The sequence below is a fragment of the Tachyglossus aculeatus genome, chromosome 22, assembly GCF_015852505.1.
Source record: "Tachyglossus aculeatus isolate mTacAcu1 chromosome 22, mTacAcu1.pri, whole genome shotgun sequence".
Classification (NCBI taxonomy): domain Eukaryota; kingdom Metazoa; phylum Chordata; class Mammalia; order Monotremata; family Tachyglossidae; genus Tachyglossus; species Tachyglossus aculeatus.
The window spans coordinates 29,780,703-29,852,364 of NC_052087.1; the positions used below are offsets into that span (position 1 = coordinate 29,780,703).

At 51.4% G+C, this 71,662-nt stretch overlaps 1 protein-coding gene across 1 annotated transcript; it reads right to left on the reverse strand.

The window, feature by feature from the left end:
- Positions 1–262: 262 nt before the first annotated feature.
- On the reverse strand, positions 263–29,353 carry SPI1 (Spi-1 proto-oncogene). Its single transcript, XM_038764792.1, has 5 exons — positions 29,158–29,353; positions 21,766–21,856; positions 6,956–7,143; positions 4,255–4,411; positions 263–845 (listed from the first exon to the last, which is right to left on the reverse strand). The coding sequence occupies exons 1-5, from the start codon at positions 29,266–29,268 to the stop codon at positions 526–528; spliced, it is 867 nt and encodes a 288-aa protein (XP_038620720.1). The 5' UTR covers positions 29,269–29,353; the 3' UTR covers positions 263–525.
- Positions 29,354–71,662: the final 42,309 nt, after the last annotated feature.

Genomic DNA, 71,662 nt, shown 5'->3' on the forward strand with positions numbered 1-71,662 from the left:
ACGGAGCCCCGCTCTTAGTGTTTCCTGAGACCCAATTCAAGGCTATGTACCGCGTGGCATCGATTGAATTCGGTACTTGTTGATGGTGATGATGATTATGATGATGATGAAGGAGACTTCCTATGCCTCCCCCCCGCCAAACACACACTTGAGAGCCGGAGGAGGGGCAAGAGGAGGAACCAGAGGGAAGATGGGGCCCTTCCTCCTCCTCTTCCTCCATCCCTCAGGCCCCCGCACAGACACCAACACACCCCTTCCAGTTCATTCTAACTTTATTCCATCTGTACACGGGCCCGGGCGAGGGGTTAATGCTACGGGCAGCAGAGAAGCTAATGCAGCAGGTGGGCACGGGGGCCCAGCCTCCAGTCCTGTCCCTGGCACCGACGCGGGCCGGCTGGTCCCAGGGCAGCCAAGCGACCTGCCCCTTGGGCTGGGTCTCTCGTCAAGAAGACGGATGGGCCGGAGCCCGGGGCCCGGGTGAGGGGGCGGAGGGCGCGGGCGGGCGCGGACCCCCGGCGCGGGCCCTCAGTGCGGATGGTGCCGCCTCTCGGCCGTGTTCCCCCGCCCCAGCACCTCGCCGCTGAACTGGTATGTCAGCTTCTTCTTCACCTTCTTGACTTCGCCCGTCTTGCCGTAGTTGCGCAGGGCCCGGGCCATTTTCTGGTAGGTCATCTTCTTGCGGTTGCCCTTCTGGATGCCCCAGCGGTGGGCCAGGGCCTCCTTGTGCTTGGAGGAGAACTGGAAGGTGCCCTTGTCCTTGTCCACCCACCAGATGCTGTCCTTCATGTCCCCGCTCCGCAGCAGGTCCAGCAGGAATTGGTAAAGACGGATTTTCTTCTTGCTCCCTGGACGGGGTGGAATAATAATTATAATAATTCAAAGCCCCACTAAAATCACATCACATCTGGCCTTCCCAGACTGAGCTCCCTCCTTCCTCTCCCCCTCCTCCCCCTCCCCATCCCCGCCGCCTAACCTCCTTCCACTCCCCACAGCACCTGTATATATGCATATATATATATATATATATATATGTGTGTGTGTGTTTGTACATATTTATTGCTCTATTTTACTTGTACATATTTATTCTATTTATTTTATTTTATTAATATGTTTTGTTTTATTGTCTGTCTCCCCCTTCTAGACTGTGAGCCCGCTGTTGGGTAGGGACCGTCTCTATACGTTGACAACTTGTACCTCCCAAGCGCTTAGTACAGTGCTCTGCACACAGTAAGCGCTCAATAAATACGATTGAATGAATGAATGAATAATAATAATAGTAATAATTGCGGCAGGTGTTCAGCGCTTACTATGTGCCAGGCGCGGTTCTACGTGACTAGGGTTTGGCTGAGGCGGGGAGAGGGGCTTTTTACCGGTGCGGTCCATAGCCCCACAGACCTTACGGTCGGTCTACCCTGTCGGTCTACTCCACTGGCCTGTAAACTTCTTTTTCTTTATGGTATTTGTTACTGGCCTGTAAACTTCTTTTTCTTTATTGTATTTAAGTGTGTCAATCACCCTTCTCAGCGCTGGGTCAGATTCATTCATTCAGTCGTATTTATTGAGTGCTTACCGCATGCAGAGCACCGGACAAAAAGCTCGGGAAGATACAGGTTAATGGGGTAGGACATGGTCCCTGTCCCACACGGGGCTCCCAGTCCAAGTAGGAGAAGAGCAGGTATGTGATCCCCACTTGGCAGTTGAGGAAACTGAGGCACAGAGAAGTTAAGTGGCTTGCCCAAGGTCAAACAGCAAGCTGTTGGCCGGGCCGGGATTAGAACCCAGGTCCTCTGATTCCCAGGCCCGTGGTCTTTTCACGAGGCCCAGCTGCTTCTCACTCAGTCCCACTGCCAGCGTGGCTCAGTGGCAAGAGCCCGGGCTTGAGAGCCAGAGGTCGTGGGTTCTAATCCCACCTCCACCACTTGTCAGCTGTGTGACTTTGGGCAAGTCATTTCACTTCTCTGGGCCTCAGTTACCTCATCTGTAAAATGAGCTTCCCGTGGGACAACCTGATCACCTTGTAACCTCCCCAGCGCTTAGAACAGTGCTTTGCACATAGTAAGCGCTTAATAAATGCCATCATTATTATTATTACTGCCCTTCTTGTGGACAGGGAACATGCCTATCAAATCTTTGTACTGCCCTCTCCCAAGTGCTCACTAATAACAATAATGCCATTTATTAAGCGCTTACTATGTGCCAAGCACTGTTCTAAGCACTGGACTACAGTGCTGTGCACACGGTAAGTGCTCAGTTGGAGCAGCATGGCATAGTGGAGCATGGGGCTGGGAGTCAGAAGGTCATGGGTTCTAATCCTGACTCCACCACTTGTCTGCTGTGTGGCCTTGGGCCAGCTACATTACTTCTCTGGGCCTCAGTTCCCTCACCTGTACAATGGGGATGAAGACTGTGAGCCCCATGTGGGACAGGGACTGGGTCCAACCCGTTTGCTTATATCCATCCCAATGCTTACTGGCACAATGCCTGGCACATAGTAAGCACTTAAATACCATTATTATTATTTAATCGATTGATTGATTGATTGAATAACAGGGACCAGGGATGGCAGGGGGGTCTCCTTGGACGCTTGCCCCTTCTGACCACTGGTTTTAGGGCACTGAATCAACTCTCTCCCCACTATTTATCCTTGGTCCCCGCTTACAACATCCCAGCTCACACTTTTCGCTTCTGTCAAGTCAACCCACTCACTGCGCCTCCCTCTTTTGACCCTCTCTTGCTTCCAACCCCTTTCTCAAATCAATCAATCATATTTACTGAGCTCTTACTGTGTGCAGAGCACTGTACTAAGCGCTTGGGAAGTACAAGTTGGCAACATATAGAGACAGTCCCTAACAGTGCCCACAACTCTCTGCCCATCATCACCTGGCGGCGGGAGGACAGTGTCACTCATCTCCGAGACCCACCTGAAAAGCCCACCTCCTCCAGGAGGTCTTCCCTGATTCATTTCTCACCCCCAGGCCTATTCTCGCCCCCTGCTAACTGCCACTTCTATGTCACTTGAGTGCTTGGGTCATTCATTCAGTCCTATTTATTTATTATTACTCTTATTTGTACATGTTTATTCTATTTATTTTATTTAGTTAATATCTTTTGTTTTGTTGTCTGTCTCCCCCTTCTAGACTGTGAGCCCACTGTTGGGTAGGGACCGTCTCTAGATGTTGCCAACTTGGACTTCCCAAGCGCTTAGTCCAGTGCTCTGCACACAGTAAGCGCTCAATAAATACGATTGAGGGAATGAATGAATGAATGAATTTATTGAGCGCTTACTGTGTGCACAGCACTGGACTAAGCGCTTGGGAAGTCCAAGTCGGCAACATATAGAGACGGTCCCTACCCAACAACGGGTTCACAGTCTAGAAGATCCTCACCTTCCACTTCTATTTGGGACAGGAACTGTAAATACCATTATACTCTATAACTTCCTCTTATCCTTAAATTATTTTAGCGTTCAATCTCCTCAGCTGGCCTGCAACCTCTGAAGGGCCGAGATTGGGTCTACTAACTCTATTGTACCCTCCCAAGCACTTAGTACAGTGACGATGACGATGATGGCATCCGTTAAGCGCTTCCTACGCGCAAAGCGCCGGGGAGGGTAAAAGCTGAGCAGGTTGTCCCACATGGGGCTCACAGTTTTAATCCCCAGATGAGGTGACGGAGGCACAGAGAAGTTAAGTGAGTTGCCCGAAGTCACACGGCTGACAATGGTTTGAACCCGTGACCCCTGACTCCAAAGCCCGGGCTCTTTCCACTGAGTCACGCTGCTTCCGACTTCCTACTGTGTGTTCCAGTCACAATTAGTGCCCAGTAAATCCTACTGATGGAATACCCTTGGCCTCTCTGGAGGCCAGGTGTCCCATACCCACACAATGGGGCACATCCCTCTTTCCCTGGGGGTGCTGCCTTGCCCCCCCCAACAAAAGGCCGGTGGTTCAGGGGGCAGAGTGGTATCAATGATGACTTGTGCAGCCCACCACCTCATCCCCGGCCTGCCTAGGCCTTCGCACGGTTCGGTTGTAGACCGGTCTGATCTTGGGGGTGGCTTGGGTACGGCCACTGGACAACGGAGAATTGGGAACGGGATGATCCTTCCGGCCCCCTGGGCACCCTGCCCTTGGAAATGCCACCCCGGGGCAGGGACTTTCCGGCATTTCGGTCTTAGGGCTGGGGCTTGGAGAGGGAAGACTGCCGGGAAGGCGCGGGGGGCCGCGGAGGGGCCGGTGAAGTCCGGACGCTGACCTGGCTCTCCATGCAGGAGTCCCGGGACGGGCTCCAGGCCGTCGGCCTCCCCGTCAGACACTTCCAAAGGGGGACTCTGCCGCTCCCCTTCCTCGTCGTCTGAGCTGGGCTGGGCGGGGGACGAGTACTGCAGGCACATGCGAGGCAGGTAGGGGACCTGGATGGGGGAAGACGGGCCCAGGTGAGGGGAAGAGGGGGAGAGAGAAAGAGAGAGAGATTAGGGGAGAACGACTCGGAAGTGCCCCAGCCTCGTTTCCCGACCACCATTGGCCACAGGCGAGTAGGGATGGTCCGGCCTACTTCACCCAGAGGACTCGGGGGTCGGGGGAGAAGGGAACCACTGTGGGTTAAGAGGGAGTTGGTGAGAGATCGATAAAGGGGGACGGCGTGGAGTAGCCAGGACGTTGGTCATCGAGGGGGCGGTAGTAGTAGTAGTAGTAGTAGTAGTAAGTAGTAGGGGGGTAAGTAGTAAGTAGCCTCCCTTCCTCTCCCCCTCGTCCCCCTCTCCATCCCCCCCCATCTTACCTCCTTCCCTTCCCCACAGCACCTGTATATATGTATATATGTTTGTACAGATTTATTACTCTATTTATTTATTTATTTTACTTGTACATATCTATTCTATTTATTTCATTTTGTTTGGTTTTGTTCTCTATCTCCCCCTTTTAGACTGTGAGCCCACTGTTGGGTAGGGACTGTCCCTATATGTCACCCATTTGTACTTCCCAAGCGCTTAGTCTGGTGCTCCGCACACAGTAAGCGCTCAATAAATACGATCGATGATGACGATGATGATGATGAGAGGGTCGGGAGGAAGTTAGGGGGTCTGCGGGTGCAGGCTGGAAATGGATGGAGTGACGGGTCGCCGAAAGGTTGCCGAGGGGTCAGTGCAGGCGGGGGTGGCAGTGAGGGGTCAGCGAGGGGGTCGAAGGGGGTGGCGGTTGAAGCGCTGGCCGTTGGGGCTGAGCAGCAGGAAGCTTCACATTGGGTAAGAGCTGGTGTCAGTTTCCTGTGAAACTCCAACCAGCTTCACCACAGCCCCCTGGCTCCGTGCTCCCCCCCAAACCAGGGAGGCCAGGTGGCCGCCCCCGGGACACAGGGATCTGGGAGGATGGGCCAGGAGGAAGACCAGGGTCCTATTTTGTTAGTATGTTTGGTTTTGTTCTCTGTCTCCCCCTTTTAGACTGTGAGCCCAATGTTGGGTAGGGACTGTCTCTAGATGTTGCCAATTTGTACTTCCCAAGCGCTTAGGACAGTGCTCTGCACATCGTAAGCGCTCAATAAATACGATTGATGATGATGATGATGACCAGGCAGGGAGCCAAGCAGAGGCAGTCCCGGAGGACCGGGCAGAAGGAAACCTGCGGGATCAGACAGGAGGCCGGGCGGAGGCAGGCCCGGGGGACCAGGCCGGGGGCCAGGCAGAAGGAGGCCTGGGGGGGACGAGGCAGGGGGGCAGGAGGAGGCATTCTCGGAGGTCCAGCTGGGGGAAGAAGACGTTCTGGGGGACGAGGCAGGTGGCCCGGCACAGGCCGTCCCGGAGGACCAGGTGGGGAACCATGATAATAATAATAATTATTATTATAATATACAATATATATAATATCATAATATATTATATAATATAATAATTGTTATTGTTATTAACGAGGCAGGTGGCCAGGCGCAGGCCGTCCCGGAGGACCAGGCGGGGAACCATAATAATAATAATTATTATTATTATTATATACAATATATATAATATTATAATATATTATATAATATAATAATTGTTATTATTATTATGGTATTTGTTAAGCACTTACTATGTGCCAAGCACTTTTCTAAGCGCTGGGAGCGATACAAGGTGATCAGGTTGTCCCACATGGGGCTCACAGATTTAATCCCCGTCTTCCAGATGAGGTAACTGAGGCCCAGAGAAGTGTGAGCCCGCTGTTGGGTAGGGACCGTCCCTATATGTTGCCAACTTGGACTTCCCAAGCGCTTCGTACGGTGCTCTGCACACAGTAAGCGCTCAATAAGTACGATGGATTGATTGATTGACGTGACTTGCCCAAAGTCACACAGCTGCTAAGTGGCAGAGCCGGGATTAGAGAAGCAGCGTGGCTCGGTGGAAAGAGCCCGGGCTTTGGAGTCAGAGGTTCTGGGTTCAAATCCCGGCTCCGCCAACTGTCAGCTGTGTGACTTTGGGCAAGTCATTTAACTTCTCTGGGCCCCAGTTACCTCATCTGGAAAATGGGGATTAAAAAAAAAACAACCGTGAGCCCCCCGTGGGACAACCTGATCACCTTGTAACCTCCCCAGCGGTTAGAACAGTGCTTTGCACATAGTAAGTGCTTAACAAATACTATTATTATTATTATTATTATTATTATTATTATTATTAGGACCCATGACCTCTGATTCCCAAGCCCAACCATATGGAGGACCGGGCAGAAGGCATCCTGGGGTGGCGGGCAAAGGGCGAGGAGGAGGTAATATCGGGGGGACTGGGCGGAAAGCAGTTCAGAGGGGTGGAGGGAGGGACTGTCCCTCTATGTTGCCAACTTGTACTTCCCAAGCGCTCAGTACAGTGCTCTGCACACAGTAAGCGCTCAATAAATACGATTGATGACCACGTTGGACGGGGGGCAGGTGGAGGCGGTCCTAGAGGGCCAGGCGGGAGGCCAGGCAGGAGGGAGGGCGGGCGGGCGGGCGGTACCTGGTGGTTGAGGCCGCTGTGTGGGGGTGGCATGGCGGCGTCCAGCACGTGCATCTGCTCCAGCTCCATGTGGCGGTACAGCTGCTGCAGCTGGGGCGGCTGCACGCTCTGAAGCTCCGTGAAGTGATTCTCCCCGAAGCCCTCGAACTCGCTGTGCCCGGGGTGCGGGTGGAAATCCCAGTAGTTGTCTGTGCGGAGGCAGGGGAATGGCGCTCAGGGGAGTGGCGGGGGGCCATTCGGGGCCCAGTCTAGGGGGGAGCGCGGCCACCCAACCTTGGGTGGGAGAGGGCAAAGGGCGGCAGACGGCCATCGTGGGATGGGAAAGGGCAGGAGTCGCCCGACCTCAGAAGGCCGGGTTGGAATTGGGAGGGAACTTGGCTCACCTCTCGTCCCTCCGCACCACCTTCTGCTAACCACTCTGCCCCGGGCTCCTCCGCCTTCACCCAGATGAAGTTCACAGACACATCCCTCCCCACACACACCACTACAAACACACAAACATACGCTCAATCAATCAATCGTATTTATTGAGCGCTTACTGTGTGCGGGGCACTGGACTAAGCGCTTGGGAATCAATCAATCAATCGTATTTATTGAGCGCTTACTGTGTGCGGGGCACTGGACTAAGCCCTTGGGAACCAATCCATCAATCAATCGTATTTATTGAGCGCTTACTGTGTGCAGAGCACTGGACTAAGCGCTTGGGAATCAATCAATCAATCGTATTTATTGAGCGCTTACTGTGTGCAGAGCACTGGACTAAGCGCTTGGGAATCAATCAATCAATCAATCGCATTTATTGAGCGCTTACTGTGTGTAGAGCACTGGACTAAGTGCTTGGGAAGTACAAGCTGGCAACATAGACAGTCCCTACCCAACAGTGGGCTCACAGTCTAGAAGGGGGAGATAGAGAACAAAACCAAACCTACTAACAAAATAAAATAAATAGAATAGATAGGTACAAGTAAAATGAATAAATAGAGTAATAAATATGTACAAACATATATACATATATACAGGTGCTGTGGGGACACGCCCCACTCTCCAACAAACATACATAGGGGAGCAAACATACATACACCCAAATATATTCCTTCCTCCTTCCTCTCCCCCTCTCCATTCCCCCAATCTTACCTCCTTCCCTTCCCCACAGCACCTGTATATATGTATATATGTTTGTACATATTTATTACTCTATTTATTTATTTTACTTGTACATATCTATTCTATTTATTTTATTTTGTTAGTAGGTTTGGTTTTGTTCTCTGTCTCCCCCTTTTAGACTGTGAGCCCACTGTTGGGTAGGGACTGTCTCTATATGTTGCCAATTTGTACTTCCCAAGTGCTTAGTACAGTGCTCTGCACATAGTAAGCGCTCAATAAATACAATTGATGATGATGATGATGATATATTTAGGTGCACATATATACACACACACACCCCACTCCAACACAAACACACACATGAGCGTGGCTCGGTGGAAAGAGCCCGGGCTTGGGAGTCAGAGGTCATGGGTTCTAATCCCGGCTCCGCCACATGTCTGCTGTGTGACCTTGGACAAGCCACTTCACTTCTCTGAGCCTCAGTTCCCTCATCTGTAAAATGGGGATGAAGACTGTGAGCCCCACGTGGGACAAACTGATCACCTTGTATCCCCCCCAGTGCTTAGAACAGTGCTTTGCACACAGTAAGCACTTAACAAATGCCATCATTATCAGCGCTTAGAACAGTGCTTTGCACATAGTAAGCGCTTAATAAACGCCATTATTACTATTATATGAGGGCCTGCTCATGGGTGCCCACTCAGAAGCAGCGTGGCTTAGTGGAAAGAACACGGTCTTGGGAGTCCGAGGTCATGAGTTCTAATCCCAGCTCTACCACTTGTCAGCTGCGTGACTTTGGGTATGTCACTTAACTTCACTGTGCCTCAGTTACCTCATCTGTAAAATGGGGATTAAGGCTGTGAGCCCCACTTGGGACAACCTGATGACCTTGTATCTACCCCAGTGCTTAGAACAGTGCTTGGCACATAGTTAAGCACTTAACATATACCATCATTATCTCTCACTACCCCCACACAAATACATGCACATGCACACAAACCACTTCCCACCAACACACACAATTGACACATACACCCAAACGTGCACACAAACCACCGCCACACAACCACCCCACCCCAACCATAAACACCCCCCCACTGCCACACAAACATACACACGCATCATCACCCTACACACAAACACACAGGCACATACACCACCACTCCATAAACATGCACACACACACACAGAGAAACGCACCATTCCACAGAAATACACATGTGTGCAGACATCCCTACCCACACAAACATACTACACACACACTCAAAAAATTACAGACATGGTCCCAAACCCCCACACCTTCGGGGTTGCCAAACACCCTGCGAATACAGGTTTGCTCCTTGCATCATTGCCTTGACCAGAGTAGGTTTGTATCAGTGAGCTCTTGGGAGGAATTGGGCCTGCATATTTTCATTTTTTTACGAATGAATTATTCCCATTTTAGAAGTAGGTTTCTGAAATTACTGAACTCCCAGATTTTCAATGGGCGCCCACGGTCTGCCTTTGAGGGACTATCCTCCACTGTGCCATCTCTCCCAGAGATGGACGCTGACAAACAAGGTCACATTCAAGTCACATCCAGTCACATGCGCCCACACGCATGCTCACACTCACTCGGTTCCACACACACGCTCCCACATTCCTTAGAAGTAGCAAGGCCTAGTGAAAAGAGAACAGGCCTCAGGGTCAGAGGACCCGGATTCTAATCCCAGCTTTCCGCTGTGTGACCTTGGACAAGTCACTTAAATTCTTTGGGCCCCCGTTCCCTCATCGGCACAATGGGATTCAACATCTGTCTCTATATGTTGCCAACTTGTACTTCCCAAGCGCTTAGTACAGTGCTCTGCACACGGTAAGCGCTCAATAAATACGAATGATGATGATGATGATGATCTGTCTCCCTCCTACTTAGACTGTGGGCCTCAGGTGGGACCTGATTTTCTTGTAAAAATAATCATCGTCAATCGTATTTATTGAGCGCTTACTGTATGCGGAGCACTGTACTAAGCGCTTGGGAAGTACAAGTTGGCAACATATAGAGACAGTCCCTACCCAATAGTGGGCTCACAGTCTAAAAGACTGTGATAATAATAATGATGGCATTTATTAAGCGCTTTACAGCACACAAAGCACTGTTCTAAGCGCTGGGGAGGTTACAAGGTGATCAGGTTGTCCCACGGGGGGCTCACAGTCTTCATCCCCATTTTCCAGAGGAGGCAACTGAGGCCCAGAGAAATTAAGTGACTTGCCCAAAGTCACACAGCTGACAAGTGGCGGAGCCGGGACTTGAACCCATGACCTCTGACTCCAAAGCCCAGGTTCTTTCCACTGAGCCACACTGCTTCTCTGCTTCTCAAAGCACATAGTAAGTGCTTAATAAATGCCATCATTATTATTATTATTGTACCTATCCCAGTTCTTAGTACAGTGGTTGGTGCATAGTAAATGCTTAACAACTACCAAAATTATTAATGTTATCATTATTATCAATGAATAATAATTTTTTTATTATTATTTTCCTGTACCCACAGTCGTTGTGGGCAGGGAATGTGTCTGTTTACTGCTATAGTCTACTCTTCCAAGCGCTTTGTACAGTGCTGTGCACAGTGCTCAATAAATATGATTGAATGATTGAATGACCCCCAACCTAATTACAAAGACCACACCCACCCACATATACAACCCCCCCGCACACACTCGGCTACTTTCAGCCCGTCAGAGGTCACGGGTTCAAATCCCGGCTCCGCCGCTTGGCAGCTGTGTGACTTTGGGCAAGTCACTTCACTTCTCTGGGCCTCATCTGGAAAATGGGGATGAAGACCGTGAGCCTCATGTGGGCTTGGGAGTCAGAGGTCATGGGTTCGAATTCCGCCTCTGCCTCCTGTCAGCTGTGTGACTTTCGGCAAGTCACTTCACTTCTCTGAGCCTCAGTTCCCTCATCTGTAGAGTGGGGATTGAGACTGTGAGCCCCCCGTGGGACAACCTGATTACCTTGTGTCTACCCCAGCGCTTAGAACAGGGTAGGGACCGTCTCTATATGTTGCCAACTTGTACTTCCCAAGCGCTTACTGCAGTGCTCTGCATACAGTAAGTGCTCAATAAATACGATTGAATGAATGAATGCTGGGCACATAGTAAGCACTTAATAAATGCCATTTATCATTATAATCTATTACATTATAATCTATTATCTATTACATATCTATTCTATTTATTTTATTTTGTTAGTATGTTTGGTTTTGTTCTCTGTCTCCTCCTTCTAGATTGTGAGCCCGCTGTTAGGTAGGGACTGTGTCTATATGTTGCCAACTTGTACTTCCCAAGCGCTTAGTACAGTGCTCTGCACACAGTAAGCACTCAATAAATACGATTGAATGAATGAATGACAATCTGTACTAAGTGCCTAATCACGTTGGACCCAACCCACGTCCCCCATGGGGCTCACCGCCGTAACCTCTATTTTACAGGTGAGGGAAGCCCAGAGAAGCTGGAGCCCAGACTTTGAGCCCCCCGTGGGACAACCTGATCGCCTTGTAACCTCCCCAGCGCTTAGAATAGGGCTTTGCACGTAGTAAGCACTTAATAAATGCCATTATTATCATTATTATTCGGATAGAGGTACCCTCCCATCTCTGTATGCACACACATACACACAGACACACACATATAGACACCACATACACACAGACACACACATACAGACACACACATGAGCCTCCCTCAGTCAGATTCACACCCACCTCAGGACATCCTCCAGCAGCCACCCCCTGCCTTTGGTCCTTAGATCCCCACATGGTCCCGGCCCCATCACACCCATCCAAACCGCAAACGCCCACCACGCTCCCGCCCGGACCCCGGGCTTGGCGTCCCACTCTGATCCTCCCCCTTCCAGAGTCCCCGTCACATGCCGCGCGCCAAGGAAGAAAAGCAAAGACATCAGCAAGTCCAAAATCCCCAAATAGAAACCCCCCTGCGAGAGAAATGTCAGGGTGACCTTCCACTCCGGGCCTGGGACCTCGGGGCTCTGCAGCCTCGACAAACGCTCTCTCTGCGGGGGATAGGGAGGCTGGGAGGGGAGGGCTGGGCCCCAGAAGTTGAGAGGAAAGTGGAAAAGAATGGTCTGGAATTCAGCAGGGAAAATGAAGAGAGAAACACTTCAGAGAGAATGAATCACTTCAATCAATCAATCAATCAATCGTATTTATTGAGCGCTTACTTCCAGCCCAGGTGCACCAGAAGAGTAGTGACTGCCACAGGCTGTCCTACTGGGGTTCCTCTTATAATATACTAATAATGGCATTTGTTAAGCGCTTACTAGGTGCAGAGCACTGTTCTAAGCCCGGGGGGAGATACAAGGTCAGCAGGTTGTCCCACGTGGGGCTCACAGTCTTCATCCCCATTTTACAGATGAGGGAACTGAGGCCCAGAGGGGTTAAGTGACTTGCCCAAAGTCACGCAGCAGACAAGTGGTGGGACCACGGGGTCCCGACACCCCCTTGGCCACCACCCCATGGCATGGCAGCGGTGGATGTGGGAGCCAAGTGGTCTCAGCAGCCGGATAAGGCACCCTTGGGCCCGGGATGGCCCAGAGCCGTCCGACTGCCGGAGAATCGGGCAAACCCTACTGGGGAGAGCCCAGGAGTCAAAAGAACCTGGGTCCTCATCCCAGCTCCGCCACTTGTCTGCTGTGTGACCTTGGTAGAGCCACTTCACTTCTCTGTGCCTCAGTTACCTCATCTGGAAAATGGGGATGAAGACTATGAGCCCCATGGGGAACATGAACTGTGTCCAACCTGATATAGTATGCATCCATCCCTGTGTTTCGTACAGTGCCTGGCACATAATAAGCGCCTAACGAATACCATAAAAACAAGAACTAAAGCCTCGCAGGCTCTGTGGGCATCTAACCACCACCACCCCTTGAGTTACTTCCCGGTGCCAACGCAGGGCCTTGTCCTGTGGATCTTCTAGACTGTGAGCCCACTGTTGGGTAGGGACCGTCTCTATATGTTGCCAACTTGTACTTCCCAAGCGCTTAGTACAGTGCTCTGCACACAGTAAGCGCTCAATAAATATGATTGATTGATTGATCTGGCAGTACTGCTCACCCCAAAAGGAGGCAAGGCCCTGGTGAGCGTGGTGCAGTTGGCCCAGGGAGGGGGTGGGTGAGAGGAAGGGAGCCCATCTTTCCTTTGTTGTCCCAGGCTTGTCCTGAACCGATATTCTCTGAAGGCAAAGCCCTGAAAACAGAATGAGGGGCCCATGGGGATCGTACCAGTGTTGGTTTCCTCAGCCTCCTCTTTGGGAAGAGGGTGATAATAATCGTTGTGGCATTTGTTAAGCGCTTACTATGTGCCAAGCACTGGGGAAGATACAAGATAGGTTAGACACCAACCCTGTCCCACAGAATGTTCACAGTCTAAGGGGGAAGGAGACCAAGTATTGAATCCCCATTTTACAGATGAGGAAATTGAGAGCAAGAGGAGTTAAGTGACTTATCCAAGGTCACACAGGAGGTAAATGGCAGAGCTGGGATTAGAACTCAGGGTTTTTTTTAACTTTCAAGCCCGCACTTTTTCTACTAGGACACACTTTCTCTCAGGGTGAAGGGCTGGGGCTCTGCGCTGAAGGGAATAAGGCAGGAAGGGGAGGGGGAAGAGGGAGAGAGACAAGGAGAAGGGATGGAGAGAGGGAGAGGGAGGGAGAGAGGGAGAGAGAGAGGGAAGAGAAGGAGAGAGGAAGGGAGAGGAAGGAGGGCAAGAGGGAGGGAGAGAGGAAGAGAGAGAAGGAGAAAGGAAGGGAGAGAGGAAGGGAGAGAATGAGAGAGGAAGGGAGAGGGAGGAGGGAGAGAGGGAGGGAGAGGAAAGAGGGAGAGAGGGAGGGGAGAGGGAGAGAGGAAGAGAGGGAAGGGAGGGAAGAAGAGAAGAAGGGAGGAGAGGGAAGGAGAGAGGGAGGGAAAGGAAGGAGAGAGGAAGGGGGAGAAAGGGGGGAGAGAGGGAGGGAGAAGAAGGAGGGAGAGAGAAAGAGAGGGAAGGGAGGGAGGAGGAGAGGAAGGGAGAGAGGAAGAGAGGGAAGGGAGGGAAGGAAGGAAAGGAGAGAGGAAGGGAGAGGAAGGAGGGAGAGAGGAAGGGAGAGAAGGAGAGAGGAAGGGAGGGGGAAGGGAGAGAGGGAGGGAGAGAGAGAAGAAGAAAGGGAAGGGAGGGAAGAAGAGAGGAAGGGAGGAGAGGGAGGGAGAGAGGGAGGGAAAGGAAGGAGAGAGGAAGGGGGAGAAAGGAGGGAGAGAGGGAGGGAGAAGAAGGAGGGAGAGAGGAAGAGAGGGAAGGGAGGGAGGAAGAGAGGAAGGGAGAAAGGAAGGGAGGGAAGAAGAGAGGGAAGGGGGAAGAAGAAAGGAAGGGAGGAGAGGGAGGAAGAGAGAAGGAGGGAGCAGGGGGAGGAAGGGAAGGGGAAGGGAGGGAGGGAGAGATGTCCGTATTCACTTTTGGGCCTGCCAGCTGCACTGAGAGCTTCTGGCAAACAGGCGCTGGTGCTGACAGTGATGAGGCTGAGCTACCATCAGCAGTTTCTGGAGCACAGACCTCTCTCACTCTCCCTTCCCCGTCGGCTCCCACCCGCCTCCTCCAACAGTGAAAGTCAGCTGAAGATGCGAGCTCCCTTGAGACAGCTTGGGAAAACACAGCATCGGAACACTGGGCACTGGGAAAGGGTCAGGAAATTTTATTTCATTTTGCAGATGAGGAAACTGAGGTCCAGAGTGGTTAGTGACTTGACTAAAATCACATTCATTTTTCTGGTGGGCAAGCTAGGCTGGGTCCATTAGAAGTGAGAAGCAGCCACGGTCTAGTGGCTAGATGGAGCACTGGTCTGAGAGTAAGAAGGTCATGGGTTCTAATCCCGCCTCCGCCACTTGTCTGCTGTGTGACCTTGAGCAGGTCACTTCACTTCTCTGTGCCTCAGTTACCTCATCTGGAATATGAGGATCGCGACTGTGAGCCCCACGTGGGACAGGGACTGTGTCTAATGTGATTAACTCGTACCTTCCCTAGTGCTTAGTACAGCGCCCGACACATAGTAAGTGCTTAGCAAAACCATAAAGAAAACTAAAACTTGAAAGACTCTAATGTGAGAGATGCAGTAACAAAACAGGTTTGCAGGACACCTGTTTTGACACTGATGATGTGAAGCTTGCAGTCCTTGGCACATAGTAAGTGCCTGTATATATGTATATATGTTTGTACATATTTATTACTCTATTTATTTATTTATTTATTTTACTTGTACATATCTGTTCTATTTATTTTATTTTGTTAGTATCTTTGGTTTTGTTCTCTGTCTCCCCCTTTTAGACTGTGAGCCCACTGTTGGGTAGGGACTGTCTCTATGTACTTGTACTTGTACTTCCCAAGCACTTAGTACAGTGCTCTGCACACAGTAAGCGCTCAATAAATACGATTGATTGATTGACTAATTGATTGGGGAAAGCCAAGCCTCAGGATGCGGCTGGGGCTGGAATTAAGGTCCTGGAAGAAGCAGGGCTCTGGGACCAGAAATCTCTAAGGCCCTTAAAGAAATCCAACTTTTCACCTGAATCGAGGAATGCTCCTCTGGACGGGGTGTTTCTCCCAGAGGAGCAGCAGCCACAACAGCAATATCATGTCTGTTATACTATTATATTATACTCTCCCAAGTGCTTAGTACAGTGTTCTGCACACAGTAAGCACTCAGTAAATACGATTGACTGTGCCCGAACAGGGCAGGAAGAGAAGTAGTGAAGCAGTGTGGTTCAGTGGAAAGAGTACTGTTCTAAGGAATCAGAGGTCATGGGTTCGAATCCTGGCTCTGCCGTTTATCAGCTATGTGACTTTGGGCAAGTCACACAGAGAGAAGCAGCGTGGCTCAGTGGAAAGAACACGGGCTTTGGAGTCAGACGTCATGGGTTCAAATCCCGGCTCTGCCACTTGCCAGCTGTGTGACTTTGGGCAAGTCACTTCACTTCTCTGTGCCTCAGTTCCCTCATCTGTAATATGGGGATTAAGATTATGAGCCCCACGTGGGACAACCTGATCACTTTGTAACCCCCCAGCGCTTAGAACAGTGCTTTGCACATAGTAAGCGCTTAACAAATACCATTATTATTAAGTCACTTCAGCGCTTAGAACAGTGCTTTGCACATAGTAAGAGCTTAATAAATGTCATTATTATTATTATTATTATTATTAACTTCTCTGGGCCTCAGTTACCGCATCTGTAAAATGGGGATTAAGAGTGTGAGCCCTCCGTGGGACAACCTGATCACCTTGTAATAATAATAATGGCATTTATTAAGCGCTTACTATGTGCAAAGCACTGTTCTAAGCGCTGAGGGGTTACAAGGTGACCAGGTTGTCTCACAGTCTCCATCCCCATTTTCCAGATGAGGTAACTGAGGCCCAGAGAAGTGAAGTGACTTGCCCGAAGTCACCCAGCTGACAATCGGCAGAGGCGGGATTCGAACCCATGACCTCTGACTCTTTAGAACAGTGCTTTGCACATAGTAAGCGCTTAATAAATGCCATAAAAAAGTAAGAAATAGAGGCAGAGGGGACGCCTGGGGGAAAGGGCTGCTCAGAGGGGCACTTCCCTACATAAACACCAGGGGGCGCCAACACCTCTGGCCTTCAGGTGGACAGGACGAAAATTCATTCATTCAATCGTATTTATTGAGCGCTTACTGTGTGCAGAGCACTGTACTAAGCGCTTGGGAAGTCCAAGTTGGCAACATATAGAGACGGTCCCTACCCAACAGTGGGCTCGCAGTCTAGAAGGGGGAGACACAATCTAGAAGGGGGAGACAAAAAATCAGTCCGGGAAATGGCCTTTCTTTCATTTAATCGTATTTATTGAGCGCTTATTGTGTGCAGAGCACTGTAGTAAGCGCTTGATTCACTGAGGGCCTCCTCTGGCCTCCTCCCCCCCCACCGGGCAAATCCCTCGTCCCCCTCTCCATCCCCCCCATCTTACCGCCTTCCCTTCCCCACAGCACCTGTATATATGTATATATGTTTGTACATATTTATTACTCTATTTATTTATTTATTTTACTTGTACCTATCTATTCTATTTATTTTATTTTGTTAGTATGTTTGATTTTGTTCTCTGTCTCCCCCTTTTTGACTGTGAGCCCAATGTTGGGTAGGGACTGTCTCTATATGTTCCCAAGCGCTTCGTACAGTGCTCTGCACACATCATCAATATCAATCGTATTTACTGAGCGCTTACTGTGTGCAGAGCACTGTACTAAGCGCTTGGGAAGTACAAATTGGCAACAACACAGTAAGCGCTCAATAAATACGATCGATTGATTGATTGATTGATTGGGCAGGAACAGATTTTTGTTCTGGGCCCGGCTTAGGGATGCAGTTCCATTCCTAGGAAGGCCTAGGAGCCGCTCAGGAACGTGGTCCTCATTCACGGTTACCCAAAGTCCAACAGGAGGTGGGGATGTCAGTGAGGGGCAGCCCGGGACCCTACTCCAAGATGGCCCTAGTGGGAATCGGGTCTCCACGGCGGATCCTAAAAGGCATCCGAGCACTAGATTGGCCTCAGAACTGCCCTGGGTCTGCAGGCGAGAGCTGACCCCACACCCTCTGACCGGACCTCAGAGATTGGGCGGGGATGAGGTGCGGGCTCACTGGTCATTCAACACTCTGCTTTCGTTTCCCACTTCCCTTTAGCCCAGCTCTCCTGCAGTGGGCTGAGAGAGGCTGGCGGGAGGCCCTGAGGGACCGCTGTTCAAACTACGCTCTTGCGGTCCCCCAGAGCCGCTCGTCGGGCCCCGCAGCTGAGGCCGTCATAATATAATTGGCAAAGTGACATCCAGGTGAAATCCTGTTGATGAGGAGTGGAGGAGAAAGGGCCCAACTCACCTCTGAGTTATTAGTCCTGGTATTATTTCTCACCCCGTGGATTTTTTTTATGGTATTGGTTAAGTACTCACTATGTGCCAGGGACTATACTAAGCACTGGGGTAGATACAGGCTAAGCAGATTGATCCCAAGTGGGGCTCGCTGTCCTATCCCCATTTTACGGACTTTTAGACTGTGAGCCCACTGTTGGGTAGGGACTGTCTCTATGTGATGCCAATTTGTACTTCCCAAGCGCTTAGTACAGTGCTCTGCACATAGTAAGCGCTCAATAAATACGATTGATTGATTGATTGATTTACGGATGAGGGAACAGAGGCGTAGAGAAGTTAAGCGAGTTGTCCAAGGTCCCACAGCAGACAAGGGGCAGAGCCGGAATTACAGGCCCGTGCTCTACTTACTAAGCCACACTGCCTCTCAGCACTCACCCTGGCTTCAGATCAAGAGCAGAGTGGTTCTGGAGTTGGGGAGAGGGACTAGGGGGAAGGTGGGAGGAAAGGATGGGGGATGGAGGAAGGGTTGAAGGGAGATGGGGAGGGAAGGAGGGAGGTCTGTGTTCACCACACTGTGAGCCTTTAGGAAACAGTCGCTGGTGCTCACGGTGATGAGGCTGAGCTACCAACGGCGGTTTCTGGAGCATAGACCTCTCTCCTTTCTCTCTTCCTTCCCCGAAGTTCCCGCCCCAAAAATCAGAAGTCAGCTGAAGAGGTGAGCTCCCTTAAGGCAGCTTGGGAGGGCAGAGCATCAGAACTCTGTGTACTGGACTACTGCTAATAATAATAATAATAATGGCATTTGTTAAGCGCTTACCATGTGCCGAGCACCGTTCTAAGTGCTGGGGTAGATACAAGGTAATCAGGTTGTCCCAGGTGGGGCTTACAGTCTTAATCCCCATTTTACAGATGAGTTAAAGGAGGCACAGAGAAGTTAAGTGGCTTGCCCAAGGTCACAGAGCAGGCAAGTAGCAAAACCGGAATTAGAACCCACATCCTCTGATTCCCAAGCCCGTGCTCTTTCCACTGAGCCATGCTGCTTCTCTGTTATGGCAATACTTTCTTGGATTGAACCTTTTACAACCACTTCCTAGAATCTCCCAGAGGGAGGAAGAAAGGGTCAGGAACTTTTATCCCCATTTTGCAGAAGAGGAAACTGAGATCCAGGACTGGATGGGCACATCAGGAGTCCTGGTGTCTGGCCCCCAGGAAACGAGGCAGGGCGAGGCTCCAGGCCCAGGACGAGGATGATTCCCCTACCCTCACTTCAAAGGGGGTCCCTTCCAGAGTTGCACAGCCGTGACACAGACTGGAGGAACAAACTCCTCCTTAGGTTGGGGGCTCCTATCCTCCCCGCCGAAGGAGAAAGGGCTGGGGATGGCAGAGACAGATCCAGGGAGCCAGTTTCCAGGCTGATTCTGCCCCTGATCAGCTTGAGGGGCAGGATATAGACCCTTCTCAGGATTCAGACTCGGATTTTTCTCAAGTCTCTCCTGGGAGGGGCCTTTCTGTCAGGCAGATCCAGGATTCTCCTCGGGGCCCGCTGGTTGGAAGTGAGCGGGTCTTGACGGAGCCAGGCTGTTTCCATCAGGAAACGGCGGCAGCGGCTTTTCCTGCCGTCTCTCTGGAAGGAGCACCCTTGCGTGTCCCGACGCCTGGTCGGCCAAGAAGGCATTTACCACACTATCTGCATTGGCTGGGTTCGAATCCCCAGCTAGCTCGGGTGAGCAGACTCTGCCTGGCCCTGACGTGCGGCTGGCAGATTTCCCGAAGACGGCTCACACGGCGGCCTCCGTTCCCATCCAGTTGGAAATCCCCCTTCTACGAGGAAAGGGGCTTGTTCCAGTCACCTTGGGGATCAAATGGTTCTCTCCTGCAAAAATATTGTTTGTTGACTGGCTTAGCGGCTCCTTGCTCCCCTTTCCTCGGCCTGCAGTGTCTCCCCCATGCTGAAGCTGGCAAGCCCCGGAGGAAGAGCCCCTAAGAGGTAAAGGAGAGAGCTAGCCCTAGGCCGAGGGGGTCCACGGGCCTGATAAGGGTCTTCTCTGAATCTGCTAACAATCCACAGGCTCCCGGGCATCTAGTGGGCACTCCCTAGGGTCCGCTGATGATGCTGGTGAGGATGATGATATTGTGGTTTTGTTCTCTGTCTCCCCCTTTTAGACTGTGAGCCCACTGTTGGGTAGGGACTGTCTCTACATGTTGCCAATTTGTACTTTCCAAGCGCTTAGTACAGTGCTCTGCACATAGTAAGCGCTCAATAAATACGATTGATGATGATGATGATGATGGGGGGACAGGAGTCTCCACTCCCTTCTTCTGGATGGATGATTTAGTCCAGGTATCCAGGGGTTCCTCGAAGACCTCACACTGCTTTCTTTCTTCGGCTTCCCACCGTTCTCCCCTCCCCGCCCGGCTGGGTAGCGCACCTGAGTTGGATGGGGGAAAGGGGGGCAAGGGAGCAGCGTGGCTAGAACATAGGTCAGAAGGACCTGGGTTCTAATCCCTGCCCTGCCATTTGTCTTCTGTGTGACCTTGAACTTCTCTGTGCCTCGGTTACCTCATCTGAAAAATGAGGAGCAGGACTGTGAGCCCCACGTGGGACATGGACTGTGACAAACCTGATTACTTTGTGTCTACCCCAGCACTTAGAACGGTTGCTGGCACATAGGAAGTGTTTAGAGAAGCAGCATGGCTCAGCGGAAAGAGCCCGGGCTTTGGAGTCAGAGGTCATGGGTTCAAATCCCAGCTCCACCACTTCAAGGCCCTACTGAGAGCTCATCTCCTCCAGGAGGCCTTCCCAGACTGAGCCCCTTCCTTCCTCTCCCCCTTGTCCCCCTCTCCATCCCCCCCAATCTTACCTCCTTCCCTTCCCCACAGCACCTGTATATATGTTTGTACATAGTTATTACTCTATTTATTTATTTATTTTGCTTGTACATATCTATTCTATTTATTTTATTTTGTTAGTACGTTTGGTTTTGTTCTCTGTCTCCCCCTTCTAGACTGTGAGCCCACTGTTGGGTAGGGACCGTCTCTCTATGTTGCCAGCTTGTACTTCCCAAGCGCTTAGTCCAGTGCTCTGCACACAGTAAGCGTTCAATAAATACGATTGATTGATTGATTGATTGTCAGCTGTGTGACTTTGGGCAAGTCACTTCACTTCTCTGCGCCTCGGTTACCTCATCTGTAAAATGGGGATTAAGACCGTGAGCCCCCCCATGGGACAACCTGTTCACCTTGTGATCTCCCCAGCGCTTAGAACAGTGCTTGGTGCATACTAAGTGCTTAATACATGCCATCATCATCATTATTATTATTATTAAGAACAAATTCCATAAAAAGGTGGTTCCCCGATAATTTTGACTGAACCCCAGAGACCCCAGTGCCAGAGTCAGGATGGGTGAGGATGGAAGGTATGGGTTGGGAATGAGGGCTGGCGAAGGGGGGACAGAGGGGAGACAGCAGAGAAGGGTGGAGTGAGGTGGGGGTGATTTCCTGGTTGTTGGAGCTACAAGATATATCCGGGGGGCTCCCTGAAATGGGGGAGCACTGCCTTAAGAAGCTCAGACCTGGAGGGTGGGTCCAGGCTCACCTGGTCCAGAAACTCCTGGATCATAAGATGCTGTGCTTTTAGACTGTGAGCCCACTGTTGGGTAGGGACTGTCTCTATATGTTGCCAACTTGGACTTCCCAAGCGCTTAGTCCAGTGCTCTGCACACAGTAAGCGCTCAATAAATACGATTGATGATGATGATGCTGTGGGACAGACTCAGAATCCGTTGCCCCGGGCAGAGGCCTGGCTTCCACTTACCACTGTGGCTCTCTCCATCGCTGAGATAAGGGTAATAGTCATGGGTTTGGCGGTAGAGGTCGGGGTCATAGGGCACCATATCTTCTGTTGGCTGAAGACAAAGGAAGCACGTTAGACCCCGAAAAGGAGACACATGGACCCCCTGAACTGGCCCGGATTCCCCCCCAAAAAAACCTCTGGCGACCCTGAATCCCAGTCTTTAAGCTGTTTCCAGGAGGGAAGGATTGGGGAAGGGTTCAAGGGAGATTTAAGATGGTGATTAATAACAAATTATTTATTGATTAATTTATATTAATGCCTGCGTCTCCCTCTAGACTGCAAGTGAATTGTGGGCAGGGAACGTGTCTACCAACTCTGTCGTTTTGTACTCTCCCAAGCACTTAGCAATAATAGTAATTATGGACAGAGCCCTGCACACAGCAAGCACTCTGTGAATATTATTGTGACCCTTCCCCTCCTCAGGCTTGCGCCCTGGATCATAGAGGTGAGCGCCACCAAATCCCGGCTCCGCCACTTGTCAGCTGTGTGGCTTTGGGCAAGTCACTTAATCAATCAATCAATCGTATTTATTGAGCGCTTAATGTGTGCAGAGCACTGTACTAAGCGCTTGGGAAGTACAAGTTGGCAACATATAGAGACAGTCCCTACCCAACAGTGGGCTCACAGTCTAAAAGAATAAATATGTACTAACATATATACATATATACAGAGAAGTTAAGTGACTTGCCCAAGGTCACACAGCAGACATGTGGCAGAGCTGGGATTCGAACCCATGACTTAACTTCTCTGGGCCTCAGTTACCTCATCTGTAAAATGGGGATGAAGACTGTGATGACAACCTGATCACCTTGTCACCTCCCCAGCGCTTAGAACGGTGCGTGGCACATAGTAAGCGCTTAATCAATGGCATCGTTATTATTATTAATTACCGAGGACGTTGATGACGGCGATGAGAGGGTAAACAGGGTCGAAATAGGAAGCGGGTTTCCGAGAAGGACTCCCGGTCCAGCGGCAATCCCCTCGCGGGAGTTTGGCTGGCAGGTGTCAGAGAAGGGTTCGGTATGGTTCATTCTCCAACCCGTTGGGATTAATAATAACAATAATAATGATGATAGCATTTATTAAGCACTTACTATGTGCAAAGCACTGTTCTAAGCGCTGGGGAGGGGACAAGGTGATCAGGATGTCCCTCAGGGGGCTCACAGTCTTCATCCCCATTTTCCAGATGAGGGAACTGAGGCCCAGAAAAGTGAAGTGATTTGCCCAAAGTCACACAGCTGACAAGTGGAGGAGCCGGGATTCGAGCCAATGACCTCCGACTCCAAAGCCCGGACTCTTTCCACTTTCCTCTTTCCATTAATACTTTAGGAACCTGCAGGCTTCCCTAGTGGAGTGTCTCCCAACGCCCTGCCACCCCAAACAACCAGGGGACAATAGCCCCTCGACTCGCTCGCACTCAGACCCCGGCCGCCCCGGCCACCCACGAGATTCCGACGAGCCCAAGGCCCCAGACTCATCCCCTCGTATCTCCAGCCGGGATATGGGGGTCTCACACCTTTCTCCCGTTGAACGCAACCCCCTGGACCTTCACACTTGGTGTCTCCCCTACCCCTGGGCTTTGGAGAAGCAGCGTGGCTCAATGGAAAGAGCCCGGGCTTTGGAGTCAGAGGTCATGGGTTCAAATCCCGGCTCCGCTGTGTGACTCTGGGCAAGTCACTTCTCTGGGCCTCAGTTACCTCATCTGTAAAATGGGGATTAAGACTGTGAGCCCCCAGTGGGACAACCTGATCACCTTGTATCCCCTCAGCACTTAGAACAGTGCTTTGCACATAGTAAGCGCTTCACAAATACCAAAATTCTAGACTGTGAGCCCACTGTTGGGTAGGGACCGTTTCTATATGTTGCCAACTTGTACTTCCCAAGCGCTTAGTACAGTGCACACAGAAAGCGCTCAATAAATATGAATGAATGAATTATTATTCTTATTCAGTGCTGAGAACAGTGCTTTGCACATAATAAATGCCATTATTATTATTTATTCCCCAGGGGCCTGTGAACTGAGGGAAGGGCGTCCTTAGCCTCGTTCAGGCAGCATCTTTCAGAGACGATCAAGTCATCAGCTTCTAATACTAATGATGGCATTTATTAAGCGCTTACTACGTGCAAAGCACTGTTCTAAGCGCTGGGGAGGTTACAAGGAGATCAGGTTGTCCCACGGGGGGCTCACAGTCTTCATCCCCATTTTACAGAAGAGGGAACTGAGGCCCAGAGAAGTGAAGTGACTTACCCAAAGTCACACTGCTGACAGTTGGCGGAGCCGGGATTCGAACCCATGACCCCTGACTCCAAAGCTCGTGCTCTTTCCACTGAGCCACGCCGCTTCTGATGACCTCCCACCTCTTCAGCGATCCTGAGCTCCCACGGGCGTTAACAGGGAGTACTGGCTGTTGTGTTTTCAGTTTCAGGGTCCTTAGCTGGCCATTTCAAAGTCCATTTCTTCCTCTTCTTTTTCAGATAAATGGCTACCCATTTCCTCCACACACCCCTCCCGGACACCCGCCATCTACCCATTCTCACCCACAGACAGGGCGCCTACAGATCATCAAATAATAATAATAATAATGATGATGATGATGGTATTTGTTAAGCGCTTACTATGTGCAAAGCACTGTTCTAAGCGCTGGGGAGGATACGAGGTGAGAAGCAGTGTGGCTCAGTCGAAAGAGCCCATGCTTTGGAGTCAGAGGTCATGGGTTCAAATCTTGGCTCCGCCACTTGTCAGCTGGGTGACTTTGGGCAAGTCGCTTCACTTCTCTGTGCCTCAGTTACCTCATCTGGAAAATGGGGATTAAGACTGTGAGCCCCCCGTGGGACAACCTGATCACCTTGTAACCTCCCCAGTGCTTAGAACAGTGCTTGGCACATAGTAAGCGCTTAATAAATATCATCATTTGATTTGAACCCGTGACCTCTGAGTCCAAAGCCCGGGCTCTTTCCACTGAGCCACACTGCTTCTAGCCTCGTAACCTCCCCAGCGCTTAGAACAGTGCTTTGCACATAGTAAGCGCTTAACAAATACCATCATTATTATTATTTGATGATCTGTAGGTGCCCTGTCTGTGGGATGATTATAATAATCATCATTATTATCAGGTTGTCCTACGGGGGGCTCACAGTTTTAGCCCCCATTTTCCAGATGAGGTCACCGAGGCCCAGAGAAGTGAAGTGACTTGCCCAAAGTCACACGGCCGACAGTTGGTGGAGCCGGGATTTGAACCCACGACCTCTGACTCCAAAACCCAGGCTCTATCCACTGAGCCACGCTGCTTCTCCCGCTTCTCAAACTGGTGGCGGCAGCAGGGGAGAGCGTCCCCCTCCAGGCAGGTGACACTCCTCGTGGGCAGGTGACACCACTGAGGGAGGTGAGAAGATGATGACGATGATGATGGTATTTGTTAAGCGCTTACTATGTGCAAAGCACTGTTCTAAGCGCTGGGGAGGTTACAAGGTCATCAGTTTGTCCCATGTGGGGCTCACAGTTTTAAGCCCCGTTTTACAGATGAGGTAACTGAGGCCCAGAGAAGTTAAGTGACTTGCCCGCAGTCACACAGGTGGCCCAACCCCAGGGGAGGCCCTGCTTTGGGCCAGTGGAGGGGGAGGCCGGTCAGAGGCAGATCTGTCCCCCCGGGGGACAGTGCCATCCCCCCTATTGGCCCCTTCTTTGGCTCAGTGGCCACAGCGTGGGCCTGGGAATAAGAAGGTCATGGGTTCTAATCCCGGCTCCATCACTTGTCTTCCATCGCTTAACTTCTCTGTGCCTCAGTTACTTCATCTGTAAAATGGGGATGAAGACTGTGGAGCCCCCCCGTGGGACCACCTGATCACCTTGTAATGTCATAAAGGCATTTGTTAAGCGCTTACTATGTGCAAAGCACTGTTCTAAGCGCTGGGGGGGATACAAGGTGATCAGGTTGTCCCACGGGGGGCTCACAGTCTTAATCCCCATTTTACAAATGAGGGAACTGAGGCTCAGAGAAGTTAAGTGGCTCGCCCAAGGTCACACAGCAGACATGTGGCAGAGCCGGGATACGAACCCATAACCTCTGACTCCCAAGCCCGGGCTCTTTCCATTGAGCCACCTTGTAGCCTCCCCAGCGTTTAGAACAGTGCTCTGCACATAGTAAGCGCTTAACAAACGCCATTATTAATTAATTAATTGCCTGCTGGGTGACCAAGTCACTTCACTTCTCGGTGTCTCAGTTACCTCATCTGTCAAATGGGGGTTGAGATCAATCAATCAATCGATCGTATATATTGAGCGCTTACTGTGTGCAGAGCACTGTACTAAGCGCTTGGGAAGTACAAGTTGGCAACATATGGTGAGATGGTGAGCCCCCTGTGGGACAGGGACTGGGTCCAACCCGATTTGCTTGTATCCACTCCAGCGCTTAGTACCTAGTAAGCGCTTAACAAAAGCCATAATTATCATCATTATTATTGTTATTATTGTCCCTCCCCACCCGCATTCACTCCCACTCACCTAGACTTTCAGTCTCAGTTATTCCCACAAACCCTTTCACTCCTTCACACACTGCCATTCTCCTTCTTACGCCCTCTCATGCCCTCTCACACTCACACCCACCTGGGCCCACTCAGGGAAGCAGCGGGGCTCAGTGGAAAGAGCCCGGGCTTTGGAGTCAGAGGTCAGGGGTTCAAATCCTGCCTCCACCACTTCAAGGCCCTACTGAGAGCTCACCTCCTCCAGGAGGCCTTCCCAGACTGAGCCCCCTCCTTCCTCTCCCCCTCATCCCCCCCTCCATCCCCCCATCTTACCTCCTTCCCTTCCCCACAGCACCTGTATATATGTTTGTACATATTTTTTACTCTATTTATTTATTTATTTTATTTGTACATATCTATTCTATTTATTTTATTTTGTTAGTATGTTTGGTTTTGTTCTCTGTCTCCCCCTTTTAGACTGTGAGCCCACTGTTGGGTAGGGACTGTCTCTCTATGTTGCCAATTTGTACTTCCCAAGCGCTTAGTCCAGTGCTCTGCGCATAGTAAGCGCTCAATAAATACGATTGATGATGATGACTTTGGGCGAGTCACTTCACTTCTCTGGGCCTCAGTGACCTCCTCTGTAAAATGGGGATGAAGACTGTGAGCCCCCCAGGGGACCACCTGATCACCTTGTAACCTCGCCAGCGCTTAGAACAGTGCTTTAGACTTCTTTTAGACTGTGAGCCCACTGTTGGGTAGGGACTGTCTCTATATGTTGCCAACTTGTACTTCCCAAGCGTTTAGTACAGTGCTCTGCACACAGTAAGCGCTCAATAAATACGACTGATTGATTGCTTTGCACATAGTGGATGCTTAATAAATGCCATTATTATTATTATTATTATTATGCCCTCCTCACCCACCCCCAACCTCAGCCATTTTCTCTCACTCCAGCTGCTCTCAGCCCCAGTACACACACAAACACACACGCACTTCACCAGTAACAGGGATTCGCACTCACCTCCCCTGAGAGCCAAAGCTCACTCCCACCCCCATCCGGGCTGCGTATACCCACGGATTATGCAATTGGCAGAATTGCAGCCCCACAAGATCACGCGCTTGCAGAGAGAACAGCCAAGGGAGTGGGGGGGACCCGGTGGTCAATTACGCCCCCCGAGAGGAGCGTACCCGGAATGCCCTGCCTTCCTCCCCACCAAAGGGAAACCCCCCGCTCCCATGGGAAGCAGCTGGGAGGCCAGGAACCTGGGAATCCTGGAGGGAGGCGGGAAGGTCAGTACTTGGACCAGAGCCTTCCGAATGACACACCTCTATTCCCGGCAACCCTGGGAGGGAGCGATACTCTGAGGGGTCTCCTGCCTCTTAGTTGAACCGCCAGGTACCTCCAGAGACCCTAGGCTTGCATTCCCAGCCTCAAGGAGCACAGTGAGGGCATCGTTCATTCATTCAATCGTATTTACTGAGCGCTTACTGTGTGCACCGCTCTAAGCGCTTGGGAAGTACAAGTTGGCAACACATAGAGACGGTCCCTACCCAACGATGGGCTGGCACTGCTTCTCTCCCCCGACCCATTCCAGAGATCTTGGGGAGAGGAGACCCCAGGAAGAGGAGAGGAGGTCAAGGGGCGGCCTAGGCCCCCAGCCGTGATCTCTCTGCCGTGGGAAACGATTAAGACCGGGGCTTGGGGGCTGTCCGCATCCCCTTTTGCCTCCTCAGTCTCGGGACGGAGTTCTGGAGAGATGAACCTGACCCAGACCAAAGCCTATCACCGAAGGAGTCGAGCCGGCACCCTGCCCGGCTCCTGTAAAGCTGTGGTCCCTGTCTGGCTGCCTTCGGCCCTGGGGGCCCGAGGACTCAGCCTGGTTCAACCCTTGGGGCCTGGGCTCTGGTGAAGGGAGGGAAGGCTGGCGTTCTTGGGGTTCTGCCGAATCCCAGCCAGGGCCAGGTGGCAGGGGAGCGGCCCCAGTGGTGGGAAGGTCCGGGAGACTCCATTGCTGGGTCCCTTGGCCTGCGGCCCCCACCCCCCTCCCAATCCTACCCTGGCTCTAAAGGCACAGCGGCGCCTGGGGCCCTTCTGAGCCGAGCCTTGGGGTCGGAGGCGGCGGTGGAGCCAACCGATGGCACAGGGCCGGCCAACCGACCCCCACCAAACCCCAGCCCCGCCTTGGCCCCCAGTGCCTCCCTACTCCTCTTTCCTGAGGGTTTCCCCCCAACTTCCGTGATTCCAGGACTGGTCCCTTCCTTCAGTCGGCTGGTTCCCATCACCGGGCTCTGCCCCACCATGCCGCTGCCTGGCCTTGCCCTCCCGGGTCTTAGCAGCCCACCCTCTGCCACCCCCAGCCGTAGCCCCCACTTCCCAGCCCCTTGCCACCTCTGGTCCTTACAGCCCCGCCAACCCCGCCCTCTCCGGCTCCTCCACTCTCTCCCAGCTGTGCCCTCCTCTGCCCTCTTGCCTTCACCTCCTGCTGCCTCCCATCCTCGCTCCGGTCTGCCTCTAATGGGCCTCCCCCGACCACCCCGGCCTCCGGCGCCCTGACCCCGCACGGTCCCATCCCCTGGTGCCCCGTCAGACCCCTGCCCGGTGACCGTCTATAAATAACCCCCGCCCCGGCTCCGGCTCCGGCTCCCTCACGGCCCCACTGCCCCCCCGCTCCTTCCCGACGGCAGAACCCCACAGCCCTCCGGGGGCTTAATCAGTGGAAACAACTGGAGATCCCAATCCTGTGGCTCTGAGAGGAAACACCGACTTCCCACTGATTAGAGAGCGGTGGCAACAGCGGTGGCGGAGGCGACGACGACGACAGGGCCTGGAGGGCGGCCGGCCCGAGGGCGCGGGGGCCGGGGGACCTCCGGCCGAGCCCTAGTACTCACAGGGGAGATGAGGGGAAACCCTTCCATTTTGCACGCCTGCAACATCCAGCCAACTTCGCAGCCCGTCAGCTCCCCAACTTCGGCCAGGGCAGCTCCGGAGCCCCGGGGCATCGAGGGCCGCCGGTCGGGGCCGGGGCGGGCACCGAGCTGGGCACGGCGGGCGCCGGGTGGCTCAGTCCTGCCCCTTGGCCCAGAGGATCCCGAGGTGAGCCCCCTCCCTTGACATTGCAGCGCTCAAGTTCCTGATTTTATCGAAGAGCCTGTAGCTGGGAGATAGTCCCTCGGGTGACATCACAGCCCCAGCCCGTTTGCATAAATCTCTTGCGCTACAGGAAGTCACTCGCCGACCCCATAGGCAGGTGGCAGCCGGTGAGGGCCACCAGCCCGGGGCCTCCCTGCCCAGAGGAAGCAGGCGAGGGGCTGGGGGGAGCCAGAGGGAGAGGAGGGCCCGAATGGGGGGGGAAGGAGGAGGAGAAGGTTAGGGAGGCGTGGGTCTTCGAGCGGCGGCCTTCCGAGGCCTAGCAGGATCCTATGAGGCCTGAGGAAGAGTGAGCCCGCTCCCTAAGAAGTCACTGTCTCCTGTTGGCCTCAGAGTAGGCCAACTCCGGCCCTACATCATCATCAGTGGCATTTATCGAGCGCTTACGGCGTGCAGAGCACGGTAACGCACGCCTGGGAGAGTACAATCCAACGGAGTTGGTGGACACGTTCCCCGCCCACAGCGACAGCCTACATTAAGACAGGGCAGGGGCAGCAGAGGGAGGAGGCTGGGAAGAGTGAGGTGGTGGGTCCTGCTCGGCCCCGTGGGAAAACGTTGCCAACTTTCGTTGCCAACTTGTACTTCCCAAGCGCTTAGTACGGTGCTCTGCACACAGTAAGGGCTCAATACGATGGAATGAATGAATGAATAAAATGGCGCAGTGGGGGTTTCAGCCCAGAGAGCTCTGGCCACGACCTCTTCCCACACTGGCTCCAGGCCCAAATGCTGCAGGCTCTTCCCTCTAGTTGACGTTCTCACCTGGGCTGGGGGCTCGCAGGTGTTAGGGGAATCACAGCATCAGAGCCAACTTCCTCACTCCCTGCTCAAGCCCAAGGCCTCTTGCAAGTTCCTCTCCCCCAGGTGGGGGAAACTGGGCAACAGAGACCGCGACTTTCCCCCAGACCACCACAGGGCCCCTGTCCAGTCATTCAATCATATTTACAGAGCGCTTGCTGTGTGTAGGGCACCATGCTAAGCATTTGGGAGAGGACACAGCCCCCTTCTAGACTGTGAGCCCGTTGTTGGGTAGGAACCGTCTCTATATGTTGCCAACTTGCACTTCCCAAGCGCTTAGTACAGTGCTCTGCACACAGTAAGCGCTCAATAAATACAATTGAATGAATGAATACAACAATAAGCACATTCCCTGCCCAAAATGAGTTTACAGTCTACACACACTCATATGCAGCAACCCTCCCTCCTCACATCATTCCCATCACGCCAATAATAACAGCGGTATCTGTTAAGCTCTAACTATGTGCCAGGCACTTTACTGAATGCTGGGGAAGATACAAGGTAATCAGGTTGGACATGGTCCCCCCATGGGGCTTGCAGTCTTAATCCCCATTTCACAGATGAGGTAACTGAGGCACAGAGAAATAAAGTGACTTGCCCGAGGTCACATGGCAGACAAGTGGCCGAGTCAGGATTAAAACCCAGGTCCTTCCAACTCCCAGGCCCATGTTCTATCCACTAGGCCGTGATGATTCTCTCTTCCCTTCCCTCTCCCTTTCCCTTCCTTTCCCTTCCCGTCCCCCCAGGCACCCTGGATCTTCCATTTGGGAACTCCTGGTGAAAGCCCAGGAGGAAATAGGATGTCTTGTGTGGGGTTGGGGGGATTGGGGAGAGAGAGGGGACAGAACGGCAAGAAAATAGCTCTTCAAGGCCCTGCTGAGAGCTCACCTCCTCCAGGAGGCCTTCCCAGACTGAGCCCCTTCCTTCCTCTTCCCCCTTGTCCCCCCCTGCATCCCCCCGTCTTACCTCCTTCCCTCCTTCTCTTCCCCACAGCACCTGTATATATGTATATATGGTTCTACATATTTATTACTCTATTTATTTATTTATTTATTTTACTTGTACATATCTATCCTATTTATTTTATTTTGTTAGTATGTTTGGTTTTGTTCTCTGTCTCCCCCTTTTAGACTGTGAGCCCACTTTTGGGTAGGGACTGTCTCTATATGTTGCCAATTTGTACTTCCCAAGTGCTTAGTACAGTGCTCTGCACACAGTAAGCGCTCAATAAATACGATTGATGATGATGATGATGAAAATAGATTCCCTGGGTCACCCCAAAACACCAGAAACCTGCAGTCAAGAAGAACTCCAACCCCACAGTCATATTCATGGAGCACCTACTTGTAAATACCCAATTGCCAAGTGACCCACTCCCTATCCACAAAGAACGCATACTGTAACAGGGGAGACAAACATGAAAACATTTACATCTAGAGTAATCAGAATAAATGAATTGAGCAGACAGTTAGCAGGGCCTTTTGAATCCTGGTATCCTAAAAACAGAAGGGAACTTAACTGGTCATCTAAGGCTGTGCCCGAATCCTGTGCCTTTTCCTAACTGCCTCCAGAGGAATCCACACTTCTTCCTTGAAACCTCACTCCTGGATTTCACAATCCTTCAAAGTGGGAAGTTCTTCTCATTTTCTAAATGAAAAGCCTCGCTGCACGGCAATTTAAGTCAATTACCTCTCGTTTCTGCCTGTAGGTGAGACGAAGAACCGGTCACCACTTCTCTCTTCGCCTGTATCAAGGACTACTAGTATCCAACCCCTCTTAGAGAAGCAGCGTGGCTCAGTGGAAAGAGCACGGGCTTTGGAGTCAGAGGTCGTGGGTTCAAATTCCGGCTCTGCCAATTGTCAGCTGTGTGATGTTGGGCGAGTCACTTCACTTCTCTGTGCCTCAGTGACCTCATCTGTGAAATGGGGATTAAGATTGTGAGCCCCCCGTGGGACCACCTGATCACCTTGTAACCTCCCCAGCGCTTAGAACGGTGCTTTGCACCTACTAATAATAATGATGGCATTTGTTAAGCGCTTAGTATGTGCAAAGCACTGTTCTAAGCGCTGGGGAGGTTACAAGGTGATCAGGTTGTCCCACGTGGGGCTCACAGCCTTAATCCCCATTTTACAGATGAGGTAACTGAGGCCCAGAGAAGTTAAGTGACTTGCCCGAAGTCACACAGCTGACAAGTGGCGGAGCCAATATTTGAACCCATGACCTCTGACTCCAAAGCCCGTGCTCTTTCCACTGAGCCATGCTGCTTCTCTGCTTCTCTGCACATAGTAAGTGCTTAATAAATGCCATCATTATTATCATTATTATTTGGCCTCTTCACCTGCAATTATTAAAAAAGACAGTTTCATTAACTTCCTAGGACAGATTCTTCTTAGAAATTATTTCCCAGCTTTGAATCATTGTTTTGCTCTCTTTCAGAACTTCAAGTTCTCCACCAGAACATGCTTTGGTAATCTTATTCATCCCAATAGCGTGCCTGCTCCTTCGCTTCCCGTGTCTCCGATGTCCCGGAGCTTTGGATCTGCCCCAGCTGGGAAGCTGACAGGCAGCTAAGGTGGATGGATGGATGGATGAATAAGATCCTAGAGGATGAGCTCCTTGTAGGTGGGGCGGGGATCCCACCTCTGGCAGCGTGAACTAGTGGAAACAGCAGGGGTTTGGGAGTCAGAAGACCTGGGTTCTAATCCTGGGCTCTGCCACTTGTCTGCTGGATAACCTTAGGTAAGTCACTTAACTTCTCTGTGCCCCAGTTACCTCATCTGTAACATGAGGATTAAGACTGTGAGCCCTATTTGGGACAGGTACTGTTCCCAACCTGATTATCTTGTATCTACCCTAGGGCCTGTCACATAGTAAGTGCTTAACAATTATTATTATTATTCTTATTATTTCACCCAAGAATTTAGTAATAATAAGCTTAATCCCCATTCTTAAATTATCTTAATCAATCAATCGTATTTATTGAGCGCTTACTGTGTGCAGAGCACTGTACTAAGCGCTTGGGAAGTACAAGTTGGCAACATATAGAGACAGTCCCTACCCAACAGTGGGCTAACTGCTTAAGATAAGTGCTTATTATGTGCAAAGCACTGTTCTAAGCGCTGGGGAGGTTACAAGGTGATCAGGTTGTCCCACGGGGGGCTCAGTCTTAATCCTCATTTTACAAACGAGGGAACAGAGGCAGAGAGAAGATAAGTGACTTGCCCAAGGTCACACAGCAGAGAAGTGGTGGAGCTGGGATTAGAACCCATGCCCTGGGACTCCTAAGTCTGTGCTCTTCCCACTACGCCACGCCGCTTCTTAGTACGCACTCCACACACAGTAACAGCTCAACAAATACCACTGCTTGACTGACTTATTGAGATAATGGTCCACTATTGTTCTCTGCCTTGCTTGCCCTCCTTTGCCTCTCTATCCTCAGAGAATTTCCTGTGAGACATGGGGCACGGGAAGTTAATCAAAGGCACAGGGGTCACAGAGATCAATCAATCAATCAATAAATCAATCATATTTATTGAGCACTTACTGAGCTACCTGGAGAACAGTAATGTTAATAATAATAATTTATTAAGTACTTACTACATGCCAAGCACTCCGCAAGTCCCGGAGGTAGAAACGAGATAATCAGACTGGACACCGTCCCTGCTGACCAGGAGGTTCACGATCTAAGAGGGAGGGAGAACAGATATTTTATCCCTATTTGACAGATAAGGAAACTGAGGCACAGGCTCAGCAAAGTTTAGGGATTTTGACCAGTCACACCATGGGAAAGTGGAAAAGCCGGGAATGGTGGCTTAGTGGAAACAGCACAGGCTTGGGAGTCAGAGGTTGTGGGTTCTCTGCCACTTGTCAGCTGTGTGACTTTAATAATAGTAATAATGGTATTTGTTGAGTGCTTACTATGTGCAAAGCACTGTTCTAAGACTTTAGACAAGTCGCTTAACTTCTCTGTGCCTCAGTTACCTCATCTGTAAAAGGGGATTAAAACTGTGAGCCCCAAGAGGGGCAGCCTGATTACCCTGTATCTACTCCAGTGCTTAGAACAGTCCTTGGCACCTAGTTAGCGCTTAACATATACCATTATTGTTATTATTATTATTATTACTAGAATGTGGATTCCTGAATCGCAGGCCTGTGCACTTTTCGCGAGGCTGTGCTGGGTTAGAGAGGAGCCAAATTTCATTTCTGGGAGGAGCAATAAGGAATCATTCATCAACAGCCCGGGTTCCTATGGCTTCTGAACAGGATCGACATTTGGGGAAAGACGAGATGGGGAGAAAGGAGAACAGGTGAGGGGAAAGAAGAAAAGAGAGGAGAAGAGGTAGGGGAAAAGGAGAGGCAGAAAGAAGGGCAAAAAGAAAGAGGAGGGGCCGAAACGGTCTGCGGGAGGCTTACGACTTTGGGATCCCGTGGCCAGATCTAGCAGCCCGAAATTGGACTTTGGCTCGGGGGCCACAACCGGGCTTGGGAAGGGAAAGAATGGGAAGAAGAGACCGGAAGGGAAGGATGCTGAAAGGAGGAGGGAGGAAAGGAGAGGAAACAGGAAGAAGAGGGGAGAAGGAAGAAGGAGAGGAAGAAGGGAAAGAGGTCCAAAATCCTTAAATCTGGTGTGAGGACAATTCCACTCTGAGCTGAATTCATCAGAAACCCATTCATCCATCAGTCAACCGATCGTCAATCATATTCACTGAGTGCTTACTATGTGCAGAGCACTGTACTAAGTGCTTCCTGGTTCCAGAGAGGCCTTGCCTTGCCCCCGACGGTCACGAAGGTGCTTTCCAGGGATGATGGGTTGGCAGGGCATCAGAGGAGAATCGGTTTGGGAAATCCATCTTGAGGATAAGATTTCCCCATCAGCCACGGCCGAGGCACATCAGGTCAGGGAAAACATTCCTCTGGAGAAGCAGCACGGCTAAGTGGGTAAGACCACCGGCCTCGGAGTCAGTAGGACCTGGGTTTTAATCCTGGCTCCACCACATGTCTGCTGTGTGACTGTGGGCAAGTCACTTAACTTCTCCGTGCCTCAGTTTCCTCATCTGTAAAATGGGGATTAAGACGGTGAGTCCCACGTGGGACAGGGACTGTGTCCAACCCAATTGGTTTGTCTCCATCCCAGTGCTTAGTACAGTGCCTGGCACAGAGTAAGTATTTAACAAATGCCAAAGTTATTATTACCCTAATGCCGGCTTGCCTGTTCTGTGACCTTGGGGGAATAACGTAACTTCTCTGTGTCTCGGTGTCCTCATCTTTGAATGGGGATAAATCACACAACGGCATTTATTGAGCACTTACTGTGTGCGGAGCACTGTACTAGGCTCTTGGGAAAACATGAAACAACAGAGTTGGTAGACATAATCCCTGCCCACAGGGAGCTTGCAGTCTGTCTTCGCTCCTCCTTAGACTTATCGTTGCAAGTGGTCTCTCTCTGGAATCCTCACATGGGCTCATACAAAAGCAGCATGGCCTGGTGGAAAGAAACTGGGCTTGGGAGTCAGAGCCCCTGGACTTATCTGCTGGGAGACCTTGGGCAAGTTACTTACCTTCTCTGTGCCTCGGTCCCCCCATCTACAGAATTCAACACCTGTTCTTCCTCCTACTTAAGACTTCCCCCTTTTAGACTGTGAGCCCACTGTTGGGTAGGGACTGTCTCTATATGTTACCAACTTGTACTTCCCAAGTGCTTAGTACAGTGCTCTGCACACAGTAAGCGCTCAATAAATACGATTGATGATTAATGATGTTGACTGTGAACCCCGTGTGGTATCTTTAGACCGCAAGCTCGTTATGGGCAGGGAATATGTGTGTGTTTATTGTTGTACCCTCCCAAGCACTTAGTGCAGTGCCCCACACACGGTAAGCACTCAATAAATACTACCGGATGAGTGAATGATCTTGTACCTACCCCAGTGCTTAGTACAGTGCTCAGCACATAGTAAGCACTTAGAGAAGCAGCGTGGCTCAGTGGAAAGAGCCCGGGCTTTGGAGCCAGAGGTCATGGGTTCAAATCCTGCCTTTGCCACTTGTCAGCTGTGTGACTTTGGGCAAGTCACTTAACTGCTCTGTGCTTCGGTTCCCTCATCTGTAAAATGGGGATTAAGACTGTGAGCCCCACGCGGGATAACCTGATTCCCTTTTTTCTTCTAGACTGCGAGCCCACTGTTGGGTAGGGACCGTCTCTATACGTTGCCAACTTGTACTTCCCAAGGTCCAGTGCTCTGCACACAGTAAGTGCTCAATAAATACAATTGAATGAATGAATGAACTTGACAGAGACCACCGTTATTATTATTATCATAGAGGGAACAGAGACCTGGGGTCCGCCGGTTCACAGTACAGTCCGCGTTGAGCCATCTGTTTATAGTTACAGTCTCACCGCTGGCAGAGAGTCACCAAACCATATGATTACTAATGAACGAGAACAGATGAGGCAGCGGCTCAAACTCTCCAGGCTCAATCCACTTCACAGGCGAACAGTCTCCCACCCCAGAGGGAAGAGTCAACAGAAATGGCTTTTCCTTGCAACCAGAGAGATTTAAATGTACACACCATCATCAGTTATCAGCGGTATTTATTGAGTGCGGGCTACGTGCGGGGCACCGTACGACATAAGCAGCGTGGCTCAGTGGAAAGAGCCCGGGCTTTGGAGTCAGAATCAAATCCCAGCTCTGCCAATTGTCAGCTGTGTGACTTGGGGCAAGTCACTTCATTTCTCTGTGCCTTGGTTACCTCATCTGTAAAATGGGGGTGAAGACTGTGAGCCCCCCCGTGGGACAACCTGGTCACCTTGTAACCTCCCCGGCGCTTAGAACAGTTCTTTGCACGTACTGAGCGCTTAATAAATGCCATTATTATTATTATTACATAAAGAAAGAGGTGTTGAGACCCTGTAGCGGAAAGATGGGGAATCTCCAGCCTGGAAGCGTCGAAGAGCGCAGTATTTGTCAAACTGTGCTGGTTTGTCTTCCCCATTCGACTTTAAGCAATCAGACAATGGCACTTATTGAGTACTTAATGTATGCCAAGCACTGTACTGAGTGCTTGGGAGAGTACAGTGCAACAGAATTGGTGGACAGGTTCTCTGCCCTCAAGGAGAGAAGCAGCGTGGCTCAGTGGAAAGAGCCCGGGCTTTGGAGTCAGAGGTCATGGGTTCAAATCCTGACTCCACCACATGACTGCTGTGTGACCTTGGGCAAGTCACTTAACTTCTCTGAGCCTCAGTTACCTCATCTGTAAAATGGGGATTAAGATTGTGAGCCCCACGTGGGGCAACTTGATCACCCTGTATCCCTCCCAGCGCTTAGAACAGTGCTCTGCATGTAGTAAGCGCTTAACAAATGCCATCATCATTATTATTATTATTATTAAGGAGCTTACAGTTTCAAGGGGGAGACACACATTACAATAAATTACAGATAAGGAAAATGGCCAAGTTTAAGGATATGTACCTAAGTGTTGTGGGAGCAACAAAGTCCTTTGAGGAATGGAGAGAGGTGGACTGAGTGGCTTTTGAAGAAAAATGATCCGGGCAACAGAGTGAAGTATTGTCAGGGGGCAGGGAGGTCAGCGAGGAGGCTGATACAGCAGTCAGGGTGGGTTACGATCATTGCTTGGATCAGCGCGCTGGTAATTTGCATGGGGAGGAAGGGGTGGATTCCAGAGATGATGTGAAGGTAGAACCGACAGGTTTTGGTGATAGACTGAACATGGGAGTTGAAGGAGAGAGAGGGTTACTTGTTTGTGAGACAGCGTGAGTGATGGCGTCTACAGTAATGGGGAAGTTGGGGAAGGACAGGGTTTGGATGGGAAGATGAGGAGTCCTTTTTTAGACATGTTAAGAGGTAATAATAATAATAATAATGATGGTATTCGTTAAGTGCTTACTATGTGCAAAGCACTGTTTTAAGCAGTGGGGAGGATACAAGGTGATCAGGTTGTCCCTCGTGGGGCTCACAGTCCATCCCCATTTTACAGATGAGGGAACTTGAGGCACGGAGACGCAATTTGATTTGCCCAAGGAAGGTCACACAGCTGACAATTGGCGGAGCTGGGATTTGAACCCATGACCTCCAACTCCCAAGCCCACTACTCGTTCCACTGAGCCACGCTGCTTCTCCGTCAGTGGGACACCCAGTAGCGGCGTTCGGAAGGCAGGAGAAAATACGAGACTGCAGGGAAGGAGAGAGATCAGGGCTGGGAGGGGTAGATTTGAGAATCCTCCTCCTAGAGATGGTAGATGGGAGCCACTGAGTTCTGCTGGGGGTGGGGAGTGGGTGAAGATGAAGAATGGAAGGGGATCCAGTAGTTTAGCGAACCCCATAGTTAGGGGGAGGGAGGCAGAGGAGGAGCCAGATTTTAAGCTCCCGAGGACAGGGCTTGTTTGTGTATCTTCTGTGCTGAACTCTGCAGCTCGTAGACTCTACAACCTAGGAGGGAGGACCCTAGGACATCCTGTAGTGGATGGCGGGGACCCCAGCAGCCTCGGCCGGTCCAGGTTCCTCCCGCCCCGAGGCCTAAGCTGGGCTAGGCGACCTCTTCTTGGGCTTCCTTCGGTACCAGATTTGGGGATTGGGTTGGAGGTGATGGCTGCTTGGGGGTGGCTTCTCTTTGACCCCCCGCCTCTCACCCCAGGATGAGGGGAGGAACCCCCTCACACACACACATACACGCACGCGCACGCCCACAGCCCCTGCCTTCCCTACTCCACCCATCCCCGGCCCACTCGGGCCCAGCTGCCAGCTCCGGGGCGGGCCAGTAAGTGGCTCTAATGCAATCTGGGGTTCTGCTGGCCACAGGAAACGTGGGTGCTCTTTCGCAGCCGGGGCCCCGTCCCCAGCCCCCGGGGAGGAAGGGGGGAGGCCGTGGCGGACGCTCCCGTCCCCTCCTTCGTCAAGGCCGATCTGGGCTGGGGAGAGCGAGAGAGGGCCGGGTCGGGCCGCAGCGACCGGCTCCCCGCCTCCACCCCCCGGCCCCCGGGCCCCGCTTCACCCCGAGGACCGACCGCTCGCCGCCTGTGTCTCTGGAGGGCGGGTGGGGCCTGCGGGGAAACTCGTGCCCTGACTTGAAAGCTGGAAAAGTTTACCCTAGAAATGAGCCAAACGACGGAGCCCGTCCTTCATGCAACTTCCTCTCGCTGTTGAGACACTTCAGAGGCTCCCCTGGGCTGGGACCAGGGTTAGGGTTAGGGTTCTTTTCTCCTCCAGAGGCCGGCCTCTCTGCCTCCCCCTCTGTGGCCCCAGCCTCCATTCCTGTTCCCCACGACCCGAGAAATTTAGCGAATTTAGGGGCCTCTCCCTGACCTGCTCCGCTCCCCTTTTGTTCCTGTGGCCCACGACCCGAGAAATTTAGCGAATTTAGTGGCCTCTCCCTGACCTGCTCCGCTCCCCTTTTGTCTCTCTGTCAGCCTGACCCCCTTTTCTTTTCCCCAGGCAATCCATCAATTAATCGACGACATTTATTTAGAGAAGCAGCGGGCTCAGTGGAAAGAGCCCGGGCTTGGGGGTCAGAGGTCACGGGTTCTAATCCCTGCTCCGCCACTTGTCAGCTGTGTGACTTGGGGCGAGTCACTTCACTTTTCTCTGCCTCTGTTACCTCATCTGTAAAATGGGGATTAAGACTTTGGGTAAGTCACTTCACTTCTCTGTGCCTCAGTGACCTCACCTGTAAAATGGGGATTAAAGTGGGATAACCTGATGACCTTGTATCCCCCCCAGCACTTAGAAGAGTGCTGGGCACATAGCGCTTAGCGCATAGCATCATTATTATTATTTACGGGGTGCTCACGGTGGACAGAGCATTGTACTAAGCGCTTGGGAGAGGACAATATAACGGACTTGGTAGACACGTTCCCTGCCCACATTGAGCACATTGAGGGAGTCCTCAACTGGGGTTCCCCCGTAGCCTTCCGCCCCGGCCCGACCAGAGCGTCTGTAGCCGGTGAGCTCACCTCCTCACCACATCAAACGGGAGCCTTCACCTCAAACCCACCCAACATTCGCGGTGACTTCCTCCTCCCCGATCACCGTGAGCAGCATCCCGGCAACCAGCGCTCACCTTGAGCCGTGCTGAGAGCTGCTCCCTTAGGGGCTCAGGCCAGGCCATGGCCTCTCCAACTCCCCCCTCAAAAAAAAATCTTGCCTCGAACCCTCCCTCCCTCCTCCCTCGGAAAGAGCATGGCGCTGGGACTCAGGAGGCTGGGGTTGTAATAATAATAATAATAATAATAATGACGGTATTTGTTAAGCACTTACTATGTGCAAAGCACTGTTCTAAGCAATGGGGGGATCAGGTTGTCCCTCGTGGGGCTCACAATCTTAATCCCCATTTTACAGATGAGGGAACTGAGGCACAGAGAAGCGAAACGACTTGCCCAAAGTCACACAGCAGACACTTGGCACAGTGGGGATCTCTGATCTACCAATCAATCAATCAATCGTATTTATTGAGCGCTTACTGTGTGCAGAGCACTGTACAAAGCGCTTGGGAAGTACAAGCTGGCAACACTTGCCTCCTGTGTGACCTTGGGCAAGTCACTTCAGTTTTCTGGGCCTCGGTGTCCTCATCTGTAAAATGGAGATTAAATGCCTGCTTGGCCTTACTCCTTGACTGTAAGCCCCTTATGGGCCTGGACTGTGTCCAATCTGATGATCTCGTATCTATTCCAGGGCTTAGTGTGGTGCTTGACACAAAGTAAGCACTTAGCAGGTGCCATCATCATCATTATTATTATGATTGCTATTATTCATTCATTCATTCGTTCATTCAATTGTATTTATTGAGCACTTACTGTGTGCAGGGCACTGTACTAAGCACTTGGGAAGAAGTACAAGTTGGCAACATATAGAGACGGTCCCTACCCAACAACGGGCTACCTCTGAGCTCTCACTACAGAGTGATGAGGGGAGACAACCTAATTCATCTCATGAAGTGAAATGGGGAAAGAAGGAAAACTGAGGAACAGGGAATGGCGTAAAACGGAGTTCCCTCAGGTGATTGCCTGGCACCCCACTCTCACAGTTTGTCCCTGACTTTAATTCCCAGACCTGTTTCCCTGGAAAGGTCTGTGAGGAGGGGCTCAAGTTTTCCCCCTTTTCTGAGTGGCCCAAGCCCTACTTCTCCAGGAGAGCTGGGTGTTTGGCCCAAGCGCTCACTAGACACCACATTTATGGATTAAATGACTGATTGATTGACTGTGCTGTTTCCGGGTGAAAGTAACTGCAGCAGAGCCCCAGAGTCACAAAACTGAAATCTGGCCGTATCGAGGTTGGGCCCCTCCTGCGTCGGGCAGAGAAGCTGCTCACCTCGGTTTCACAGCTGTGGACGGTCTCTGCCATCTTTCCCAGCCTCTGATAGCCCTGCCTGGGGTAAGGTTTTCTAAGGAGAAAAGGCCCTTTCTAAGGCCCTTCTCCCTCCCCTCTCCACCATCACGACACTGGGAAGACTGTCCCCTTTAGACTGCCCCCTTTAAGACTGTCCCTTTTAGACTGTGAGCCCACTGTTGGGTAGGGACTGGCTCTATATGTTGCCAACTTGTACTTCCCAAGCACTTAGTACAGTGCTCTGCACACAGTAAGCGCTCAATAAATACGATTGATGATGATGATGATGAAGTTAGAGGAGGGTTAGAGGTGGTGTCAGGGACTGGATTGGCTGTTGACCATGGTTCAGCTCTCCGGGCAATCAAACCCTTCCGGAAGAGATTTCTCCTTTAGGGCAGACTGTCTTTATTCGTTCCCCAATCATCTTTCCTCCCCTTTTCCTCAGTCCTCAACCTCCAGGGCTCTAACAGCCTTCCAGTCTGAGCCTTTCCCAACCTTCCTCAAGCTTCCCTGGACTCAGCCAGCCTCCCCCACTTCAGGTCACCTCCTCCCACCTCAGCTAACTTCCTCTGCCTCAGCCAGCCTCTCCCACCTCAGCTGGCCTCCTCCCCTCAGCCAGCCTCCTCCCTTCGGTCTGCCTGGATGGGGAAACTGAGAGGGCGAGGTGAAATCTTGAAGGGAGATGGAGACCCACGAAAGGCCAGAGGAGTCCGGGGCAACTGGAGGGTGTAGACCAGTGGGATCCTCTTTAGGGATGGAGCTCAGCTAGGCTCGGCGCTTCAGGGGAGTGGTCATAATAGCATTTGTTGAACACCCAGTGGGTCAGTCTAGCAGCGTGGCTCAGTGGAAAGAGCCCGGGGTTGGGAGTCAGAGGTCATGGGTTCAAATCCCAGCTCCGCCACTTGTCAGCTGCGTGACTTTGGGCAAGTCACTTCACTTCTCTGGGCCTCAGTTCCCTCATCTGTAAGACTGTGAGCCCCCACATGAGACAACTTAATCACCTTGTATCCTCCCCAGCGCTTAGAACAGTGCTTTGCACGTAGTTAGTGCTTAACAAATGCCATCATCATTATTATTATTATTATATTACCGCCTCAAGAGCTTGGGAAGTACGAGGCCGGCCTCTGACATCTCCTGCTCGTGAGGAGTTTCCACTCTAATGGGAGCAGAACTGGGCCGAGAGGCCTAACGGGTTGGGATGACCTGGTGTGAGCGAGGATCTGGGACCAGGTCCGATTCCCAGAAGGAGTTAACCATCTCTGGGGCTAGAGTGAATCAGAAGCTCCACGAAGCACTGGAAATTCCCTGTACGCGGCGTGTGGTCACTGAGAAAAGGGAAATGGTGCTTTTGGAGTGGGGCTGGAGGGGGCCGGAGAGGAGCAGACACCCCGGCCCTGGACCTCAGCGGGTATTTATAAGCGGCCGGTTCCCACCCAGCCAAGGCCGCTCATACCCAAGGGTCTGCTGGTCAGGCCGCAGACCTGCTCCGAGGAGGAGGGGTGGGGAGGAGCAGGAGGAGAAATAGGAGGAGGAAGAGGGGGAGGAAGGGGGCCGGGAGAAATTGTGTGTGGAGAACTTGAGCTGGTGGTTGGCAGGGAAGGGCCAAACATGGGTCCGTCCTTCATCAGCGAGGAAACCTGCTCAAAGCCGAGCACAGAGCAGAGTCTCCCTGCGGCCTTCTCTCTGTCCCACCTATACGGAGGAGGCCTGCAATCCCACCCCACCCCCTTGCCCCCTGGGTCAAGGGCCTCCCTACTTCCTGTGTCTGAGCCACCCAATGGCCCCGTGGCCTTATCTCCGTTATTTTTGCTGTTCTTTTATTTCTCCTGCTTACCCCATCCAGCTGCCCTGGAAGCTGGCAGGGTGATGTTCCCATTGTAGAAGGCAAGCACTAAGATCCGGAGACCAGGAAAGCTCCCAGGACCAGGCCACAGACTGTGAGCCCACTGTTGGGTAGGGACTGTCTCTATACGTTGCCAATTTGTACTTCCCAAGCGCTTAGTACAGTGCTCTGCACATAGTAAGCGCTCAATAAATACGATTGATGATGATGATGATGATGCAGTGGCCAAATCAAGATGAGAGCCAGGGGCGACCAGGATGGCGATCTGAGAAGGTGTGGGTGATGTCACAGGGGACATCCACTGAGGCGTCAAGACCCTGGAAGACCGAGGAGGGTCGTGGGCTGCCTTTCGGGGACCACGGGCCCGGGAGTCAGAAGGATCTAGGTTCTGATCCCGGTTCTGCCGCTTGTCTGCTGTGTGGCCTTGGACAAGTCACTTCTCTTCGTCTCAGTTACCTCATCTGTAAAATGGGGATTAAGACTGTGAGCCCGATGTGAGACCTAGACTGTGTCCGACCTGATTTGCTTGTATCTACCCCAGCGTTTAGTACAATGCCTGGCCCGTGGAAAACGTTTAACAAATACCATAAGAAAGAGTAAATAACTTCCAAGTTTTAATGAAGGACGCTGCTGTAGAAATCCAAGAGGGAGTTGGAAAATTTTAAAATATTATTATCGTCATTGTGCTCCTCCCACTTCACCTGGGCAGAATTGAGCATCTTCATGGCCAGTTCCCACCCTTAGGCCCTAAGACAGGGAAGGCAAGGCCCCAACGCTATGCCAAGACAGTGCCCATATCACTGGCATGATGAAGCTTGTCACTCCAGTCTGCCCTTCTTTGGGTGCCCGGCCAGATGGATCTCTGGCCCGTGCCTCCATCGGAGGGAAGGCAGGCTTTGAGGAGCCTCGGGAACAGAGAAGACCCCAGCGGGAGAATTCGGGGGGGGGCCTGGAGGAAAGCCCCACCCTACCACCCTGCCACCCTGCTCCCCTATTCTGGGGGTCGCCTCCAGGCCACGTGACCGAAGCCGCTCTCTGCATTCCCAAAGGCCCTGTCAAGCGGAGGGTTCATGGTGCAGAAACCACTCCGGGCGGGGGGCTGTGCTGGGAAGGGAAAGAGGAAGCAGTGTGGGATGGCGGAGGGGGTTAGGGGAGCAGGGCCGGCCACAGTCACTTCACTTCTCCCGGTTTCGGTTTTTAAATAGCTGCTCCGCTCCAGGCTGGGCGGAATGACGGCTCCGGACCACAGCCCCCCTCCTCCCCGGCTCTGCCCCCCATCGGTCTCCCCACCCCGGGAGGTGGGGGGATCTGGGACCCCTACTTCTGGCAGAGCCCAGGCCATCCCAGCTGGACCAGCCCCGGCCTCGAGGAGCGGCCCCAGGGTCCGGGCGGGATCCCGCCACATCCCCGCTGTTGGCCTGTTGGGGTTGGGCTTCAACCCGACCCCCGGCTTCCGAGCGGGCACAGTCGGACAGATTGCGGACCCGGGCCCGGTGCGCCCCGGGTCGTGCGGGGCCCTGCGGTCAATGGGAGCTGCAGCTGGGCCCAGGGAAGATGAAAAACTTGATGACTCTCCACATCAGCAGCTTATTTATAAACGCTCTGCGGGCCCAGGCGCAGCTGCGCGGTCGCCGACTCAGCACCCCGGGGCCCGCAGCCAGGGCGGTCTGTCTGTCCAAACCCGGGGCCTGCAGCGAGTGCCATCTGTCTGTCCATCCCCAGGGCCCGTAGCGAGTGTGGCCTGTCTGTCCACCCCAGGGACTGTAGCAAGTGCGGTCTGTCCATCCGTCCCCAGGCACAAGTGGCCTGTCTGTCCATCCAAACCCAATCCCAGAGCACACAGAATCTGCCCATCCATCCCCACAGTGGTCTAACCATCCATCCCAATGGGCAGCAGCTCCCACGGCCTGCTCATCCACCCCCCACGACCCACGGCATTTGAGATCTGTCCGTCCATCGCTGCGGTCCACAGCACTGTGAGGTTTGTCCATCGCTGGGGTCGGCCACATGCGTGGTCTGTCTGTCCATCCCCACGGCCCATGCAGCAAGTGTGGTCTGTCCATCCATCCCTGAGGCTCAGAGTTCATCTGGTCTGTCCATCCACGGCCTGGAGCAGGCGAGGTGTGTCCATCCATCCGTGGGCCCCACAGCATGCATGGTCTGCCCATCCAACCCTACAGCCCACAGTTACTCATAGTTTGTCCATCCATCTCTATGGCCCACGGCATGCGTGTTCGGCCTTTCTAGACTGTGAGCCCACTGTTGGGTAGGGACTGTCTCTGTATGTTGCCAACTTGTACTTCCCAAGCGCTTAGTACAGTGCTCTGCACACAGTAAGTGCTCAATAAATACCATTGATTGATTGATTGATTTCCCTCCCCGGGGCCCACAGTACATGGGGTCTGTCCCTCCATCCCTATGGCCCACAGCATGTGCGCTCTGTTGATTCATCCCTCTGGCCCATAGCACCCATGGTCCGTCCATCCATCCCCATGGGCCGCGGCATGCGAGATCTGTCCATCCAACCCTGGGGCCTGCAGCATGCGTGGTCGGTCCAGAAGCAGCGTGGCTCAGTGGAAAGAGCCCAGGCTTTGGAGTCAGAGGTCACGGGTTCAAATCCCGGCTCCACCAATTGCCAGCTGGGTGACTTTGGGCAGGTCACTTAACTTCTCTGTGCCTCAGTTACCTCGTCTGTAAAATGGGGATTAAGACTGTGAGCCCCCCATGGGACAACCCGATCACCTTGTAACCTCCCCAGTGCTTAGAACAGTGCTTTGCACATAGCAAGCGCTTAATAAATGCTATCATTATTATTATTATTATCCACCCCCAGGGCCTGCAGCATCAGTGGAAAGAGCATGGGTTTGGGAGTCAGAGGTCACGGGTTCTAACCCCGCTCCGCCACATGTCTGCTGTTTGACCTTGGGCAAGTCACTGAATTTCTCTGAGCCTCAGTTACCACATCTGTAAAATGGGGATTAAGACTGTGAGCCCCACGTGGGGCAACCTGATCACCTTGTATGTCCCCCCTAGTGCTTAGAACAGTGCTTTGCACATAGTAAGTGCTTAATAAATGCCATCATTATTATTATTATTATTATTGAGTAGCAGATAGAGCCTGGGCCTGGGATTCAAAAGGACCTGGGTTCTAACCCCAGCTCCAAGACTTATTTGTTGTGTGGCTGTAGGCAAGTCACTTCACTTCTCTGTGCCTCAGTTCCCTCGTCTGTTAAATGGGGATTAAGACTGTGAGTCTCATGAGGGACAGGTACTGCGTCCAACCCAATTTGCTTGTAGCCACCCTAGAGCTTAGTATAGTGCCTGGCACATAGTAAGCACTTAACAAATACCACAATCATTATTATGATTATTATTATTATTACTATTATTATTATTCGGCCTGTCCATTCAACTCTGGGGCCCACCGCGGGCATGGTCCGTCCATCCATCCGCAGATCGCACAGTGCGTTGCGGTCTGCCCATCCAATCCTGGAGCCTGCCGCGGTTGTGGTCCGTCCACCCATCCCCGTGGCCTGCATCTCCCGTGGTCTGTCTGTCCATCCATCCCCATGGTCTGCAGCGCACGCCGTCCGTCTGTCCATCCCCACAACCTACATGATTCGTGGCCTGCCTTAACGTCCCCGCAGCATGGTCCGGGCCACCCCTCCTGGGGGCCGGGGGTGCTCCTGGGGCTGCGGGGAACCGGGGTAAGGATGACGGAGCCTCAGCCGAGTCCGACGGGCCGGTCCAGTGGGAGGGGGCGGCCGGGCGACGACCGGGCAGTCTGATGGGGACCCCGTGGCCACACGTATCTAGTCGGGTGAAGGCTTCATTCCACCCCCGCATCCTGCTGGCTTGTGACTCATGTACAGTCACAAGCCAACAGAGACCCCAACCCTGGGAAACACGCTCCCTGAGGGTCAGCCCACCCGCGAGTCCTCCAGCGGTGGTCACCTTTCCCTGCCCCACCACTCCACGGAGCCCTGCTTGGGCTTTCCTCCTTCTTGCTCACAAGGGGACATTTCCTCCTCAACTTTTGGCGGCAGGACCTGCTGTTTGCCCACATGCCGTTCCTCAGCTTCCATGGACCGGACGGGGCCTAGTGGAAAGTTAGAGCCCCAGCGGCCAAGGTCTGCAGGCCCTGGTCGGGCTTGAGGGACAGGCCCGAGGGCTGGGGCCGGGAGCCTGGGACAGAAGCTGGGGTCGAGTGTGAGACGGTCATTCGGTCATTCGGACTTATCGCTCAGGTCTCCCCAGGATGCCCTGGAGCTCACGGGAATAATGGGGCTTCCCGCTCAATGGGGGACGGCTCAGAGGCTTCTCCAAGCATCGTCCAGGGGTCCTCCACCCATCCACCGGCCAAAGGCCCGGCCCTTCCGTCCTTCAGCGGAGCCAGAGGAGAGAGGGCTTTGGCAGTGGGGCCGTGAAGGGGCATCGGGGGCCCGGGGGCGGCCGATTCAGTCCAGCTCTCAGCAGTCACCCCCGCAGCTGCCCCGTTTCCAAACAGTGAGGCCGCCGGCCACCCCCTGCAGCCTGAGAAAACAGGAAGCGCGCAGTTACCACAGGAAGTGTGCGTTCCCCCTCCTCCACCCAGCCCGGCCCGGCCCATTGCAAAACGCCAACAGAACATTGCTACAGGCTGCCGACTGCGGCCAGGGAAAACGCTCAAGCCCCCCGAGGCCCGCGGGGCACCTGAGACTGAGGCACCCGTCCCCCATCCCAAGCCCCGCTCTCCCTCCCGCGCCTCTCCCTTCTAGGAGGTGGAAGTTTGGAGCAGTGCCCACTGCTCCTTCCAGCCTTGAGGCTGGGGAGAGAGAGAGAGAGGCCTGGTTGGGCCTCGAGCCTCAGCGTTGACCCCGTGGCCGCCCTCCTTGCCCGGCCCTGACTCCCAGCAGAGGCTCCCAGCCGGGGCCAGGTCTCCCCTCGCCTCAGTCCAGAGGGAGAGGGCTCAAGGATGGAATGGGCCCATTCTCGTTCCACCTCCTCCTGACCCCAGCTCCTCCTCTGAGCCGGGCTCTCCCGGGCCAGGGCCGAGGTGAGAGGCTCCGGCCTGCTCCCCCCAAGGCCCAGATGGCCCTCTCGTCAGCCCAGAATGGCACTCGGGGTCCCGGGCACCCTCCTCCATCAGAGGGGTCCGGCCCTCTCCCCCACCCCCACCACACTCACCGTCCATTTCCTGCCCGGTGCCCCTGATGCTCAGCGGAAGCAGCTCCCCGGTGGGCCGAGCTGGGCCCTGCCGCAGCCTTGGGGCAGCGGTGGGGTGTGGGGGGGGAAAGGCGACGGTGGGGAACACACGGGCCCTGAGCGGCTACCCCCGTGCTCTCCGAGGGACCGGAGAGGCAGTGAGGAAAGAAGAAGAGGACAGAGCATTTCATGGCCGTTATAAATCAAAGAGGGAAGTCGGAGCAGCAGGAGAAAAGAAACTTCCCTCCTGCCCCCGGGCACTGGGACCTGCCAGCTGGCGGGGTGGGAGCCCAGACCATCACTGCCCTAACCCCCACCCCTCCCCATCCCCCCCGCCGCTCTTCCCCCTCACGGCAGGCCACCCTCTTCCCCATCGGGGCTGAGGAGAGTGCCAGTCACCCAAGGGGGTTCCGGCTCTTGTAATGGAGGGCCACGGAATTCCCAATGGGACGGGGGAGATTCGGGATGTCGGCGAGGGAAAGAGGAGAAGCCCAGGGAGGGAAGGACAACCTGGCCGGGCCCCCAGTGGGGAGCTTTCTTGGGAGCGAGAGAGATGGGCAGAAAGCCCTGGCTGGGGGTGACACAATTTTGTCCCAGTTCACTCAGGGGGGAAGCACCAGGCGGGACCAGAGAGGATGCTTCCCCCGACTCTGTGGCTCCAGACTTCCTGCCTCAGTGATCCCCAGCCCGCTCCGCCACCCCAGGGCACGCTGGCTCTCTGGGAGAGCCCTGGGGTCACCCTGAGGATCAGGGCCGCCCTCCTCACCTCCTCCCTAGGCCCTCTCTTGCCCCGACCTCTCCTCCCGCTTTGGAAAAAGGACGACTCGGCTTCGGGTGCCTCGGCCTCTGGTGTGGAAATTCCTTGGGGTTTTTCTCTTTCACTATCTTCCCTGTGGTGAAGTCTGGGGGTGGGGGAGTTTCCTGGAGCAAGGGACCCAGAGGGAATGGGGCTCCAGATGGCACCCCCAAAGGTTGGGGTGGCAGCAGGCGGGTGGCCCTTAGGCGCCGGCCCAGACTGAACCTCCCAGCAGCCGTCCCCGCTCCCCTCCACTCACATCACCCCATTGCTGCATCCCCCTGCTTCCTCCCCGGTTGGTCTTGGGGTTCTGAGAAAGGAACGAACTCAAGGGCCTGCTCTGACCCCAGTGGGGCCTTGAGACTGTGGGGGAGAAGCAGGAGTCAGCCTGCCCCATCCCTGGATTTCAGGGCCTCGTTCTCCTCTGACCGTGAGAAGGGGACCCTGGTTCTCACCCTCCCAGTCGACTCTACCCCCCAATCCTCTCCTCCCCCCGTCCCCTACTTGGCTACTCCCCTGGGTGGGGTGGGGAGGCTCAGTCCCTTGGCCTCCCGCTGAAGAAGGCTGGGCCTGCCCCATTTCGCCCATCGGCCTTTCCCGGCCTCGATTCCCTCAGTTGGGCCTTCCCTCAGGCCAGCACGGCTTCTCCTGAGCTGCTCCCTGGAGCCTTTCTAGAATGGGATCGAGCTGCCACTTGGGAGATTATTATTATTATTATTGGGGAAGCAGCGTGGCTCAGGGGAAAGAGCACGGGCTTTTAGACTGTGAACCCACTGTTGGGTAGGGACTGTCTCTATATGTTGCCAATTTGTACTTCCCAAGCGCCTAGTACAGTGCTCTGCACATAGTAAGTGCTCAATAAATACGATTGATTGATTGATTGATTGAGTCAGAGGGGTTCAAATCCCGCCTCCGCCAACTGTCAGCTGTGTGACTTTGGGCAAGTGACTTCATTTCTCTGTAAAATGGGGATTAAGACTGTGAGCCCCCCGTGGGGCAACCTGATCACCTTGTAACCTCCCCAGAGCTTAGAACAGTGCTTAGCACATAGTAAGCGCCTAATAAACACTATTATTATTATTATTATTATCATTATTATTATTATTATCACGCTGCTTAGAGAAGCAGCGTGGCTCAGTGGAGAAGAGCACGGGCTTTGGAGTCAGAGGTCATAGGTTCAAGCCCCGGCTCAGCCAATCGTCAGCTGTGTGACTTTGGGCAAATCACTTAACTTCTCTGTGCCTCAGTTACCTCATCTGTAAAATGGGGATTGAGACTGTGAGCCCCATGTGGGACAACCTGATCACCTTGTAACCTCCCCAGCGCTTAGAACAGTGCTTTGCACATAGTAAGCGCTTAATAAATGCCATTATTATTATTATTATTATCATTATTAGGCCAGGCGGGCACTTGAGCTATTATCATCATTATGTCGGTTCCGCGGAGGTGAGGTGAGGCAGAGAGGGGCCCCTGGGCTAACTCAATTTGCCTCAGGGATGATTTCTCGCTACATTAGACAGCTCTATCCTCCATCCCCTGCTCCCTCTCTCCTAAATGATGATGATGATGGCATTTGTTAAGCGCTTACTATGTGCAGAGCACTGTTCTAAGCGCTGGGGGGATATAACGTGATCAGGTTGTCCCACATGGGGCTCACAGTCAATCCCCATTTTGCAGATGAAGTAACTGAGGCTTAGAGAAGTTAAGTGACTTGCCCAAGGTCACACAGCAGACATGTGGTGGAGCCAGGATTCGAACCCAAGACCTCTGACTTTAAAGTCCGGGCTCCTTCCACTGATCCACGCTGCTTCTCCTAAATCCCACTCCTCCCCAGTCCCATGGCATTTGTAACATTTATTTCTATTAGTGTCTGTCTCCCCCTCTAGACTGGAAACTCATTGTGGGCAGGGAATGTATCTGTTTGTTGTTGTATTGAACTGTATTGTATTGCTGCACTATATTGAGAAGCAGCATGGCTTAGTGGAAAGAGCAGAGGCTTCGGAGTCAGAGGTCATGTGTTCTAATCCCGGCTCCGCCACTCGTCAGCTGGGTGACTTTGGGCGGGTCAGTTAGCTTCTCTGTGCCTCAGTTACCTCATCTGTAAAATGGGGATTTGTTCATTCATTCAGTCATATGTATTGAGCGCTTACTGTGTGCAGAGCACTGTACTAAGCGCTTGGGAAGTACAAGTTGGCAACATATTTAGATGGTGAGCCCCACCTGGGACAACCTGATGACCTTACATCTCCCCCAGCACTTAGAACAGTGCTTGGCACATAGTAAGCACTTAACAAATACCATCATTATTATTATTGCTCTCCTAAGCACTGAGCATAGTGTTCTGCACACAGTAAGCACTCTTCCCCCTCTCCATCCCCCCATCTTACCTCCTTCCCTTCCCCACAGCACCTGTATATATGTATAGATGTTTGTACATATTTATTACTCTATTTATTTATTTATTTATTTATTTATTTTACCTGTACATATCTAGTCTATTTATTTTATTTTGTTAGTACGTTTGGTTTTGTTCTCTGTCTCCCCCTTTTAGACTGGGAGCCCACTGTTGGGTAGGGACTGTCTCTATGTGTTGCTAACTTGTACTTCCCAAGCGCTTAGTACAGTGCTCTGCACACAGTAAGCGCTCAATAAATACGATTGATTGATTGATTGATTCCCCTCCCCACAGCACCTGTATATATGTATATATGTTTGCACGGATTTATTACTCTATTTATTTATTTTCTTTGTACATATTTATTCTATTTATTTTATTTGGTTAATATGTTTCGCTTTGTTCTCTGTCTCCCCCTTCTAGACTGTGAGCCTGTCATTGGGTAGGGACCGTCTCTAGATGTTGCCAACTTGGACTTCCCAAGCGCTTAGTCCAGTGCTCTGCACACCGTAAGCGCTCAATAAATACAGTTGAATGAATGAATGAATGAATAAATAAATAAATAAATAAATACAATTGACTGACTTACTGAGTGGTCAACCTAATCGGGCCAAACCATTACTCTACTGACCAGCCTGGGTTGCGGAGGTAGGAGGGGAGCCAGCAGGGCCCAGGCTTCTCTGGAGAGTCTGCATCCTCTTCCTCCCATCCTCCCACCCTTTATGCACCTCCTTTAATAATAATAATAATAATGATGGCATTTGCTAAGCACTTACTATGTGCAGAGCACTGTTCTAAGCGCTGGGGGGGATACAAGGTGATCAAGTTGCCCCACGTGGGGCTCACAATCTTAATCCCCTTTTTACAGATGAGGTAACTGAGGCTCAGAGAAGTTAAGTGACTTGCCCAAGGTCACGCAGCAGTCATGTGGTGGAGTTGGGATTCGAACCCATGACCTCTGACTCCAAAGCCCGGGCTCTTTCCACTGAGCCACGCTGCTTCACATCATCAATCGTATTTATTGAGCGCTTACTATGTGCAGAGCACTGTACAGAGCACTGCTTCACAGGGGGTTAAGGCTGCAAGCCTTATTTGCAATGGGGACTGTGTCCAACCTGATTATCTTGTAGCTACCCTAGCACCTAGTACAGTGCCCGACCCATAATAAGCGCATAACAAATACTACTAAAAAAAAGGCATCTCTATATCTTCTGAACATTCATTCATTCATTCATTCAATCATATTGATTGAGCGCTTACTGTGTGCAGAGCGCTGTGCTGTGCGCTTGGGAAGTACAAGTCGGCAACATTTAGAGAAGGTCCCTACCCAACAATGGGCTCACAGTGTAGAAGGGGGAGAAATAATAATGTGCTTACTATGTGCAAAGCACTGGTCTAAGCTCTTGGGGGGGGGGTGATATAAGGTCACTGTGACTCAGTGGAAAGAGCCCGGGCTTTGGAGTCAGAGGTCATGGGTTCAAATCCCGGCTCTGCCAATTGTCAGCTGTGTGACTTTGGGCAAGTCACTTCACTTCTCTGGGCCTCAGTTCCCTCATCCGGAAAATGGGGATGAAGACTGTGAGCCCCATGTGGGACAACCTAATCACCTTGTAACCTCCCCAGCTCTTAGAACAGTGCACATAGTAAGCACTTAATAAATGCCATTATTATTATCAGATTGTCCCATGTGGGGGTCACAGTCTTCATCCCCATTTTACAGATGAGGGAACTGAGGCACAGGGAAGCGAAGCGACTTGCCCAAACTCACCCAGCTGACAAGTGGCGGAGCCGGGATTCGAACCCCACCCTCTGACTCCCAAGGCCGCGCTCTTCCCACTAAGCCACGCGGCTTCAACATGCCCAGCCCGGACCATCCAGGGCCTGTCTGGGGGAAGGCAAGCGGAAATGGGATGAGGGTGGGGGTGGCTTGGGATGGGAAGGCCGAGGTGGGAATCTAGGAGAGTGACCAGCCTCTGAGCCCTGGCTACTGGTGCGGGATGAAGGAGGACAATGATGAGGATCATCATCATCATCATCAATCGTATTTATTGAGCGCTTATTATGTGCAGAGCACTGTACTAAGCGCTTGGGAAGTACAAATTGGCAACATATAGAGACAGTCCCTACCCAACAGTGGGCTCACAGTCCAAAAAATGAGAAGCAGTGGGGCCTAGCGAAAAGATCACAGGCCTGGGCGTTAGGGGATCTGGGTTCCGATGCAGACTCCGCCCCTTCTCTGCTGTGTGACTTTGGGCCGGACGCTTAACTTCTCTGTGCCTCAGTCACCTCACCTGTAAAATGGGGTTTCAGACCAGGAGCCCTATGTGAGACAGGGACTGGGTCCAACCTTGTACCTATTCCAGCACTTAGTACAGTGCCCGGCATGTAGCAAGCACTTAACAAGTGCCGCAGAAAAAGAGAGGAGGACGAGGTGGAGGAAGAGGAGGAGGAAGAGGAAGACGAAGAAGGGGTGGTGGGGGGAGGATGAGGATCAGGAAGAGGAGGGAGGAGGAGGAAAAAGAGAGGGAGGAGGATGGGGATGGGGAGAGGGAGGAGGAAAAGAGAGGGAGGAGGATGGGGATGGGGAGAGGGAGGAGGAAAAAGAGAGGGAGGAGGATGGGGATGGGGAGAGGGAGGAGGAAAAAGAGAGGGAGGAGGATGGGGATGGGGAGACGGAGGAGGAAAAAGAGAGGGAGGAGGATGGGGATGGGGAGAGGGGGGAGGAAAAAGAGAGGGAGGAGGATGGGGATGGGGAGAGGGAGGAGGAAAAAGAGAGGGAGGAAGGAGGATGAGGAGTTGTGAGGAGGGGGAGAAAGGAGAGGAAGCGATGGAGAAGAGGAGGAGGGAAAGGAGGAGGGTGGAGAAGGGGAGGAAGGGAGAAGGAGAGGGGCAGAGCCGTCCCCGCATCGTCTCACCGCACGGCTCCACTGCAGCCCTTATCGCTTGCAGCAGTTTCCGCCCCTCACCACAGCCCCCAGCTCAGCCTCCTGGCCCCCAGCGTGCAGGGCGCTGGGCTGGAGACTCCCCTCCCCCCGCCCCCGCCCCATCCTCCTCTCCCTGGGGAGCCGGAGTTGCTGCCCAGTGAAGCGAACAGGGGGCCCAGCCCCCCAGGTGGAGGGTCCGGATGTGCTAAACAACTTCTCTCTGCTGAGAGATGGCCTCACTGCCTCCAATGCAATCGCTCAGGCCGCAGGACCCCCTTGCCCTCTCACCCTCCGGATAGGGGGGATTTTCAGGACACCCCCCCAAAGCCACCCAGACCCTCAGCCCTCTGTTCCCTTCGGAGGGGCCGTCTAGTTCCCATTCTGGGATTCAGGAGGGCGAGAGCATCTGCCAAGGGTGAGATGGAGGATGAGGAATCGGGGCGGACAGGGAATTGATGGTGAGGGGTCTAAAGTGGGCAGTGAGAGATCTGAGTCAATCAAAATCTTGGTTTCTCACCCATTTAATCTCTCCTACCTAATCCCAATCCTCTCCCACTACACCACAGCACATAATCGGGGGAGGAACCGGCGGGAAGGCCACTGTTCTCGGGCAGATACGCTATTAAAAATGGAAGCACATGGAAACCCAAGGCCGAGGCCGAAAGAGGGGAAGACTAGGCAGAGCAAGGATGGGGAATTAATCAATCGGCCCACCAATGATATCTAATTGAGTGCTTCCTGTGTGCAGGGCACTGGACTAAGCACTTGGGAAAATAATAATAATAATAAAAAATAATAATTATGGTATTTGTTAAGCACTTACTATGTGTCAGGCTCTGTTCTACGTGCTGGGATAGATGCAAGACAGTCCTGTTGGACACAGTCCCCTGTCCCACATGGGGCTCATAATCTTAATCCCCATTTTACAGAGGAGGGAACTGAAGCCAGGAGAAGTTAAGTGACTTGCCCGAGGTTGTCCAGCAGTTAAGTGGCAGAGCTGGGATTAGAACCCGCTACCTTCTGACTCTCAGGCCCGTGCTCTGCCCATTAGGCCATGATGCTTCTCACGCAATCCCTGCCCACAGTGAGCTTCCAGTCTACAGGAGTGCATCAGAGGAGGGCCACAAATAACCATCAGGAAAATGGCGGTGGGGTTGGGGGGGCAGAATTCAACAGGGATTTTAACTAATGTTGTGCGGACGGAGGCCCAGCGGTAGAGGATGGAAGAAGATCCTTTCTTCTTGGGAATTTCGCGCTCCAGAACAGAACTGGACAGAATGTCTGCTCCTGGGCTAGGATTTTAACTAATGTTGTGCGGACGGAAGCCTAGCGGTAGAGGATGGAAGAAGGCAAGATCCTTTCTCTTGGGAATTTCGCGCTCCAGAGCAGAACTGGACAGAACGTCTGCTCCTGGGCTAGGATTTTAACTAATGTCGTGCGGACGGAGGCCCAGCGGTAGAGGATGGAAGACGGCAAGATCCTTTCTCTTGGGAATTTCGCGCTCCAAAGCAGAACTGGACACAGTGTCTGCTCCTGGGCTAGGATTTTAACTAATGTTGTGCGGACAGAGGCCTAGCAGTAGAGGATGGAAGAAGGCAAGATCCTTTCTCTTGGGAATTTCGCGCTCCAGAGCAGAACTGGACAGAATGTCTGCTCCTGGGCTAGGATTTTAAGTAATGTTGTGCAGACAGAGGCCCAGCGGTAGAGGATGGAAGAAGGCAAGATCCTTTCTCTTGGGAATTTCGCGCTCCAAAGCAGAACTGGACAGAACATCTGCTCCTGGGCTAGGATTTTAACTAATGTCGTGCGGACAGAGGCCTAGCGGTAGAGGATGGAAGAAGGCAAGATCCTTTCTCTCGGGAATTTTGCGCTCCAAAGCAGAACTGGACAGAATGTCTGCTCCTGGGCTAGGATTTTAACTAATGTCGTGCAGACGGAGGCCTAGCGGTAGAGGATGGAAGAAGGCAAGATCCTTTCTCTTGGGAATTTCGCGCTCCAAAGCAGAACTGGGCAGAATGCCTACTCCTGGGCTAGGATTTTAACTAATGTCGTGTGGACGGAGGCCTAGCGGTAGAGGATGGAAGAAGGCAAGATCCTTTCTCTTGGGAATTTCGCGCTCCAGAGCAGAACTGGACAGAATGCCTACTCCTGGGCTAGGATTTTAACTAATGTCATGTGGACGGAGGCCCAGCGGTAGAGGATGGAAGACGGCAAGATCCTTTCTCTTGGGAATTTCGCGCTCCAGAACAGAACTGGACAGAATGTCTGCTCCTGGGCTAGGATTTTAACTAATGTTGTGCAGACGGAGGCCTAGCGGTAGAGGATGGAAGAAGGCAAGATCCTTTCTCTTGGGAATTTCACGCTCCAAAGCAGAACTGGACAGAATGTCCGCTCCTGGGCTAGGAAGGGCCCATCCGGCCACTGAGAACAGCCTTGCCCGGCTCAACGCCCGGCAAACCGGCATCACCGCCTGCAGACCTGGCCCTTCCTCTCCACACACAAGGCCACTCCTCTGGGGTTTTTTTTGTTTGTTGTAGGGCGTGTGTTAAATGCTTACTGTGTATCGGGCACTGCACTAAGCGCTGCGGTAGTTATAAGCGGATCAGATTGGATCCAATCCCCGTCCCACATGGGGCTCCCAGTCTTCATCTCCATTTTACAAATGAGGCAGCTGAGGCCCAGAGAAGTGAAGTGACTTGCCCGAGGTCATTCGCTTATCTATTTTATTTTATGGTATTTGTTAAGCGCTCTCTCTGCATCAAACACTGTTCTAAGCGTCGAGGTAGGTACAGATTCATTAGTTGGGACCCAGTCCCTGTTCCACATGGGGTTCACAGTCTAAGTAGGAGGGAGAACAGGTATTTAATCCCCCTTTTACGGTTGAGGAAACTGAGGCACAGAGAAGGTCACACTGCAGACGAATGGCAGAGCTGGTTGCTTCTGACTCTGAGGTCTGGGCTCTTTCCAGTGTCCACTCTGCTCCCGTTCCTTTGCTCGGTGTAACTCTTATTTAGCGGGTGATCGTAGCGGCCTCCTCACTGGCCTCTCCCCATTCCGGCCTATCGTCCTTCCCGCTGCCCAGCTCATCCTCCCCAAACGTCACTCGGCACCCGGATCCCCTCTCCTCTAAACCCTCCAACGATTGCAGTGGCTGCCCACCGTCCTCCACATCTCACGCAGACGGTCTTTCAAGGCTCTCCGCCGGACACCTCGACTCGTCTCGCCCCCTTCTTCCCTGCTCGCACTCTTTGCTCCTCCCAAGCCCACCTCCTGGCTGGGCCCCGCTCTTGTCTTGCCCGCCTAATAATAATAGCCGTAACGGTTAAGCGCTTACTATGTGCCAAACACTGTACGCAGCACGGGGGGAGATGTACGATCATCCGGTTGGACACAGTCCCTGTCCCACAAGGGGCTCGCGGTCTTGGTAGGAGAGAAAACAGGTATCGAACTCTTATTTTACAATTGAGGAAGCTGAAGTCCGGGAAAGGGAAGTGACTTGCCCAACCAAGGTGACAAAGCAGGCAGGTGACCGACCTTTAGACTGTGAGCCCACTGTTGGGTAGGGACTGTCTCTATATGTTGCCAACTTGTACTTCCCAAGCGCTTAGTACAGTGCTCTGCACCCAGTAAGCACTCAATAAATACGATTGATTGATTGATTGATTGACCTGGGATTAGAACACAGGTCCCCCGACTCCTGGGTTGCTGCTTTTTCTACTTTTTCTGCTTTTTCTGCTTTTTCTACAGTGCTCTGCACATAGTAAGCGCTCAGTAAATACAATTGATGATGATACTAGGCTACGCTGCTACTCACCTCACATTGTCTCCAGAGCCTGGAACCGCCTTCCCCACAAATCCACACAAATTAGAGAAGCAGCGTGGCTCAATGGAAATAGCCCGGGCTTTGGAGTCAGAGGTCATGGGTTCAAATCCCGGTTCCGCCAATTGTCGGCTGTGTGACTTTGGGTAAGTCACTTAATTTCTCTGTGCCTCAGTTACCTCATCTGTAAAATGAGGATTAAGACTGTGAGCCCCCCGGGGGACAACCTGATCACCTTGTAACCTCCACAGCTCTTGGAACAGTGCTTTGCACATATTCATTCATTCATTCAATTGTATTTATTGAGCGCTTACTGTGTGCGGAGCACTGGACTAAGTGCTTGGGAAGTACAAGTTAGCAACATATAGAGACGGTCCCTACCCAACAGTGGGCTCACAGCCTAGAAGGGGGAGACAGAGAACAAAACAAAACATATTAACAAAATAAAATAATTAGAACAAATATGTACAAATAAAATAGAGTAATAAATACGTACAAACATATATACATATAAACAGGAAGCTTACATAGTAAGCACTTAGTAAATGCACCCACAGTGAGCCCACTGTTGGGTAGGGACTGTCTCTATATGTTGCTAACTTGTACTTCCCAAGCGCTTAGTACAGTGCTCTGCACACAGTAAGCGCTCAATAAATGTGATTGATGATGATGTCATCATCATTATTATTATTATCATTATTATTATTATTATTATTATTAAATCCACCAGATCTCAGCCTTCCCTGTCTCCAAGCCCTCCTAGCTCGTTCGTGGGCAGGGAATGTGTCTGTCTGTTACAGTGTACTCTTCCCAGCACTTAGCACAGTACTTTGCACACAGTAAGCGCTCAATAAATACGGCTGAATGAATGAATGAACGAAATCCCACCTCTTTAGCAAGCCTTCCCCAACTAAGTCCCCGGACGGTGATTTAATCAGCCCTCATGTCTGCATTGCTATCCGTCCTCAGCACCGGTGGATATATGCGGTCAAGAAGCAGCGTGCCTAAGGGAAAGGGAATGGCCCTGGGTTCTAATCCCGGCTCCTCCATCATCATCATCATCATCAATCGTATTTATTGAGCGCTTACTATGTGCAGAGCACTGTATTAAGCGCTTGGGAAGTACAAATTGGCAACATATAGAGACAGTCCCTACCCAACATTGGGCTCACAGTCTAAAAGGGGGAGACAGAGAACAAAACCAAACATATTAACAAAATAAAATAAATAGACTAGATATGTACAAGTAAAATAAATAAATAAATAGAGTAATAAATATGTACAAACATCTATACATATATACAGGTGCCGTGGGGAAGGGAAGGAGGTAAGATGGGGGGGATGGAGAGGGGGACGAGGGGGAGAGGAAGGAAGGGGCTCAGTCTGGGAAGGCCTCCTACTCACTCCTCCTCCACTCATCTACTGCGGGCCCTCGGGTCAGTCGCAGCACTATCTCCGTGCCTCAGTTCCCCCATCTGCAAAACAGGGATTCGATCCCCCTCTTCCTTAGATTGCGAGCCCCACGTAGGGCCTGATTATCTTGTGTCTACCCCAGTCCTTAATAATAATGTTGGTCATTGTTAAGCACTTACCATGTGCAAAGCACTGTTCTAAGCGCTGGGGAGGATACAAGGTGATCACGTTGCCCCACAGTCTTAATCCCCATTTTACAGATGAGGTAACTGAGGCACAGAGAAGTGACTCACCCGCAGTCACACAGCTGACAAGTGGCAGAGCCGGGATTTGAACCCACACCCTCTGACTCCCAAGCCTGTGCTCTTTCCATTGAGCCACGAGCGCTTGCCCAAGTAAGCACTTAACAAATACAACCCAACATGTTCACTTTTTGCTTCTCTAATCCTGTGAGCTCATTATGGGTGGGGAACGTCTGCTGATTCTGTTGCATCGTACTCTCCCGAGCGCTTAGTACGGTTCTCGGCATCATCATCATCATCAATCGTATTTATTGAGCGCTTACTATGTGCAGAGCACTGTACTAAGCGCTTGGGAAGTACAAATTGGCAACATATAGAGACAGTCCCTACCCAACAGTGGGCTCACAGTCTAAAAGGGGGAGACAGAGAACAAAACCAAACATACTAACAAAATAAAATAGTAAGCGCTCAACAAATACCATCGGTTGATTGATTCTCCAGCCGGAGTGTGAGGGCCTTGATGGCAGGCAGGGACCGTGTCGCGGGATTCTGTTCTGTTTCCCACGATCTTAGTAGAGGACACTGCTCTCGGGGCCCGCCCGGTAAAAGCCACTGCCTTGGAGTCAGAAGCACGTGGGTTCGAATCCCGGCTCCGCCACTTGTCCGCTGTGTGACCCTGGGCAAGTCGCTTCACTTCTCTGGGCCTCAGTTACCTCATCTGCAAAATGGAGACTAAGGCTGTGAGCCCCGCGGGAGACAGGGACTGTGTCCAACCTGATGATCTCGTATCTACCCCAGCTCTTAGAACAGTGCCTGACGCCTAGTAAGCGCTTAACGTATCCCATCGTTATTCTTTGAGCCTCAGTTTCCTCATTGGGAAAATGGAGATTCGATACCTCTTCTCCCTCCCCCTTAGTCAGCGAGGGGCAGGGCCTGTACTGTAAACTGGCTGTGGGCAGGGCCAACCTGGACTTCCCAAGCGCTTAGTACAGTGCTCTGCACACAGTAAGCGCTCAATAAATGTGATTGATGATGATGATGATGATGAGAAACAACTCTCTGGTATTGTACTCTCCCAAGAGCTTAGTAATAATACATATGTATATATGTATATATATATATGTATATACATATATACATATATATATGTATATACATATATACGTGTATATATATACATATATACGTATATATGTATATACATTTATATGTATATATATGTATATATGTTTGCACATATTTATTACTCTATTTATTTATTTTACTTGTACATAGCTATTCTATTTATTTTATTTTGTTAGTATGTTTGGTTTTGTTCTCTGTCTCCCCCTTTTAGACTGTGAGCCCACTGTTGGGTAGGGACTGTCTCTATATGTTGCCAATTTGTACTTCCCAAGCGCTTAGGACAGTGCTCTGCACATAGTAAGCGCTCAATAAATACGATTGATGATGATGATGATAATAATAATGATGACGATGGCATTTATTAAGCGCTTACTATGTGCAAAGCATTGCTCTAAGCGCTGGATATCAGGTTGACCCACGGGGGGCTCACAGTCTTAATCCCCATTTTACAGATGAGGGAAGTGAGGCACAGAGAAGTGAAGCGACTTGCCCAAAGTCACACAGCTGACAAGTGGCGGAGCCAGGATTCGAACCCATGACCCCTGACTCCAAAGCCCGGGCTCTTTCCACTGGGCCACGCTGCTTCTCTAGTACTGTGCTCTGCTCCCAGGAAGCACTCCATAAATACCACTGTCTTCCTCTGCCCACAGACAGTGTTTGGTATATGATAAGTACTTAATAAAGCTCATCATTGTGATTATTAATCGGTATCACTACGATTGCTATCACCCTTTTCCTAATGCAGAGAAGCAGCGTGGCTCAGTGGAAAGAGCCCGGGCTTTGGAGTCAGAGGTCGTGGGTTCGAATCCCGGCTCCGCCACGTGTCTGCTGTGTGACCTGGGGCAAGTCACTTGACTTCTCTGGGCCTCCGTTACCTCATCTGTAAAATGGGGATAAAGACTGTGAGCCCCACGCGGGACAACCTGATCACCTTGTATCCCCCCAGCGCTTAGAACAGTGCTCTGCACATAGTAAGCACTTAATAAATGCCATCATTTTTAAATGCCATCATGTCTGCTGTGTGACCTTGGGCAAGTCACTTAACTTCTCGGAGCCTCAGTTCCCTCATCTGTAAAATGGGGATGATGACTGGGAGCCCCACGCGGGACAACCTGATCACCTTGTGTCCCCCCAGCGCTTAGAACAGTGTTTTGCACATAGTAAGCGCTTAACAAATGCCATTATTATTATTATTATTATATATGGATGCCAGTGGGCTGGTGTACATGGCATTGGTGTCTCCCCCAATGTCTCCCCCTTTTAGACTGTGAGCCCACTGTTGGGTAGGGACTGTCTCTATGTGTTGCCAATTTGTACTTCCCAAGCGCTTAGTACAGTGCTCTGCACATAGTAAGCGCTCAATAAATACGATTGATTGATTGATTGGTGTGGTTTTATTGGTTTCACCTCAATGTCATTAAGTCAGAAAGCCAGAACTTGACCTCTCTACAGGCCTGAACGCTGCAGGATCCGAGAAAAGGGGTGGGTGTCGTCATTCATTCAGTCAATCGTACTTATTGAGCGCTTCCTCTGTGCACAACACTGGGCTAAGCACTTGGAAAGTACAATTTGGGCAAGTCACTTCACTTCTCTGGGCCTCAGTTCCCTCATCTGTAAAATGGGGATTAAGACGGTGAGCCCCATGTGGGACAACCTGATCACCTTGTATCCCCCCCCAGCGCTTAGAACAGTGCTCTGCACATAGTAAGTGCTTAACAAATGCCATCATTATTATTATTATTACAATTTGCCAACAGATAGAGACGATCCCTACCCAACCACGGGCTCACGGTCTCAGAGGGGAGGGCCACAAACAGAAATGATAACTTTGATTTGGGAATGCTTCTAGAGAATCAGCGTGGCTAGGGAAGCAGTGTGGCTCAGTGGAAAGAGCCCGGGCTTCGGAGTCAGAGGTCATGGGTTCAAATCCCGGCTCCGCCAAGTGTCGGCTGTGTGACTTTGGGCAAGTCACTTCATTTCTCTGTGACGATGATGGTAGTTGTTAAGCGCTTACTATGTGCAAAGCGCTGGCGAGGTTACGAGGTGATCAGGTTGTCCCACAGGGGGCTCACAGTTTTAATCCCCATTTTACAGATGAGGTAACTGAGGCCCAGAGAAGTGAAGTGAGTTGCCCAAAGTCACACAGCTGACAGTTGGTTGGCGCTGGGGGGATATAAGGTAATCAAGGTTGTCCCACATGGGGCTTACAGTCTTCATCCCCATTTTACAGATGAGGTAACTGAGGCTAGAGAAGTTAAGTGACTTGCCCAAGGTCACACAGCAGACATGTGGTGGAGCCGGCATTTGAACCCATGACCTCTGACTCCAAAGCCCGGGCTCTTTCCACTGAGCCACGCTGCTTCTCTGTGCCTCTACAGCACCTGTATATATGTATATATGTTTGTACGTATTTATTACTCTATTTTATTTGTACATATTTATTCTATTTTATTTTGTTAATATGTTTTGCTCTGTTGTCTGTCTCCCCCTTCTAGACCGTGAGCCCGCTGTTGGGTAGGGACCGTCTCTAGATGTTGCCAACTTGGACTTTCCAAGCGCTTAGTACAGTGCTTTGCACACAGCAAGCGCTCAATAAATACGATTGAATGAATGAATGCCTCAGTTACCTCATCTGTAAAATGGGGATGAAGACTGTGAAACCCCCCCGCCCCCCCCCGTGGGACAACCTGATTACCTTGTAACCTCCCAGTGCTTTGCATATAGTAAGCACTTAATAAATGCCATTATTATTATTATTATTATTATTATAAAATCATTTCTCTGGTGGGATTCACATTTTGTTTGGATCAGGAAGAAGAAGGTTTCCAGTCCCGTCCGCCCTCCTCTCTCAACAGTTTGAGCAAAACCTCGTGAGTGCCAAAATGAACGCCGGGACAGTGGGAAGGAGTTTGGTGAAGAGGCCGGGGGTTGTTAGGGTGAGTCAGGAGGAGAAGATTAAAACACTGGAGCCGGGTGAAAGAGGAGATTTTAAGAAGGCTGGGAACTCCATAAGTATTAAGTATTAATTATATTAAGTATAAGTATACTTATATTAATACATATTAGCATAATACATATTAACACATAGTATATATTAATATAACACATAAGCATTAATATCTGTCTCCCTTTCTAGACTCACTGTGGGCAGGGAATTTGTCTATTGCTCTGTTGTACTCCCCCAAGCGCTTAGTACAGTGCTCTGCAAACGGTAAGCGCTCAATAAATAGGATCTGAATGAGTGAATGCATACAGGGAAGTCTATGAAAAATGTCAATTTGAAGAACACCCAGCAGAGGGAGGGATTTTAGGGAAATCCTGGTGTAAGGCGATGGGAGAGGAGGAAGTCAAAAACTAAAGAAAAAATAAACAAAATAAAGAAAAATAAATAAATAAATAAATAAATAAATAAATGATAATAAAATAAATAATAATAATAAATAATAAATAAAAATAAATAAATAAAGAAAACCCCCAAAACCCACTAATGAACCATTAATGAACCACTAAAAAACCACTAATGGTCCCTATTCCAACATTGTGTATTAATTAGCATACTCACATACTCTCTCAAATAACAATTTGAGAGTGACAGGTGTAATTGTAACTAATTTCATTTATTTTGCTCTCTGGTTTCTGGAGGATGTGCTGGTAAATTATCCCCCTGTTTCCAGCGTGGCTCAGTGGAAAGAGCCCGGGCTTTGGAGTCAGAGGTCGGAGGTTCAAATCCCGGCTCCGGCAATTGTCAGCTGTGTGACTTTGGGCAAGTCATTTAACTTCTCTGTGCCTCAGTGACCTCATCTGTAAAATGGGGATGAAGACTGTGAGCCCCCCGTGGGACAACCTGATCACCTTGTAACCTCCCCAGCACTTAGAATAGTGCTTTGCACATAGTAAGCGCTTAATAAATGCCGTCATTATTGTTATTAAAACTGTTTTCTATTCAATCAGTGGTATCTGGAGAGCATCTTTGTGTAGTGAATTAATAATAATAATAATAATAATGGCATTTGTTAAGCGCTTACTATGTGCAAAGCACTGTCTAAGTGCTGGAGAGGTTACAGGGTGATAAGGTTCATTCATTCATTCATTCAATCATATTAATTGAGCACTGACTGTGTGCAGAGCACTGTACTAATCAATCAATCAATCAATCGTATTTATTGAGCGCTTACTGTGTGCAGAGCACTGTACTAAGCGCTTGGGAAGTACAAGTTGGCAACATATAGAGACGGTCCCTACCCAACAACAGGCTCACAGTCTAGAAGGGGGAGACAGACAACAAAGCAAAACATGTGGTCAGGTGTCACGTCATCAGAATAAATAGAAGTAAAGCTAAAGGCACATCATTGACAAAATAAATACAATAAGTAAAAATATGGAACGCTTCACGAGAGGTTGTCCCACGTGGGGCTCACGGTCTTAATCCCCATTTTACAGATGAGGTCACTGAGGCACAGAGAAGTTAAGTGACTTGCCCATTGTCACACAGCTGACAATGGTTTGAACCCGTGACCTCTGACTCCAAAGCCCGGGCTCTTTCCACTGAGCCACGCTGCTTCTCTAGTGGTGTTCGTTAAGCGCTCACTATGTGCCACTGGATCCAAGCAAATTGGAGGGAATTGTACTAACCCTCCGGAGAGCACAGCAGAAATAGTAGACGCGACTCTTGCCCTCCAGGAGTTTACAGTCTAGCGAGGGAATCAGGCAGTGAAATGATTACAGATGGGTGGAAGTAATGCGTATATAAGTTATGTACATAAATGCTAGCGGGGGCAGGGGGTGAGTTGTGAAAATTTAAACGTTCAGAGGGTGCAGAGGGGCTGAAGAGGCAGTTGAGGTAGGAGGATTAGACATAAATCTGGAGGAGATGGGGTTTCAGAGAAGATGGGGAGAGCAAAGCTTTCCGTGAAAGACGTGAAAGAAGAGGAAGTTCCAGGTGGGAAGAGGCGGGGTGAGCAAGAGGTCAGCCGTGGGAAGAAGAACAAGGCAAGGTGAGTAGGTTAATTTGGGAGGGATGAAGAGGGTGAGCCGGCTTGTCGTGGGAGAAGAGAGTGGATGAGCGGTGAGGAGAGAGCCGACTGCCTTAAAGCCAAAAATCAGGAGTTCACACTTGACGTGGCTAGAAATGGGCAGCCAGCGAGGTTTTTAAGGAGCGGGGAGACTTGCGCAGAAGGACATTTTGGAAACATGATCTCGTCACCAGAGTTTGAACCGGACGGAGGGAAGGTTGGAGGTGGGGAAGCAGCATGGCCCGGTGGAGAGAGCATCAACCTGGGAGTCGGCGGACCTAGGTTCTAGTCCTGGCTCCGCCGCTTGCCTTCTGTGTGACCTTAGGCAAGTCGGTGGAAAGAGCCTGGGCTTTGGAGTCAGAGGTTGTGGGTTCGAATCCGCCAGTTGTCAGCTGTGTGACTTTGGGCGAGTCGCTCAACTTCTCTGTGCCTCACTTCCCTCACTTGCAAAATGAGGATGAAGACGGTGAGCCCCCCCGTAGGACAACCTGATCACCTTGTAACCTCCCCAGCGCTTGGAACAGTGCTTTGCACATAGTAAGCGCTTAATAAATGCCATCATCATCACCTTCATCACCTAACTTCCCCGTGCCTCACCTGTAAAATGGGGATTCAATACCCGCTCTCCCTCCTTCTTAGACAGCGAGGCCCAGGTGGGGCAGGGATTGTGGCTGACTGCCTTATCTTACATCTACCACAGTGCTTGGTGCGTAGTAAGTGCAAAAATACCACAGTGATTATTATGAGATCAGATCGGAGGCTGCTGAGACTGCGGAGAGGGACTCGGAGCCTTGAAATTCCAGCTCAATCAATCCATCGTATTTATTGAGCGCTTACTGTGTGCAGAGCACTGTACTAAGCGCTTGGGAAGTACAAGATGGCAACATATAGAGACAGTCCCTACCCAACAGTGGGCTCACAGTCTAGCTCCTGACCAAACTATCACGAGCTCTCCTGTGTATTACCTGCTTACTGTGTGCACAACACTGAACTATTGTACGCTTGGGGAGGCTACAATATAACAGAGTTGGAAGACATGGAAGGGAAGCAGCGTGGGTGGCTTAGTGGAAAGAGCCCGGGTTTGGGATTCAGAGGTGGTGGGTTCTAATCCCGACTCCACCACTTGTCAGCTGTGTGACTTTGGGCAAGTCACTCCACTTCTCTGTGGCTCAGTTCCCTCATCTGTAAAATAGGGATCAAGACTGTGAGCCCCAAGTGGGACAACCTGATCACCTTGTATCCATCCCAGCACTTAGAACAGTGCTTGGCACATAGTAAGTGCTTAACAAAAATTATTATTATTATTATTACGTTCCCTTCCCACGAGGAGCTTGCAGCCCAGAGGGAGAGACAGATTTTTTAAATTACAGATTGGTACATAAGTGTTGTGAGACTGAGGATGAAAGGTGCGAACCCAAATGCAATGGCAATGCAGAAGGAAGAGGGAGAAGGGGAAACGAGGACTTTGTCGGGAAAGGCCTCTTGGACGAGATTCATTCACTCATTCAATCGTATTTATTGAGCGCTTACTGTGTGCAGAGCACCGTACTAAGCGCTTGGGAAGTCCAAGTCGGTAACATCTAGAGACGGTCCCTACCCAACAACGGGCTCACAGTCTAGAAGGAGGAGACAGACAACAAAACAAAACATGTAGACAGGTGTCAAAATCATCAGAACAAATAGAATTATAGCTATATGCTCATCATTAATAAAATAGAGTAGTAAATATGTACAAATAAAATAGAGTAATAAATAAGTGCGAATATTTAGAACAGTGCTCTGCACATAGTAAGCACTTAATAAATGCCATTATTATTATTATTATTATACAAGTGCTGTGGGAAGAGGAAGGGGGTAGGGCAGAGGGCGGGAGATGGGGAGGGGAGGAGGAGAGGAAAAAGGGGGCTCAGTGTGGGAAGGCCTCCTGGAGGAGGTGAGCTCTCAGTAGGGCTTTGAAGGGAGGAAGAGAGCTAACTTTTGTGGATGTGAGGAGGGAGGGCATTCCAGGCCAGGGGGAGGATATGGGCCGGGGGTCGATGGTGGGACGGGCGAGAACGAGGCCTGGGGAGGAGGTTAGCGGCGGCAGAGGAGTGGAGGGTGTGGGCTGGGCTGGAGAAGGACAGAGGGAGGTGAGGTAAGAGGGGGCCAGGGGATGGACAGCCTTGAAGCTGAGAGTGAGGAGTATTTGCTTTTAATAAGGCTTGGAAGATGGGGAGAGTGATCGTCTGTCAGATGTTAAAGGGGAGTTCCGGACTAGAGGCAGGACGTGGGCGAGGGGTCAGTACCATTGGTTCAAACCCTGGCTCCGCTAGTTGTCAGCTGTGTGACTTTGGGCAAGTCACTTCACTTCTCTGAGCCTCAGTTACCTCATCTGTAAAATGGGGATTAAGACTGTGAGCCCCACGTGGGACAACCTGATCACTTTGTACCCCCCCCAGCGCTTAGAACAGTGCTTTGCACATAGTAAGCACTTAACAAATGCCAACATTATTATTATTATTATTCTCTGGGCCTCAGTTCCCTCATCTGTAGTGCTGAGAAGCAGCGTGGCTCAAGGGAAAGAGCCCGGGCTTTGGAGTCAGAGGTCATAGGTTCAAATCCCGGCTCCACCAATTGCCAGCCGTGTGACTTTGAGCAAGTTACTTCACTTCTCTGGGCCTCAGCTACCTCATCTCTAAAATGGGGGTGAAGACTGTGAGCCCCCCGTGGGACAACCTGATCACCTTGTAACCTCCCCAGCGCTTAGAACAGTGCTTTGCACATAGTAAGTGCTTAATAAATGCTATCATTATTATTATTAGAACAGTGCTTTGCACATAGTAAGCGCTTAATAAATGCCTTTATCATCATCATAAGTTAGGGACTCAATACCTGTTATTAATAATAATAACAATAGTAATTATTATTATTATTATTGTATTTGTTAAGCGCTTATTAGGTGCCAAGTACTGTTCTAAACGCTGGGGTAGATACGAGGTAATCAGGTTATCCCACATGGGGGCTCACAGTCTTAATTCCCATTTTCCAGATGAGGTAACTGAGGCACAGAGAAGGTAAGTGACTTGCCCAAGGTCACACAGCAGACAAGTGGCAGAGTCAGGATCAGAACCCACGTCCTCTGATTCCCAAGCCTGTGCTCTTGCCACTAGGCCATGCTGCTTCTTGTTCTCCCTCCTACACAGACAATAAACCCCATGTCACACAGTCAATCATATTTAATAATAATAATAGCATTTATTGAGCGCTTACTATGTGCAAAGCACTGTTCCAAGCGCTGGGGAGGTTACAAGGTGATCAGGTTGTCCCACGGGGGGCTCACAGTCTTAATCCCCATTTTACAGATGAGGGAACTGAGACCCAGAGAAGTGAAGCGACTTGCCCAAAGTCACCCAGCTGACAATTGGCAGAGCCGGGATTTGAACCCATGACTTCAGACTCCAAAACCCGGGCTATTTCCACTGAGCCACGCTGCTTCTCTGCGCTCTGCTGTACTAAGTACTTGAAAGAATATAATGCAGCAATATAACCAACACAATCCCTTCCCACAATGAGTTTGCAGTCTGAGACTGGCTGATTCGATTATCTTACATTCCCACAGTGCTTGGCACAGAGGAAGCACTTTCCAAATGCCAGAATTTTATTATTATCATTATTATTCTATCAGATAATATAATAATAATATTATTATTCTAGTGCAGGGGGGGACTTGGAGCCAGAGGGAAGATGATCGCGATCTTCGCTGTGCAGTGGAAGGCCGGGCAATGGGGTGGCAGGTTTGGGGCCTTGTTCTCTGTCTCTGCTCCTGCCCTTTTTAAGATAATGATGATGGTGATGATGATGATGATGATGATGATGATGATGATGATGAAGAAGACGGTGGCTCCAGGGAGCTGAGGAGCCCAATCTAGCAGTGGCATTTACTGTGTGCGCTGTACTAAGTGCTTGGGAGAGTAATAATGCTAATAATTGTGGTTCTTGTTAAGCACTTACTACATGCAAGGCACTATAATAATAATAATAATAATAATAATAATAGTAATGACATTTGTTAAGCGCTTACTATGTGCAGAGCACTGTTCTAAGCGCTGGGGGGGGATACAAGGTGATCAAGTTGTCCCACTTGGGGCTCACAGTCTTCATCCCATTTTACAGATGAGGGAACTGAGGCTCAGAGAAGTTAAGTGACTTGCCCAAGGTCACACAGCGGACATGTGGTGGAGTCGGGACTCGAACCCATGACCTCTGACTCCAAAGCCCGTGCTCTTCTCCACTGAGCCACGCTGCTCCTCTAACTATATTAAGCGTTGGGGCGGATACAAGCAAATCGGGTTGGACACAGTCCCTGCCCCGTGTGGGGTTCACAGTCTTCATCCCCATTCTACAGATGGGGTGACTGAGGCACGGAGAAGTGAAGTACTTGCCCAAAGTCACAGAGCAGACAAGTGGCAGAGTTAGGATTAGAACTCAGGTCCTTCTAACTCCTAGGTCTGGGACATGGACTGCGTCCAATTTTATTTATTTGCATTGATGTCTGTCTCCCCACCACTAGACTGTAAGCTCGCTGTGGGCAGGGAATCCTCCTGTTTATTGTGTTGTACTTTCCCAAACGCTTAGAACAGTGCTCTGCACAAAGTAAGTGCTCGATAAAGAGGATTGAATGCACGAACCTAATTAGCTCGTGTCCACCCCAGCGCTTCGATCAGCGCCTGGCACATAGTAAGCGCTTAACCCTCTCGACTGTAAGCACCATGTGGGCAGGGATTGTCTCTCTGCTGCTGAATTGTGCTTTCAGAGCACTTAGTACAGTGCCCTGCACACAATGAGCGCTCAATAAATACAGTTGAATGATTGACTGAACCGATACCATAAACTCCCTCGAAGCAGCCTGGCTTTAGTGGAAAGAGCCCGGGCTTGGGAATCAGAGATCGTGATTCCCACTTGTCAGTTGTGTGACTTTGAGCAAGTCACTTCACTTCTCTGGGCCTCAGTTCCCTCATCTGTCAAATGGGAATGAATACTGTGAGCCCCATGTGGGACAACCTGATAACCCTGTATCTCCCACAGTGCTTAGAACAGCGCTTGGTGCATAGTAAGCGCTTAACAAACACCATCATCATCCCTTCTTTTAGACTGTGAGCCCACTGTTGGGTAGGGACTGTCTCTATATGTTGCCAGCTTGTACTTCCCAAGCGCTTAGTACAGTGCTCTGCACACAGTAAGCGCTCAATAAATACGATCGATTGATTGATTGATCATCCCGGCTCCGCCGCTTGTCAGCTGTGTGACTCTGGGAGAGTCACTTCACTTCTCTGTGACCTCATCTGTCAAATGGAGATGAAGACTGTGAGCCCCACGGGGGACAAC

Coding starts and splice junctions, on each gene's coding strand:
- SPI1 (XM_038764792.1), bottom strand. CDS start 29,268: ATGCCCCGGGGCTCCGGAGCTGCCCTGGCCGAAGTTGGGGAGCTGACG. Junction 7,144..21,765: donor CGATGGAGAGAGCCACAGTG/GTAAGTGGAAGC, acceptor GCCTCCGCACAG/ACAACTACTGGGATTTCCAC. Junction 4,412..6,955: donor ACAGCGGCCTCAACCACCAG/GTACCGCCCGCC, acceptor TCCCCCATCCAG/GTCCCCTACCTGCCTCGCAT.